At 53.8% G+C, this 68,024-nt stretch overlaps 2 protein-coding genes across 6 annotated transcripts; both read left to right on the top strand.

The window, feature by feature from the left end:
• The first annotated feature begins 14,951 nt into the window (after positions 1 to 14,951).
• ARHGAP11A (Rho GTPase activating protein 11A) lies at positions 14,952 to 33,224 on the top strand. 3 transcript variants are annotated; one of them, XM_068162908.1, is made up of 12 exons: positions 14,952 to 15,080; positions 18,447 to 18,517; positions 18,841 to 18,937; positions 20,000 to 20,250; positions 21,525 to 21,685; positions 21,800 to 21,946; positions 23,888 to 23,962; positions 24,549 to 24,716; positions 26,920 to 27,055; positions 27,854 to 27,959; positions 29,095 to 29,242; positions 30,433 to 33,224. In XM_068162908.1, exons 1-12 carry the CDS (start codon positions 14,952 to 14,954, stop codon positions 31,998 to 32,000), a joined length of 3,057 nt encoding a protein of 1,018 aa, XP_068019009.1. In that variant the 3' UTR covers positions 32,001 to 33,224. The 3 variants fall into 3 exon arrangements, with proteins under 3 accessions (XP_068019009.1, XP_068019008.1, XP_068019011.1); XM_068162907.1 differs by having other exon boundaries at positions 24,516 to 24,716; XM_068162910.1 differs by lacking the exon at positions 23,888 to 23,962.
• A 1,945-nt stretch (positions 33,225 to 35,169) lies between these two features.
• SCG5 (secretogranin V) lies at positions 35,170 to 66,480 on the top strand. Of its 3 annotated transcripts, none has more exons than XM_068162912.1 (6): positions 35,170 to 35,247; positions 37,696 to 37,928; positions 48,361 to 48,510; positions 50,763 to 50,875; positions 59,890 to 59,943; positions 65,812 to 66,480. In XM_068162912.1, exons 2-6 carry the CDS (start codon positions 37,715 to 37,717, stop codon positions 65,905 to 65,907), a joined length of 627 nt encoding a protein of 208 aa, XP_068019013.1. In that variant the 5' UTR covers positions 35,170 to 35,247; positions 37,696 to 37,714; the 3' UTR covers positions 65,908 to 66,480. The 3 variants fall into 3 exon arrangements, with proteins under 3 accessions (XP_068019013.1, XP_068019012.1, XP_068019014.1); XM_068162911.1 differs by lacking the exon at positions 35,170 to 35,247 and adding an exon at positions 35,316 to 35,367; XM_068162913.1 differs by lacking the exons at positions 35,170 to 35,247; positions 59,890 to 59,943 and adding an exon at positions 35,316 to 35,367.
• The last annotated feature ends 1,544 nt before the right edge of the window (positions 66,481 to 68,024 follow it).

Genomic DNA, 68,024 nt, shown 5'->3' with positions numbered 1-68,024 from the left:
CGACCTCAAACACAAATGAATGCTGCATTGTGGGGAGGGAATCCAAACAACCAATTTCTTCTCCTCTTGAGCACTCTTCTGCAGGGTTCTTCACTCCAGACCTCATTTCTCTGCTTGTTTAGAAGGCACAAGGATCCCAAGGGTTAAGCTTGGTCTCAGTTACTATTTCTCCTTTTTCTAAAGGGAGAATGAAAGCTGCATGGAGAAATTCTGTCAGGTTGTGGTGCTGCTCGTGGTGCAAGTGCTGAGAAGTGCAGCAGGGTTGGAGGGAGTTCCCAAGAGCCTTGGCTTACTCGGTGCCTTACTGCAAACAGACCAAAGGAAGGGCTCTATGATAAGAGAGTAAACACACCCCCCACACCCTAGACCCACTTACAGCTGAGTAAGTGCCAGCTTTTCATTCACACTGCCTCTCTGAGATGCCCTTTGCCTCTGCTTCCCTTCCAGCACAGACTGCACCAGTGGATTTCCATCCACTGAATTACAGATCTCCCTCAGGTGCTGTTGTAGACTTTATTCCAGGCTGCTTTGTGCTTAGGCTGCTGCTTAGGAGAGAGTCCCAGGCAGCTGGGGTTCAGCCTTGCAGTGCATGCAACAGGGCTGTTATGAAACAGGACCTTTTCAGATCCCCCTAGAGGGAAAGACATTTTACTCTGAGGCTTAATTCTACTTCCACTTTTTTGTTGCTGGTGGTTTTTCTCCACACACCTTGCAGTGGTCTCTGAAGCAGAGCACTGTGCAAGTTCTGGGCAGGACCTGCAGAGCACTCCTTTAAAAGCCAGAGCTGAAGCTCTGTAAATCAGAAGTCAGAGCTGAAGCTTCAGGAAGCTGGCACCAGGGAAGGCTTACAAAATGCACTGCATAGACCTGATGCAGCAGGTCCAGAGGAGGGCAACAAAGATGATCAGGAGGCTGCAACCTGATCTCAGGCACCCAGCACCAGAACAGGAGGACACAGTCTCAAGCTGCACCAGGGGAGGTTTAGGCTGCAGGTGAGGAAGAAATTATTCCTGGAGAGAGAGATTGGCCATTGGGATGTGCTGCCCAGGGGGGTGGTGGAGTCACCATCCCTGGAAATGTTTAAAAAGAGCCTGGGTGGGGCCCTTGGTGCCATGGTTTAGTTGATTAGATGGTGTTGAGTGATAGGTTTGACTGGATGATCTCTGAGGTCTTTTCCAAGCTGGTAATTGTGTATTCTGTAACACCTCTGCCACAAGGACAGGCTGAGGGAGCTGGGGGTGTTCAGCCTGGACAAGAGAAGGCTCCAGGGGCACCTAACAGCAGCCTGCCAGGGCCTGAAGGGGCTACAAGAAGGCTGCAGAGGGACTGTTCCCAAAGGCCTGCAGGGACAGGAGCAGGGACAATGGTTTGAAATGAGAGCAGAGCAGACTGAGATTGGGTGTGAGGAACAAGTTCTGCAGCAGGGGGCTGCTGGAACACTGCAAGAGGTTGCCCAGGGAGGTGGTTGAGGCTCCATCCCTGGAGCTATTCCAGGTGAGTCTGGACAAGGCTGTGAGCAACCTGATCTGCTGGAGGATGTCCCTGCTTGCTTCAGGGGGTTGGACTGGATGACTTTGGAGGTCCCTTCCATGATTGCATGTTTTCTCTAACTTAGATACCCACACAGCTTTATATAGAGAAAGCTCTTCTCCAGGATTTGGGCAGGACAGGAAAGCTCTGATTTGGAGGGCTCTGATTTATGTAGAGAAGGAACTTCTCCAGGTTTGGGGCAGGAGAGGAGAGAGAAGATTTGGACAGCTCTGACTTGTATAAGGAAAACTCTTCTCCAGGTTTGGGGCAGGAGAGGAGAGCTCTGGTTTATGTTAATAAGACAAATCCTTACAACTGAGAGAAGCTGCTGTGTGGAAAGCTGCAGATGACAAATAAGGGCAATAACTTGGTCAAACTACTTAACATTGTTTTGAGAGAAAAAAACCCAAACCACCCACAAATCACCACAGAGTTTTACCCTTTCTTCTCAGCAGGTTTATGAGCAGCAGTAGCTGACTGAGCTTTGAACAACAGCTTTGAACATAGGCTCTGGATCCTAGCTTACTGCATACAGAATCAACCAGGTTGGAAAAGACCTTTGAGATCATCCAGCCCAACCTAGGACCCAGCACCATCTGATCAACTAAACCATGGCACCAAGCACCCCATCCAGGCTCTTCTTGAACACCTCCAGGGATGGGGACTCCACCACCTCCCTGGGCAGCACATCCCAATGGCCAATCTCTCTTGCTGGGAAGAATTTCTTCCTCACCTCCAGCCCAAACCTCCCCTGGCACAGCTTGAGACTGTGTCCTCTTGTTCTGGTGCTACTTGCCTGGGAGAAGAGACCAACCCCCACCTGGTTACAACCTCCCTTCAGGGAGTTGGAGAGAGCAAGAAGGTCTCCCCTGAGCCTCCTCTTCTCCAGGCTAAGCAGCCCCAGCTCCCTCAGCCCCTCCTCACAGGGCTGTGCCCCAGACCCCTCCCCAGCTTTGCTGCCCTTCTCTCTACTGCTTTCTGCCTTTCCCTCCCCGTCCATTATTAGACCTACTACTGCTCTTCAAATGAGTCATGCCCTTGCATGTAGGCTCTCAACAACACCCTGGTTGCTAGGGTACCTGTGAGCACTCTGACATAGAAAGGATCTGTGAGCCACAGATTGTTATGTTTTTACCATCCTCTGTAATGAACAGATCTGTAGGGTTTCAGGGGGGGTTCATGCAGCAGATGCTTCTGCCAGCAGCTAATTCTGCACAGCAGTGTGACCTGCTCTCATTCTGTGACACTTTCTGCCTTCAGGTAAATATTTTCCTCTGCACAATCCCTGGCTGACACATCTGACCTTTTTTCTTTCCATTTTTTTTCTCAGTAAACCCCTTTGATTTCTGCCACAACCAGCAGTTTCCTGGGTGATTTTCCCTGACGTTTTCCCCCCTCTGGCCTCGCTCTGTCAACACTGCTGCCTGCCCACGAGCAGATTTTGGCTTCGCTTCACAGAGTCACAGAAACATTCAGGTTGGAAAAGAGCCTCAGGATCACCAGGTCCAACCCAGAGCCCTGCTCTGCAAGGCTCACCCCTAAACCACAGCCCCAAGCACCACAGCCAAACCACCCTGAAACACAGCCAGGCTTGGGGACTCCACCACCTCCCAGGGCAGCACATTCCAATCACAGAATTGTTAATGGTTGGAAGGGACCTCAAGGATCATCCAGTTCCAACCTCCTGCCATGGGCAGGGACACCTCACACTACAGCAGGCTGCTCACAGCCACATCAAACCTCCAGGGATGAGGCTTCCACCACCTCCCTGGGCAACCTGTGCCAGGCTCTCACCACCCTCATGGGCAACAACTTCTTCCTCACATCCAATCTCAGTCTCCCCATTTCTAGTTTTGCTCCATCCCTCCCAGTCCTATCCCTCCCTGACACCCTCATAAGTCCCTCCCCAGCTTTCTTGCAGCCCCCTGCAAATACTGGAAGGCCACAATTAGGTCTCCTCAGAGCCTTCTCCTCTCCAGACTGAACAGCCTGTGTGAGAGCTGCTAAAACCAGTGCTAGAGAGCTGCTTTTACAGTGTGCCTCTGGGAGAGCTTTGTGCTTGTCAGGTGAGTGAGTTTGTAAAATCTGAAAGAACAGCAAGAGAGAGCATTGACCTCAGCACCACTCCGCAGCTTTGTCTTCAGCTTTCTTTCTCAGTCACCTGCAAGTCTCTCTTTAGTCAGAACTCCTCAACACTCAGACCTGAACTCTCTTCACACTGTGAGGTGCTGCAGGTGCACTCAAGAAGGGGGATGGATCTAAGCTAGAGGGCTTGGAGCCAGCTCTGGGCTCCCCAGCTCAGGAGGGACAGGGATCTGCTGGAGAGAGTCCAAGGGAGGGCTCCAAGGATGCTAAAGGGACTGCAGCACTGCCTGGGGAGGAGAGGCTGAGAGCCCTGGGGCTGTTCAGTCTGGAGAGGAGAAGGCTGAGAGGGATCTGATCAATGTCTATCAATAGCTGAGGGCTGGGGGTCAGGAGGCAGGGGACAGGGACAGGCTCTGCTCAGTTGCACCCTGGGATAGGACAAGGAGCAATGGATGGAAACTGCAGCACAGGAGGTTCTGCCTCAACATGAGGAGGAACTTCTTTACTTCTTTACAGAGCCCTGGAGCAGGCTGCCCAGAGAGGTTGTGGAGTCTCCTTCTCTGGAGCCTTTCCAGCCCCATCTGGATGTGTTCTGTGTGACCTGTGCTGGATTCTCTGCTCCTGCTCTGGCAGGGGTTGGACTCAAAGATCTCCTGAGGTCCCTTCCAACCCCTAACATTCTCTGAGGCTGTGAAAGGAGTTGACACTAAAGGATGCAGCTGGCTTTGCACCATGCTCTCTCAGCACATCCAGCAGCGTTATCCCAGCACACATCACCAGCCAGCTGTGCCACGGAGCATGCAAAACACTTTCAGGGCTGCTCAAGGCAGCAACTGCTGAAGGCGGAGGACCTTGCAAAACGTTCCCTTTGTTCTGCAATCAGCTGCTGGTTTCTCGAGCAGGAAATCGCCTTCAGAGGTGATGGTTTTGCTGCTGCTAACAGAACCAGCGTAGGAATTGTTTGATCTTTGCAGGTTCTTAAACAGTTTTGTGCAGAGTCGACAGAGAGTGTAGCATCTCTGTAGCAGGTAACCTGAACATATCTCAGAAATAAATGGATGTAGAAGCTACTGATACAGAATTCCTTCATGTTCCAATGGCTCTTAAGGGAGGCTACAAGAAATACCTTCAGAAATATCTTAAGGGGGCCTGGGGAGGGACTTCTGAGGGTGTCAGGGAGTGATAGGACTGGGGGGGATGGAGTAAAACTAGAAGTGGGGAGATTCAGATTGGATGTGAGGAAGAAGTTGTTCCCCATGAGGGTGGTGAGAGCCTGGCACAGGCTGCCCAGGGAGGTGGTGGAAGCCTCCTGCCTGGAGGTGTTTGCAGCCAGGCTGGATGTGGCTGTGAGCAACCTGCTGTGGTGTGAGGTGTCCCTGGGCATGGCAGGGGGCTTGGGACTGGCTGAGCCTTGAGGTCCCTTCCAACCCTGACAGCTCTGTGATTCTATGTATTTTTTATATAGACTGTATTTAGCTTTCTTAAGAGTTTGTACATCCAGGAAAGACTGAAACCAAAGGCCAGAAACAATAATCCTTATACAATAATATGTCGCTAACTTTGTTTCCTCTCAAACCTTAACCAGGGAAGCTTTGCTTGTTGTAAGGATGACTTGATGTGGGTTATTTCAAGAGCTGCCTGACTAGTAAAGTGAAAACCAGCTGATCTGCAAAGGGGAAAAGCAGTCCTGTAGCTGTGATACTGGGTCAAAACTTCCCCCAAGAGCATGGGCAATCCAGAATCATAGAATGCTTTGGGTTGGAAGGGACCTCCAAAGCTCATCCAGCCCAGCCCCCTCCACACTCATCAGGGACATCCTCCACTAGATCAGGTTGCTCAGAGCCCTGTCCAGACTCACCTGGAATAATAGCTCCAGGGATGGAGCCTCTGCAGCCTTCCTATAGCCCCTTCAGACACTGGCAGGCTGCTGTTAGGTCTGCCTGAAGCCTTCTCTTCTCCAGGCTGCACACCCCCAGCTCCCTCAGCCTGGCCCCATAGCAGAGCTGCTCCAACCCCCTGAGCATTTCCATGGACCTCCTCTGGACCCTCTCCCTGACTCATTTCCACTTTTCCTTTCTGCCAACCCCAGTAAAACCCCAGCACCTGCCAAGTGCAGTATCTCCCTGTTTTGCTCTGCAGACATGGATTGCAAACATTTGCCTGGCAGCACCCAGCACTCCCAAGGAATTGTGGCAGCTTAAGAGATAAATGAAATTGGTTTGCAGCGTGGGAAGCCAGGAGGAGAAGGTAGCATCTCCACCCTGACAGCCTTTCACTGGAGGTGGCACCTTAAAAGAACCTGACACATCCTTGACACCAGTGTGAAGGCATTCAAGTGGAAGGCAGGGGTTTATTCTTTGCTTTGTCTCAGCTGCAGTAAGAATCTACACTGATCAGTAGTCATGAAACAACAGCAACAACAAAAACCCAAGCAAAGTCTCTGGATTTCCTAAATGGGTGCTGATCTTCTGTGTATTTTTAGGAGGCAAGGTAAGGAGTTGAAAATAAACTCCATTTTCAAATCAGAGATAAATAACCTATCTGTGAATAGCTCTCTGTACATAGTCAGGAATAGTCTGCCAAGTAGAATCAAGCTGGGGGGGGGTTGGGGGTGAGGGGGAAAGTCCAATATGGCAAATTCCAGGTTGGAGATATTTGGAAAGGTCAAGTTAAAAGCAGATCACAAAGAACAGAGGGAATCCAAGATCACAGCAGTAGGTTCTTACTTGCTTCTTTTATTACCTGCTCAAGAAACCTTCTTAAACACTCCCAGGGATGGGAACTCCACCACCTCCCTGGGCAGCACATCCCAAGGGCCAATCTCTCTTGCTGGGAAGAACTTTCTCCTCACCTCCAGCCTAAACCTCCTCTGGCACAGCTTGAGACTGTGTCCTCTTGTTCTGGTGCTGGTTGCCTGGGAGAAGAGACCAACCCCCACCTGGCTACAACCTCCCTTCAGGGAGTTGCAGAGAGCAAGAAGGTCTCCCCTGAGCCTCCTCTTCTGCAGGCTAAGCAACCCCAGCTCCCTCAGCCTCTCCTCCCAGGGCTGTGCTCCAGACCTCTCCCCAACTTTGTTGCCCTTCTCTGGACACCTTCCAGCAACTCAACTTCTTTCTTCGTCTTTTTTCTCCTGAGGTGCTGCCTTCTGCCTGGATGAGAAGATTGAGTGGAGATTCAGTGTGAGCTGAATTTAAGAGGAGGCTCAGGGGAGACCTTCTTGCTCTCTGTAGCTACCTGAACGGAGGTTGTAGCCAGGTGGGGGTTGGTCTCTTCTCCCAGGCAACCAGCGCCAGAACAAGAGGACACAGTCTCAAGCTGTGCCAGGGGAAGTTCAGGCTGGAGGTGAGGAAGAAATTCTTCCCAGACAGAGTGATTTGCCATTGGGATGTGCTGCCCAGGGAGGTGGTGGAGTCACCATCTCTGGAGGTGTTCAAAAAGAACCTGGACGAGGCACTCAGTGCCATGGTTTAGTTGATCATGAGGTGTTGGGTGCTAGGTTGGGCTGGATGATCTCAAAGGTCTTTTCCAAGCTGATTAATTCTGTATTGGGTAAGAGTCATTGGGAGTCTTTGTGTTTATCACAAAGGTAACAAGATCAGGCCAGAGAGGAGGGGTGTGTGCCTGTGTCACACAGCACCACTGACCCTGCCCAGGTAGAGTTACTGATGCTCTATGACACAAAGAGCTTATGTAGGTCAGTGGGGGGTTCGTGAGACTGAGTTTCAAGAGGCTTGGAGTCTATATTGAGCTTAGCCATCCACCTTCCCAGGCAAGCCACACCATCAGTTTGTGCCTCATCATCCTCCTACGACTCTGTATTTGGGTTCCAAGCTTTTGCTACCAGGTCATGTCTCTCGCTGGATCTGTGCAGCATCCACAGCAGGAAGCTGTAATGGAAGCAGGGCAGGAGGCAGCTAAGCCCAGCAGGCAGATCTGCCGTGAAAATGTGTCCAGAGAAAGGGAAGGGGGGAAAGGAAGTACCCAAAATAACAGTGGATGAGCTTGTTCACATACACGAGTCGGGCCTGCTGGGCAAGAGAATCGGTGTCGAGGGACGGGGTGAAAGCAGCCCCAAAGATGAAATGAATGGAAAAATACTGGGGGGTAATAATAATAATAATAATAATAATAATAATAATAATAATAATAATAATTATTATTATTATTATTATTATTATTATTATTTATAATTATAAGATAATAATTATATATAGCTATTATTATTATTAATTTTACTTGTTAATATTAATAATGTATTAACTATAATATTAATAATGTATTAATATTAACATTATGTATTAATGTATTAATATTAACTACTATGTATAAATATTAACTACTATTAATATTAATTAGAGTATAAAAATGTATTAATATAATTATAATAGTGATAAGGTATTAATATTAATAATATTAATAATATTAGTTTAATATTATTTATTAACTATAATATTCTTATTACTGCTTATTAATACTAATTACCTATAAAATTACTTATATTCATTAATAATATTACTTTATTAATATTTATTTATATTTATTAGTAATAAATAATGGATACATTATTAAAAGTAATTAAGAAAATATTAGTAATTATAATATTTTTATTATTTATTGTTATTTAATTATAATATAATTCTATACTATATACTTTATTATTTTTATTTTAATATTATTTAACATTCTAATTTAAATTTAAATTTTTAATCTTATATTTAACATTAATATTAGTATTAAATATTAATATTAGCATAATCATTATAGTTATCATTATTACGGATTGTTATTACTTATTATTTGTTATTATCAATTATTATGAAATCCATTATTATTAAATCGTTATACTATCAATAAATTATCTAATTATTATTTAATTGTTATTAAATAATGCAATAATCATGCTTAATGTAAAACCAATAATGTTTAGTAAAATTTAATAATAATTTTTTATTATTAAATAATTTAATACTTATGTAACAATTTGCTAGCAATGGATAATGACAAATGATACTGATTAATTAGAATGCAATAATAAAATGCAAATACAGAATTTAAAATATATAATAAAATATATAACGAAAATGAATATCTAATCTCATCTAATTATAATTATAGTTGTTTATTATACTTAATGATAATTACATACCTAATATAATGATAATTATATAATCTAATTATATAATATCGTTATAGTTATAGTTCTTTATTATACTTAATTATAATTACTAATATTTATTGCTGCTGCTGCTGCTGTTGTTGTTATTATTTAACCATCACCTCTCCTGCCAAGATCCAGCTGACAGAGAGCCTTTTACAGGCGGAGCTTTAAGAGAAGCCCAGAGTCCATCACAGGGCACTGACCTAGTTGGCTGTGTCCCTGCCCACTGCAGGCGAGTTGGACAAGAGGACCTTCGAGGGTCCCTTCCAGCCTGATGAATTCTGTGATTAGAGGGTGGAAGGGACCTCCAGAGATCATAGAGCTCAACCCCCCTGCCAAAGCAGGATCACCCAGGGTACAGAACACAAAATGAAACAGCTTGGAAAAGACCTTTGAGATCATCCAGGCCAACCTAGCACCCAGCACCATCTGATCAACTAAACCATGGCACTGAGTGCCTCATCCAGGCTCTTCACCACCTCCCTGGGCAGCACATCCCAATAGCCAATCTCTCTTGCTGGGAAGAACTATTTCCTCACCTCCAGCCTAAATCTCCCCTGGCACAGCTTGAGACTGTGTCCTCTTGTTCTGGTGCTGCTTGCCTGGGAGAAGAGACCAACCCCCACCTGGCTACAGCCTGGCTATAGGATGAGCAAAGAGAAAGCTAAGCCTGGAAAGCCTGTGTGTGAGCTTCAGAATATCTCTGCCTGAAACCACTCATCACAGGATCACAGAATGCTAGGGGCTGGATATGATCTTGAAAGCTCATCCAGTCCAAGCCACTGGTGAGGTTGCTGTTCCCAGGCCAGGGTCCTTTGCCGAGATACACCCAGCAGAGCCCTGCAGTGAGAGGTACATCACTATGCAGAACACTACAGAACCACAGAGTGGGCTGGGTTGGAAGGCACCTCCAAAGGTCATCCAGTCCCCTGCAGTCAGCAGGGACATCCTCTACTAAATCAGGTTGCTCAGAGCCCTGTCCAGCCAGCTGTGCCTCTGAGCAGTGACTAAGGAGCTTTCCCCTGTTTCCTTGTCACTCCCTAACCCCTTTCTGCAGGTACAAGTTCTTCCCCATGAGGGTGGTGAGAGCCTGGCACAGGCTGCCCAGGGAGGTGGTGGAAGCCTCCTGCCTGGAGGTGTTTGCAGCCAGGCTGGATGTGGCTGTGAGCAACCTGCTGTGGTGTGAGGTGTCCCTGCCCATGGCAGGGGGGTTGGGGCTGGCTGAGCCTTGAGGTCCCTTCCAGCCCTGACAGTTCTGTGATTCTATAAATAAATCCTCGGTTCACAAAGGGGCTTTCCAGTGGGACACCTGGGGCAGTCAGGCTCATTCTGTCATCAGTATTATCTCCAGGTTTTATTTCTCTGCACACCCTCACTGTTGGTACGTTGGAACAGCTCACCTCTGCTGCACAGCTCACAGGAAAACCCCCATTCCATCACAGGAAGGTAATGGGGCTAAGAAATGGGAGCCTGTGGCCTCTCTTCTCTGCTGTGTTCCAGGAAAGTTCTTTGAACTGGCAAATGAAGTGGAGCTGCCGCTTGGCTTTGCCCAGCCCCAGACACAGCAGCACAACCCTCAAGCCTGCACTGGGTTCCTGAAACCTCTTCCTTTGCAACATGATCTGGTGGTGATCACTGTACCCTACCAGTGCACTGCATGAGCAAATCACATACAGTCTAAGGCTGCTGTGAAAGCCCTTTGAGACTACTGAAGTGGAGTGAGGGGGAAAAAAACCCAACAAAACCCTTCTGTAACATTCAGCTCCTTCAGCACCCTTCAAACATCCCCCAACTAATTGTGCAGGCATAGTTTGAAAGCTTAAAAACCTTTTAATGCGAGAAATTAAGTCTTCATCAAGAAAATAACTGCTGAAACCTTAATATCTTTCCCTGACAGGCAGAGCTGAAGAGCAATTTTAGAGCATAATGATTCTCGTTGTGTAATTGGGACAGGCTTTTGTTCTCCTTTTAATTTCCCATATGCTGCTTGCTTTACCACCTCTCCTTCCCATACTGGCTGAGAGGGAAGGAGCAAAAGGCAGGAGAGGAAAACGCCAGGGTTTGGGTCTGGAGGGAAAAGATTTCAGGACAGCTGTGGCACATCTGATGAAAGCCTTGGGTGCCTCATAGAGCCACAGCATGGGCTGGCTTGGAGGGGACCTCCAGAGGTCATCCAGCCAGAGAATCACAGAATTGTCAGGGCTGGAAGGGACCTCAGGGATCAGCCAGTCCCAACGCCCTGCCACAGGCAGGGACACCTCACACCACAGCAGGCTGCTCACAACCACATCCAGCCTGGCTGCAAACACCTCCAGGCAGGAGGCTTCCACCACCTCCCTGGGCAACCTGTGCCAGGCTCTCACCACCCTCCTGGGGAACAACTTCTTCCTCACAGCCAATCTCAATCTCCCCATTTCTAGTTTTGCTCCATTCCCCCCAGTCCTATCACTACCTGACACCCTCAAAAGTCCCTCCCCAGCTTTCTTGCAGCCCCCTGCAAATACTGGAAGGCCACAATTAGGTCTCCTGAGAGCCTTCTCCTCTCCAGCCTGCACAACCCCAACTCCCTCAGTTTGTGCTCACAGCAGAGCAGCTCCAGCCCTCTGCTCATCCTCATAAGTGGGGGCAGCATGTTGGACTAGGAGGCACCGTTCTGAGCTCCCAGGCTCTGCCTCTGCTTTTCAGTCTGGTTTGTGAGCCCCCTTCAGATACTGGAAGGCCACAAGAAGGTCCCTTCCAACCCCTCCCATCCTCTGATCCTGTGAGACAGAGGATATTTTTTACTTCTTCTGAGTGCCATTACAGACCCTTGATTTAGACTTGATTAGGGAAACTATTATGGGTTGGGACTGGGGTTTTTGTGCCTGATCATAGCATTGAATGTATCCTACTGCATCACTCTTCCCTTTTTTCTCTCTCTTTTTGGTTTTTATTGGGGGGTTTGGTGCTCTTGGTAGACTTTTTTTTTTTGGTTGGTTGGTTGGTTTGGGGTTTTTTTGCTCTGCCCTGCAGAGCTTGCTGGAGGCTGAACGAGCTGTTGTTGCTCCTGTGTTTAGAGAACAAGCAGACATGCAATAGATGCCCTGAGAACTTGCTGGGGAAGAGCCTGCTGCAATCCTGGCTGATGCAGGAAGAGGTGCAGCAACAGCTAGGGCTCAGCTCACCAAATGAGCTTGCACCTCTGCAAGATGCAAACCATCACAGGCACTTCTGCACACTGCAGCAGCAGTGACCCTGCCTGTGTCCTCAGACCACCTTCCCAGAGAATTGCTCTTGTAGGACTCATTGGCATAGGCAGGGGGGGAAGCAGATAAGCCTTGAGGCACTCAGGCTCTCTTTCAAGGTTCAAATAGGTAGGGGGGAAGCAGATAAGCCTTGAGGCACTCAGGCTCTCTTTCAAGGTTCAAATAGGTAGGGGGGGAAGCAGATAAGCCTTGAGGCACTCAGGCTCTCTTTCAAGGTTCAAATAACAATTACAGAAGCATGGGATGGCTTAGGCTGGAAGGGACCAGAGAGATTGTCCACCTTGAATCCTGCCTCCAGTTCTGGTGTCCCCAGCAGGAGAAGGACACAGAGCTGCTGGAGAGAGTCCAGAGGAGGCCACAAAGATGTTCCAAGGGCTGGAGCAGCTCTGCTGTGAGCACAGGCTGAGGGAGCTGGGGCTGTGCAGCCTGGAGAAGACTCTGGGCGAAACCTCCGAGCTGCCTGCTAGTACTTGAAGGGATCCTGCAGGAAGGCTGCAGAGGGACTTTCCATCAGGGGGTCTAGAGACAGGCCAAGGGGGAATGGTTTGAAGCTGAGGCAGAGCAGGGTCAGACTGGAGCTGAGGAAGTTCTTTAGTAGGAGTGTGGTGAGACTGGCCCAGGCTGCCCAGGGAGGCTGTGGATGCACTGTCCCACTTCCCAAGCCTATCAAGATGCTTCTGGATGCATCCCTTTCCTCAAGTGGGTCCAGCACACCACACCACACAGCTTGGTGTCATCAGCAAACTTACCAAAGGTGCCCTGGATGCCAGGGAAAGATTTTAGACAAAATTGCTAACTAAGAAGGTGGCTTGAAAGACCTTCTGCTAAATGAAACAGAAAACCTCCCTCAGGTCTTGGGGAGATAACTCAGCACATCCACCACATCATGTGGTTTCTCTCGTGTGAATACTGACTGGAAAATGCTTGACATGAAAACTTTTCACCTGTTTCTCGGATCACAGCTCCCTCTTGTGTCACTGATCATGGCCACAGAAAATTAAGCTGGATGGAGAGTGCTTAAACCAAGGTGGATAGTGTAGTGGAGTCCACCTGGGGGAAGGGATCCATCCAGAAGGATCTTGACAGGCTTGGGAAATGGGGCAGTGCCAACTGCATGAGGCTCAGTGAGGCCAAGTGCAAGGTCCTGCAGCTGGGTCAGGCCAATCATAGGCACAAATGCAGGCTGGGTGCAGAGTGGGATGAGAGCAGCTCTGGAGGAAAAGCCTTGGGGGTGTTGGGTGCTGAGCAGCTCCCCAGGAGCCAGCAGTGCTTCCTGCAGCCCAGAGGCAGCTGTGTGCTGGGCTGCAGCCAGAGCAGTGTGGGCAGCAGGGCAGCAGAGGGGATTCTGGCCCTGGGCTCTGCTCTGCTCAGACCTCACCTCCACTCCTGCCTCCAGTTCTGGTGTCCCCAGCAGGAGAAGGACACAGAGCTGCTGGAGAGAGTCCAGAGGAGGCCACAAAGATGCTCCAAGGGCTGGAGCAGCTCTGCTGGGAGCACAGGCTGAGGGAGCTGGGGGTGTGCAGCCTGGAGAAGAGTCCAGGGGGACCTTAGATCTGCCTTTCAGTACCTGAAGGGAACCTGCAGGAAGGCTGCAGAGGGACTTTCCATCAGGGGGTCTAGAGACAGGCCAAGGGGGAATGGTTTGAAGCTGAGGCAGAGCAGGGTCAGACTGGAGCTGAGGAAGAAGTTGTTCAGCAGGAGGCTGCTGAGACTCTGGCCCAGGCTGCCCAGGGAGGCTGTGTTCAAGTCCAGGTTGGATGATGCCTTGAGCAGCTGAGTCTAGTTGAGAGGTCTCTGAGCATGCTGGGGAGGCTGGGAGTTCCTGCCTGAGCCATCCTAGGATACCTGACTCTGTACAGAGTACTTCAGAGTTACCATTGGAATAGAAACTTTTAAAGATGGAATACAAATGTTTAAAAAACCCCAAACCGGCAGTTCTTTCTGTGGCAGTGAAAAAACAAACAACCAAACAACAAACACACACACAGACAAAACACTAACACCCCCAACTGAGCCTCCTGCGAGGAGTGTATGACACAACAGCCTGGAACAGGTAAGCAACTCGTGATTTTGAAAGTACACAGCCAGCTGGGGTGAATGGTTTAACTGCTAAGGGAATTTGGAGTGAATGGAGGCTTTGTCCCCTGAGCACGATGAATCGTTTCTGCCTGGCTCTGCCCGAAGGTGATGGCAGGAGGAAGAGCAGTGACTACATTCGGCGCCCCTCTATTTCCACCGCCCCCACAAACAAGCTGGGCTGGCTCCGTCTCTTAATTGCCCCGCGAAGAATTCCGTTTATTCGGTTTTTGCTCTTAAACTGAAATTTATTTCCCAAGAAACAGTGAGTTTTAAATAAACAACCACGCGGAGCAGCCCCAGAGCCCGGGACGTGCCGGGGGCGAGGGGAAGGAAATGTGTTGGGTCCAGCGGGGGACGACCCTCCCCCCTCGCCGCTCTGTGCCGGCTGCTGGCTCGCTGGCCTCCGACTGCCCAGAGAAGGAGCAGCTCCTTAGCAACGCTCAGCAGCGCCGCGACGCCACCGAGCCGCCGGCAGCTGCCGGCAGACGCCGTCCCCGGCTCGCCGCTCCGCATCCCCCCACGGCGCCCCCACGCCGCTACCCTGGCGCGAGGGCCTCTGGGTAGCCACAGCGATCGCCGGAAGGCAGCGCGCAAGGCCTCAGGCGGCTGAGAGGCGGCACAGGAAGCAGGCGGCGTAGGGGCAGCCCCGGGCCGGCCGTTGGGCGGCGGGGGCCTGATTTCGAACGGCAAGCGGACCAATCAGAGGTGCGAGCGCTGGATTTGAGCCAGGCGGTTACCGGCGGTGCGGGAGGGGGCTGGGCTCGGCCTGGCGTTAGTGGGGGTGTCGCGATGGCACCGAGCAGGGTGTGAGGGGGCTGGGGAGAGAAGGGCGGGAGGCGTGGGGGGACGCTGGGATGGCGGAGCAGAGGGGAAAGCTGGTGCGGCTGGCGGTGCTGGAGGAGCTCCGCGCCTCCTACGGGATCAAGGTGAAGAGCGGGAGCTGCCTGGCGGGGGCCAAGCAGCCGGCGGCTGCGGCTACGGAGGTAAGTGAGGCTGTTAGCGCCGACCTCTCAGGGAGGGCACCGACTGCCTGGCGCTCTTCCGCGGCGTGGGGGCAGAGCGCGGAGGTTCGAGCTCGAGGGAGGTTCTGCTCCCCCTCTGCTCTGCCCTGCTGAGACCACAGCTGCAATCCTGTGTCCAGTGCTGGGCTCCCCAGCTCAAGAGAGACAGAGAGCTGCTGGAGAGAGTCCAAGGGAGAGCCAGGAGGATGCTTAGGGCACTTGAGCATCTCCCCTGTGAAGAGAGACTGAGAGCCCTGGGGCTGTTGAGTCTGGAGAAGAGAAGGCTGAGAGGGATCTGATCAATGCCTGACAATAGCTGGGGGCCAAGTGGAGGGGGCCAAGCTCTTTTTCTTGACAGTGAGGGTGGCAGAGCCTGGAGCAGGCTGCCCAGAGAGGCTGTGGAGTCTCCTTCTCTGGAGCCTTTCCAACCCCACCTGGATGCCTTCCTGTGCAGCCTGCCCTGGGTGATGCTGCTCTGGCAGGGGGGTTGGGCTGGATGCTCTGTGGAGGTCCCTTCCAGCCTCTAATGCTCTGTGTGCTGTGAGTTTCACCCGGGCCTGGGAGCTGCCCTTCGGCTCCGTGACGCTGCCGCAGCTCTGTTGCTGCTGCCAGCCCCTGCCAGGGCACCAGCTCCTCCCGCGGGGAAACCCTTTAATCCCCGCAAGCGGGGAGAATCGTTTTGGAGTCGTTTTTGTCCTCAGGCGAGTCCTCCAGCCTGCCGCCTGGGTAGCTAAGCCTCGCTGTGATTTGGTGCGGCAGTGGCTCGGTGCTGCTGCGCCCCCGCCGCCCCCCGCGGACCGGAGCGGTGCAAGGCAGAGCAGATGGTGGCTGCGCTCCCTTCCTCTTTGTTGGCCTGCTCGGTATCCTCTCCAACGTGCGGCGTGTCTCTGCTCTCGACAAGAGGTTGTTACTCTTCCTTGTGCCTAATGTCTCTCGCTGTGGAATTTAAATCATAGAATTGTTAGGGCTTGGAAGGGACCTCAAGGCTCAGCCAGCTCCAACCCCCTGCCATGGGCAGGGACACCTCACACCACAGCAGGTTGCCCACAGCCACATCCAGCCTGGCTGCAAACACCTCCAGGCAGGAGGCTTCCACCACCTCCCTGGGCAGCTTGTGCCAGGCTCTCACCACCCTCATGGGGAACAACTTCTTCCTAACAGCCAATCTCAATCTCCCCGTTTCTAGTTTTACTCCATTCCCCCCAGACACGCTTAAAAGTCCCTCCCCAGCTTTTCTGTAGCCCCCTTCAAATACTGGAAGGCTACAATTAGGTCTCCTCAGAGCCTTCTCCTCTCCAGCCTGCACAACCCCAACTCCCTCAGTCTGTCCTCACAGCAGAGCAGCTCCAGCCCTCTGCTCATCCTCCTGGCCCTTCTCTGGACACCTTCCAGCACCTCCAGATCCTTCCTGTCCTAGGGGCTCCGAACTGGCCCCAGAGCTCCAGCTGTGGTCTCAGCAGAGTGGAGCAGAGGGGCAGAATCCCCTCCCTGGTCCTGCTGGCCACACTTCTCTTGCTGCAGCCAGGATGTGGTTGGCTTTCTGAGATCCTAGTTGTTGTTTTCTCTCTTGGAGTGCATGGCTCTGTTGCAGCTTCTAAAAGCTTTATGCATTTGCTTTTACTTAGTTCCTTAGATTTTTGTTTGGAGGACATTATCTCCAAGTGCTAAGACATGTCTAGGGGGTGTTCTGATGCAGACAGATCTGGCTGTGACTTGCCTGTGCTCAGAGGAATGGAATCTGTCCTGTTAAAGACCTCCTTTGAACGCCTTGAGAGGAAAAAGGGACTTCTCTGTCTCAGGACTCTGGTTTAAAACTGAAGTATCATCCTGGCTGTCAGCTGCTAACAACAGTGAAGCCATTTGCAGGACACTGATGAAGTGGACTCTTAATTTCCCAAGCATGGACCACTCTCAAGTCCTGACCAAAGCCACGAGCACACTGCATCTTGGAGTTAACTGTCTTCATATGCACTCTGAGTAGCAACCTGGAATACAGTGGCAAATGAATGCTGCTTCTCTCTTTATCTTGTGCTTGCTTTCTGTGGGACAGATATGAGTGAGTTATTGTTTAACTATTTCCCCATCGTGGGCAGCACTTTGAATTTAATCTCTAAATGACTGAATGTTTGCATATGCTAATGAGCTGAGCATGGTCCCAATCCGCTTTGGGCTGGGGCAGGACCTGGCTCATGTGCTCTGTGACTAGAAAATAGATGTGAAATGAAAAGCACAAGTGGCTGTGGTGAAATGTTGGGGGGTTATAGCTGAGACAACTCTGCAGTGACCTCAGATAAGCATTTAAAAACCCCCCTGCAGGTAAGCATCAGTGGTAATGAGTGAAGGGTTGGCTTGGCTCTGTGTAACAGATACTCTGAGGCCTTGCTGTAGGGCAAGAGTTTCACACTTAGCTTTCTCATCCAAAAAGTTGTGAGTTCTGAACAGCTTTCCAGACTGTTCTGTTGAGTTTAATCCTCCTCAGGGCCTCAGATGATGGGGGGAAGAGCAGGGGGGACTTAACCACAAAGTTATTTCATCAATGTTGTGCTTTGCTTTCTAAGGAAAATAAGAGTCAGTCCATTTGAAGAGGTAAGGTTCCAAAGGTGAAACTCCAAACCAGCCTGTCTGTCTGACTTGGGGATCTCATAATGACAGTGACTCTTTATCATATAAAGAGTGAAAAGCATGGAGTGGCTTGGTAGGGCTGGAAGGGACCTCAAGGCTCAGCCAGTCCCAACCCCCCTGCCATGGGCAGGGACACCTCACACCACAGCAGGTTGCTCACAGCCACATCCAGCCTGGCTGCAAACACCTCCAGGCAGGAGGCTTCCACCACCTCCCTGGGCAACTTGTGCCAGGCTCTCACCACCCTCATGGGGAACAACTTCTTCCTCACAGCCAATCTGAATCTAGTTTTGCTCCATCCCCCCCAGTCCTATCCCTCCCTGACACCCTCAAAAGTCCCTCCCCAGCTTTCTTGTAGCCCCCTTCAGATCCTGGAAGGCCACAATTAGGTCTCCTGGGAGCCTTCTCCCCTCCAGACTGCACAACCCTAACTCTCTCTGTCTTCATGGCAGAGGTTGGAAGGGTTCTCAGAGATCATCTACTCCAACCCCCAAAGCATGCTGCAGAAACCCTTCCTGCCCTCTGGCAGTACTCCAGGGTGTTCACTCTAGCCACAATCTGCCTGGGCTCAGGTACCTAGGGATGACAATGCCTCTGATCTGCCTTATCTGAAGGCCTTTCTTTTTTGCCTTAACCACCCTTCTGTTTGCACTTTGTGGGTGCTTGACTCTGCAGCTGGTAATGCTATCAGCTTTGGAATAACACTCATTTACTTTTGCATTTTAGGGTAAGATCTTTGGAGTTTGTTTCCATGCCTTGCCACAGTCACTGGTGCCAGAGTATGGTTACGTCCCCAGGTAAATGAACACTCCCTGTTTAGATGTGTGCTCACTCTGCTCTCTCTGTAGCACTGAACTCTTGTCAGAGGAACAGGGTATTTATTCCAGGCCTGCTAAAGCTTCTGGGGCACATCAGAACAGTTTCAGTTGGGGAAGTAGGGAGGCAGAAGTTTAGGTGGGGGATTTGGAGCCACAGCTCCCATTCAGTTTTACTTCCTTACTCCTCTTGTCACTGGGGGGAACTCCTCTGAATGAAGCTCTAGCTATGAAGCAGTTTTCCTGGGCTAACCTGCCAAGGTTTATTCTGAGGGTCAGAAGTGTTACTGTTCCCTTCTCCTCAGCTTTCTTGTGGATACCTGTGAGTACTTGGAAGAACACGTTCACACCGAGGGGCTCTTCAGGAAGTCTGGGTCTCTGCTTCGTTTGAAGGCTCTAAAGGTACTCACTGAAGGCTTTGGCTTGGGTTTGAATCTGCATGGCTTAGCTTTTGGAGCCTTTTCAGTCACATTTGGGCCTTAATAGTGGAAGCAGACTGATAACAGTGCCTGCTTCAGAAACTGAAATCCTAGAATGGCTCAGGCTGGAAGGGAGCTCAGAGCTCAGCTGCCCCAACCTCCCCTCCATGCCCAGGGACACCTCTCAGCTACACTCAGCTGCTCAAGGCCTCATCCAGCCTGGCCTTCAACACCCCCAGGCAGGAGGCAGCCACAGCCTCCCTGGGCAGCCTGGGCCAGAGTCTCAGCAGCCTCCTGCTGAAGAACTTCTTCCTCAGCTCCACTCTGACCCTGCTCTGCCTCAGCTTCAAACCATTCCCCCTTGGCCTGTCTCTAGACCCCCTGATGGGAAGTCCCTCTGCAGCCTTCCTGCAGGATCCCTTCAGCTCCTGGCAGGCAGCTCTGAGCCTTCCCCAGACTGAACAATGGGACTCTGAGCAACCTGCTGTGGTGTGAGGTGTCCCTGCCCATGGCAGGGGGTTGGAGCTGGCTGATCCTTGAGATCCCTTCCAGCCCTGACAGTTCCGTGACTGCAACCCCAGCTCCCTCAGCCTGTCCTCACAGCAGAGGGGCTCTAGCCCCTGGATCACCTTTTTGGCCCTCTCCTGAACTTGCTCCTTTTGGTGATTTATGATGAATGAGAGGAGATTTAGACCAGAACCTGCTGAACTCTGCCTTTTCCTTTAGCCTTCTGGGAAGCTTTTCAGCTCCCCAGGTGTTGGGAAGGTACTTGGGGCTGAACAAACTTGTTGGCTGTTGCTCCCCCTGCCCATTGTGAGGACATTTGTTTGGCTGTGCTCTCCCAGCAGGATGCAGGCATGGGAAACCTCTACATGACTGCAGCATTGCATCTGCTGTGGGTGCCAGAGTCTGACAGGTCATGACAGAGCTGAAACTGAGAATGATGTGACTCTGCTCTGCTGTGGGCCAGAGGGATGATGCCTAACTTAGGGCTCTGATGGTATCTTAAAGCCCTTCCAATCATGTCTCTTCTGAATGATTTCAGAGTAAACTGGATCAAGGTGAAAACTGCCTGTCAGCTGCACTGCCATGTGATGTTGCAGGGCTTCTCAAGCAGTTCTTCAGGGAGCTGCCAGAGCCCATCCTTCCACCCCACCTGCAGGAAGGCCTTTTCAAAGCTCAGCAGCTGGGAGATGAGAAGAGAGCTGCCACTGTGCTGCTGTCCTGTCTGATGGCAGACAGGACCATTGATGCTTTGAGATACTTCTTCAACTTCCTGAGGACAGTGTCCCTAAGGTCAGTGTAAGGAGAGCTTGGCAACAGCTCCCCATTCCTTGAATGCCTTCACTTTTCAGGCAACTGCTGTACAATAGGATAGAATTAACCAAGTTGGAAATGACCTCAGACATCATCAAGCCCAACCTATCACCCAGCACCATCTAATCAACTAAACCATGGCACTAAGTGCCTCATCCAGGCTCTTCCTAAACACCTCCAGGGATGGGGACTCCACCACCTCCCTGGGCAGCACATTCCAATGGCCAATCTCTCTTGCTGGGAAGAACTCTTTCCTCATATCCAGCCTAAATCTCCCCTGGCACAGCTTGAGACTGTGTCCTCTTGTTCTGGTGCTGGGTGCTTGGGAGAAGACACCAACCCCCACCTGGCTACAACCTCCCTTCAGGTAGTTGCAGAGAGCAAGAAGGTCTCCCTGAGCCTCTTCTTCTCCAGGCTAAGCAACCCCAGCTCCCTCAGCCTCTCCTCACAGGGCTGTGCCCCAGACCCCTCCCCAGCTTTGTTGCCCTTCTCTGGACACCTTCCAGCAGCTCAACATCTTTCCTAACCTGAGGAGTCCAGAACTGGACACAGGGCTCAAGGTGTGGCCTAACCAGTGCTGAGCACAGGGCAGGATGAGCTCCCTGCCCCTGCTGGCCACACTGTCCCTGATGCAGGCCAGGATGCCATTGGCCTTCTTGGCCATCTGGGCACACTGCAGGCTCATGTTCAGCCTACTATCAACCAGCACCCCCAGGTCCCTCTCTGCCTCACTGCTCTCAGCCACTCTGCCCCCAGCCTGTAGCACTGCCTGGGGTTGCTGTGGGCAGTGTGCAGAACCTGGCACTTGGATGTGTTCAGTCTCCTGCCCTTGGACTCTGCCCAGCCTGCCAAGGTAACTTTGTGGCTGGTTTTTGGCTTTAAACCTCCTTAGCTGCAGCTGCTCTCTGGTGGTCTGTCCCTTCAGGAACCCAAGGTGTTTTGTGTTTTGCTGGAGGTTTGACTTTGCTCCCTTCTTTCACAGCTGTATGCTTCTAAAAAGCAAAAGGAGGGTCTGCTTATGGTGATCTAACCTGATCATTTGTATTCCTCAAAGCTGGCTGAGATCTGTATCCCCTTGCTTGCTCTAACACTCATGTGGGCACCTGATCTTGCTTTGTGAGCACCCACCTGAGTGTTTCCTTCTTTGGTTTCCCAGCTCCATTTGTTTCCTTTCTCTCTCCACTGCCTGCATCCTTATAACTTATGTATATATAGACATTAACCCCCCCACACACAACCCTTCTCTTGTTAAGATCCAAGGAAAACAGAATGGATAGCAGTAACCTGGCAGTGATTTTTGCTCCCAACCTCTTGCACTGCACTGAGAGTGAGAAGATGTCAGCGGGGACAGAACGGAAGCTTCGCCTGCAGGCTGCTGTGGTGCAGACACTCATTGAGCACGCAGCAGAAATTGGTAACGTGACCAACAGCCACAGAAACCTCTTGCTGTGCAAACCTGTGTGATGCAGCTGTTCTTTGCAACTTCTAAAATCACTTCTTTTCCCCATCCCCCCCTCAACTAATTTAGGACAAGTGCCAGACTTCATCTTGGAGAAGATCCCTGCAATGTTAGGTGTTGATGCCTCTCAATCTACTCCCTCCCTGTGGGGCCATGAAGACAGTGAGAATGAATCTCCCAGTGACTGTAAGAAGAGGAGGCACAGGAGTGTTGGAGGTAGGTCTGTGGTGTGAAAGTTGTGACAGCTAAAGGCTGTCAGGAGTGCTGATCCTGAGCACTTGCTGCTTTTACACCCAGAATGGGGAAGCTGTTGGGCTTGACTTGCATCATCTCTAAGACTGCAGTGAGCCACAGCAGTTTATCTGGTGGGAGGTGTCCCTGCCACTGGCAGGGGGGTTGGGACTAGACCCTTGAGGTCCCTTCCAACCCTAACAATTCTCTGATTCTCTTCTAGCTGCACTCTGGGTTTATTCTAGAGACTTTGTTGTCTACCAAAGAAGCTCTTCTGCTTGTCTGCAGCTTTTGGGAAGCTGGATTTTTGTTGAGCCAACCTCAGATCCTGTTGCAGAACATTGATAAAGATCTTTAACTACTTTTCTGGCTGGGTTTGAAATGATATGTGGACATTCACAGATCTTACATGAGAAGGCAGAGAGATAAACTGTGTGTGTGTTGAATTAGAGGAATTTGTGGGTTCAAGTGTATTATGCTCTGTCATAGTTTAGAATCCCAGAATGGCTCAGGCTGGAAGGGAGCTCAGAGCTCAGCTGCCCCAACCTCCCCTCCATGCCCAGGGACACCTCTCAGCTAGACTCAGCTGCTCAAGGCCTCATCCAGCCTGGCCTGCAACACCCCCAGGCAGGAGGCAGCCACAGCCTCCCTGGGCAGCCTGGGCCAGAGTCTCAGCAGCCTCCTGCTGAAGAACTTCTTCCTCAGCTCCAGTCTGACCCTGCTCTGCCTCAGCTTCAAACCACTCCCACTTGGCCTGTCTGTGGACCCCCTGATGGAAAGTCCCTCTGCAGCCTTCCTGCAGGATCTCTTGAGCTATTTATTAGAAGGCAGCTCTGAGATGCCCCTGGAGCCTTCTCTAGGCTGAACAACCCCAGGTCCCTCAGCCTGTGCTCACAGCAGAGCTGCTCCAGCCCTTGGATCATCTTTGTGGCCCTTCTCTCAATTCACTCAAGCAGCTCTGTGTGCTTCTCCTCCTGGGGACAGCAGAACTGGACATAGTATTTGTGATGGGGTCTCACAGGAGCAGAGTAAAGGGTCAGCAACAGTTGCTTGGAGCTCAGAAGGCAGCTGTGTGCTGGGCTGCACGGAAAGCAGTGACAGCAGCAGGACAGGGAGGTGATTCTGCCTCTCTGCTCTGCTGAGACCCCTCCTGAAGCACTGCATCCAGTTCTGGTGCCCCCAGCATCATGAGGTCTGTGGTGACAGGTTGGACTTGGTCTTTGAGGTCTCTTCCAACCTTGGTGATACTGTGATACTCTGAACTCCTGGAAAGGGTCCAGAGTAGGCCACAAAGGTCATCAGAGAGCTGGGGAACATCCCTTATGAGGACAGGCTGTGAGAGTTGGAGCTGTTCAGCCTAGAGGAGAGAAGGTTCTGGGGAGACCTAATAGCCTTCCCCTACCTGAAGGGGGCTCCAAGAAAGCTGGGTAGGGACTTTTTACAAGGACTTGCAGTGACAGGATGAGAAGGACTGGATTGAAGCTTGAGGAGGGCAGGTTTGGACTGGAGATGAGGAAGAAATTAACAGTGAGGTTGGTGAGACACTGGAAGAGTTTGCCCAGGGAGGTTGTGGATGTCCCCTCCCTGAAGGTGTTCAAAGCCAGGTTGGAAGAGGCCTTGAGCAGCCTGGGCTAGTGCAAGGTCTCCCTGCCTGTGATAGGGGTGTTGGAACTGGATGATCTTCAAGCTCCCTTCCAACCTAAACCATTCCACAGATCTATGAATTTTCTAAAGGAAACATAAACCCCTAATTGTTCAGGCAAAGAATTCCCCAGGTTCTGTGAAAGCCACAGAGGAAGTGGTGGTGAGGAGCACGACTCTCTGAACAGAGGTTTGGTTGGTTTCTTTAATGCAAGTTGGAGCTGCAAACAGAGCAAGACCAGCCTCATCTTGACCTTTGACTGCTTGGTGTGTCTTGCATTTCAGATTTTGTTAGTGGAGCACTGAGTAAAATTAAATCTAGCAGAACCCCCTCCACTACACCTCAGCCAGACAGAAGGGGTAGGTATTGGTCTGTTTGTACTCAGTAAAGCCCAGGCAGTATCTTCAGGATCTGCCAGCTACATTCTAAGCCCTAAAAACCTCCCAGTAGTCCAATCTGCTTGCAGCTGTGACTATAGCTACAGAGCTGTTGAGGATGCTGCAGTTCCTCTGGTGCTTGGAGCAGCCCCATGCCTGCAGCAGTGCTTCTAGGATGGCACAGCTGAACTCGGGCTTCTCACCTCATGCACACTAAGGCTTTGGTGCAGTGCTGCAGCCTTTTGTCATCTTGGGAATGAGTTTGCCAGGACTGGAATCCTTTCTCTCTGGCTGTCTCTTTAGCTTACAGAGGATGACTCCACTTCTTCCCCCCCGGTCATGGATTTGCTGTTCTGGTACTCCAGCTTGCAAAGAAATAACCAAATAACCCCCCAGGCTCTAAGCTCTCCCTGCCTGCTTAGCCTGCTCAGGCTGCATGCATTGTCTCCAAGCTTTCACAACCCTTTTTCTTTCAGAGTTTAAGAGAAAGCAAACAAAACAACTCTTTGTTTGTGTGACCTCTCCCCCTTTGAAGCTGTCACTGCAGACTCTGCTCTCTCAATTCCAGTCCTCCCCTCGGTGACTCCCGTGGTCCTTACTCCAAGCACCAAGCGTAAGCTTCCAACTGATTGCTCCCAGGCCTTGTCCAGCAAGAAGAGAAGATCTTTTAAGCACACTTTTGCTTTTGAGTTGTTGCCAAGCAGCATTTTTAACATCAGTTCAACACCAGCATCAGGTACAGTGCCTTCATTTCTTTCTTGTCCCCTTACTGCTTGAGCCAGGAGGGCCCAGCCTCTTCTCCTTGGTGATAAGAGACAGGAGCAGAGGAAAGGGTTTCAAGCTGCACCAGGGGAGGTTCAGGCTGGATATTAGGAAGTATTTCTTCACTGGAGGGGATTTCAAGCATTAGAATGGTCTGCCCAGGGCAGTGCTGGAGTCGCCATCCCTGGGGGTGTTCAAGCAGCCTCTGGTGCTTAGGGACACGGTTTGGTGTTGACCCTGCGGTGCTGGGTTGAAGCTTGGACTGGATGAGCTTGGAGGTCACTTTCAACCTGATGCTTGCTGTGAAATGCTTGTTCATGGCTTTCAGTTTAAACATACAGGCTTCTGTTCTTAGGCAGTCACTGGCAACCTTCCCTTGATGGTGTTGCTCTGACAAACTAGTCTGTCATCATCACTGAATGTCATGCTACATGCATTGGGCAGAAGGAAAGCTCTTTCTCCTCTTCTGCTCCCTTGCTCTTGCAAATCTGCAGCCCTGCTGTCCTTCCACCTTCCTTCAGTCCTTCTCTATCACCAGTGTTATAGCTCTGTTCCTGTCTCAGCACAGAAATCCATGAAGACAGCCTGTGCTTCCAACCTTGAGAGCTGTATCCTGCTGCTGTCTCCTAAATGCTTAACTAGCTGGCCTTAGAATCACAGAATGCTCTGGGTTAGAAGGCACCTCCAAAGCTCCTCCAGTCCAACCCCCCCTGCACTCAGCAGGAACATCCTCCACTGTATCAGGTTGCTCACAGCCCTGTCCAGCCTCACCTTGAATATCCCCAGGGATGGAGCCTCAAACACCTGTTGCAGTGTTCCAGCAGCCTCCTGGTGCAGAACTTGTTCCTAACACCCAATGTAAATCTGCTCTGCTCTACTCTGAAGCCATTGTCCCTTGTCCTGTCCCTGCAGGCCTGTGGAGCCCCACCAGAGCCTTAGCTCTGTGGAATGCAATTGTAGCTATTAGAAATGCTTTCTCTTTAATCTAATTGCCTCTTGGTTTATAGATGCTAAGCAATCTAAGAACTCTCTAGAACAAGTTTTTACTTCTGACAGTGCTTTAATCCCTCTGCATGCTACCAGAGTGCTCCCAACTGTCAGGCTCCTCTGCAGATCTACTGCAGTTTTGTTTGGCCAACTGAAGTTAGCCAACCTGGGAATGTCTTTGCTCTGCTTGGCCAAAAGGTTAATTCTTCCCCCCAGTTCAGTTGTATAAAATGCCTCCCTCTTGTTTGTTAAATCATTTCATACTCCCCTTAAAGTTCTGGTTTCTGGGGAGCCCCCAACTGAAGCAGGAACTCTTGGTGAAGGTAGTCATGCATCTGTTGGACAAAGTTGAGTAGACCAGCAGCTCTCTCACTGGTGCTCTAACTGCTCTGGCTATGTGCAAGACCACACAGCAAATCATTTTAAGACAGAAGCATTTTTCCTATTAAGCTCCTACACTTGAGGGACTTAGCTGAGGATAGCAGTGTGGAAAGTTCATTGAGGTAGTGAGCAGCAGCATGCAGTTAAGAGCAACCCAGCCCTGTCTCTGCACGCTACAGGCAACCACTTCACTGTAAAAGTGGAAGGCAAAGTAATGTCAGCCAGCACTCCATGAACAGAAGACTCCAGGGGGAACCTTACAGCTGCCTTCCAGTACCTGGAAGGCTGCTATGAGGACAGGCTGAGGGAGCTGGGGTTGCTCAGCCTGGAGAAGGCTCCAGGGGCACCTCAGAGCTGCCTTCCAAGAGCTGCAGGAAGGCTGCAGAGGGACTTTCCATCAGGGGGTCTAGAGACAGGCCAAGGGGGAATGGTTTGAAGCTGAGGCAGAGCAGGGTCAGACTGGAGCTGAGGAAGAAGTTGTTCAGCAGGAGGCTGCTGAGACTCTGGCCCAGGCTGCCCAGGGAGGCTGTGGCTGCCTCCTGCCTGGGGGTGCTGAAGGCCAGGCTGGATGAGGCCTTGAGCAGCTGAGTGTAGCTGAGAGGTGTCCCTGGGCATGGAGGGGAGGTTGGGGCAGCTGAGCTCCTTCTATCTTAAGCCATTCTGTGGTTCTATGAAATAAGCAAACCAGCTGTGCTGTTTAAAAACCTATTTTCTATTGTGTTAACTCCCAAGGCTTTATGTGGGGGAGATAAGTCACTATTTTGAGCTGATGTAAATGTGATTTGATTTTTGTGGTGTTGCTCCTGCAGTTCAGTTTGAAGGAAGCCCTTGTGTGTCTCTTGAGTCATCACAAACCTCACTGTCTCCTTCAACTGGTGGTGAAACCAACTTGAATGGTACAGGGAACAGGAGAAGCAAGAGGCATGCAAGCAAGAAGTTATACAGGTACCTCACAGCTCTTGCCTTACCTCCCAGAAAGCAGAGCTCAACTGGGAAGGTAGAGCTGGGCCCTTTGAGTAGAATTAACCAGCTTGAAATAGACCTTTGAGATCATTGAGTCCACCCTACAATGATCTGTAAAATCTCAATCCCTCTTTAAAAGCTTCTTATAATCATCTTTTAAGTTAACTTTTCATCTTTTTCCTTCTGATCTTCATTTTTAACCTGAAATCTTTTTCAGAGTCAACCTTGTAAGTTAATTTTAATCTTTCATGTTTAATCTTGTCACTTAAAATCTTTTGATGCTTCCAATAATCATTTCATTGGAGTCTTTCATCTTTTTCTTTTAATCTTCAGTTTTAAGTTTAAAATTATCCTTTCATAGTTAATAATAGTTGAAGCTAAGTCTTTTTTTCCCTTTTCATCTTTAATTTTAACTTGAAATTAATCCCTGGGGCCGGCTTCCCCTCTTCCCCCCCCCCAATCCCTGGGGCTGGCTTCCCCTCTTCCCCCCCCCCCAATCCCTGGGGCTGGCTTCCCCTCTTCCCCCCCCCCCAATCCCTGGGGCTGGCTTCCCCTCTTCCCCCCCATCCCTGGGCAGATAGTTGTAGCTGTTCTAACCCCCCAGCTCTTGCAGCGTGGTGAAACAGTGCTGCACACGCAGTAAGGTCTGGTGTAGCAGCTGGCAATGCTGGGCAAGGAGGGCAAAGGGGCAGCAGAAGCAGAGGAAGTGGCCCTGTGGGCAGGCTGGGCTGCCTGCCTTGCCCTGCCAGGCTGAGGAGGTGTCTGTGTCCCCTCTTGCAGGGCTGAGTCCGGCAGGACAGGCTGCTTCTCCCCCAAGGTCAGCCGCAAAGAGATGGTTCGCAGGTCGCTGCGCTTGAAGTTTGGGCTGGGTAAAAGCAGAGAGATGGTAAGGATGCTGCTGCTCCCCCTGCCTGCTCCCCCTGGAGTGCTGGGCACTGCTGCCTCTCCAGTGCAACACCCTCCAGGCTTGTGTTCAGAGCAGTAACAGAGCAGCTTCTGCTGAGCTTGACTGGGATGGGGCAAGAGGCTTGGGGAGGGCACAGCAGACAAACTGACCCAGGGAAATATTCCACATGCTAGAGAATCACAGAATGGCTCAGGCTGGAAGGGACCTCTGAACATCTCCTGCAACCTCCCCACCATGCCCAGGGACACCTCTCAGGTGCTCAAGGCCTCATCCAGCCTGGCCTTCAGCAGCCACAGCCTCCCTGGGCAGCCTGGGCCAGAGTCTCAGCAGCCTCCTGCTGAAGAACTTCTTCCTCAGCTCCAGTCTGACCCTGCTCTGCCTCAGCTTCAAACCATTGCCCCTTGGCCTGTCTCTAGACCCCCTGATGGGAAGTCCCTCTGCAGCCTTCCTGCAGGATCCCTTCAGCTCCTGGCAGCAGCTCTGAGGTCCCCCTGGAGCCTTCTCCTCTGCAGGCTGCACACCCCCAGCTCCCTCAGCCTGTCCTGCTCCAGCCCTTGGGTCTTCCTCATGGCCCTACTCTCACTCCAACTCCCCTGTATCCTCCTCCTGCTGGGGAGCCCAGAACTGGACTTGCCAATGAAACTGGGATGGGGTTAGTTTTTTCCCAGTAGCCCCCTGAGGGCTGGCTGAGCACTGCCCTGCTCATCAGTGACTGCTCCTGGCTCACTTCTGGCTGTGGAGTTTTGGTAGTATTTTTAATTCCCTTCACCACCTCCCTTTTGCCTCTCCAATCCTTAACCTTCATCCTGCTGGGAAGTGAGCAACTGGCTGGATGGGAGCTGCCAGCTGGGTTAACCCACTGCACTTGTGATCAGCAGATGTCTCAGTTCCTCAGGCTCTGCTGTTCCAGAGCCTATGCACAGGATCACTGTTCAGAGCCTACCTTACTGCAGGCAGGTTGGGTCTAGAGAGAGCCAAGGGAAGATGAAACAGAGCCAGGACAAGGCTGCTGTGTGGCTGGATTGCATAGCCTTTTGCTAGAGGTTGCTCTGTAGATGAGATTCCTCCTTAGAAGTTTCTGGGAAGGTAGTGAAGAGCTTTTGTTCCTTCCCAGAATGCTGTGCCAGGAGGTGCAGGGGGTAGCAGGTCTGAAAGTATCGGCAGGCGACTGGCAAGTCAGCAAGGCTTGGAAAGCAGGAGTGAGTGTGCCACAGCAGAGGCCTTCTTCAGCCCATGTGTCAGTGAGAAGTTCCCCAAGAAAGGTAAGCATCTGAAAAGCAAGGAGGAAAACCTTTCCTGCTGTAAAGCAAAAGAAACCCTTGATGGAAAAAGGTAGGAGAGCACAGAACCACAGCATGTTAGGGGCTGGTAGGGACCTCCAGAGACCACTGAGGTCAATCCCCTGACAAAAGCAGCATCACCCAGGGCAGGCTGCAGAGGAGCACATCCAGGTGGGGTTGGAAAGGCTCCAGAGAAGGAGACTCCACAACCTCTCTGGGCAGCCTGCTCCAGGGCTCTGCCACCCTCACCATACAGAAGTGTCTCCTCCTGTTGAGGTGGAGCCTCCTGGGTTCCAGCTTGTCCCTGGTGTTCCTTGGCCTGTCACTGGGCACCAGCAAACTGGGCCTGGCACCTTCATCCTGACCCCCAGCCCTCAGATATTGATAGACATTGATCAGATCCCTCTCAGCCTTCTCCAGCCTAAACAGCCCCAGGGCTCTCAATCTCTCCTCACAAGGCAGATGCTCAAGTCCCCTGAGCATCCTCCTGGCTCTCCCTTGGACTCTCTCCAGCAGGTCTCTGTCTCTCTTGACCTGGGGAGCCCAGCACTGGACACAGGATTGCAGCTGTGGTCTCAGCAGGGCAGAGCAGAGGGGGAGCAGAACCTCCCCAGCCCTGCTGGCCACACTTTTCTTGCTGCCCCCCAGGATGCCCTCTTGGCCCCCAGGGCACATTGCTGTCCAGCAGGGCTCCAAGGTCTTTCTCCCTGGCACTGCTTCCCAGCAGGATGAGCCCTAGTCTGTCCTGGTGCCTGCTGTGATTGCTGCCCAGATGCAGGACTCTGCATTTGTCCTTCATGAGGTTGTTGCCTGCCCAGCTCTGGCTGGATGGCAGCACAGCCTGACAGCAGTTTGATTAAAAGTGCTTCTAGCTAGTAGGGCAAAAGTGAACTTGAATGTTAGTGGCTCCTGGGGAAGGTGAATTGGTTTGAGGACAGGTTTGTGCTTTCTGCTGTATTTTGGTTGTTCTTTGTTTGAGCTAAGCAAGAGGAGTTGTGATTTCACTTCTTAATGTTAGAAGCTTTTCTTTGCATTGCTTAAGGGAGCATCTGTTAAACTCAGTGCTGCCTTGCTAATTAGGGGGTTTAAAGAGAATTGTGCCTGTCATGACCACTTAAACCCACAGGCTATGGTTGGCTGGCTTGTTTTAAACACTGCTACTTGGTTTGCAGGTTCAAAGAACGTGAGCAAGTCAGAGGAGAACTTGCTGGCCCCAAAGTGTCACAGCCAAGCTCACCGGATGTCGTGGTGCAGTCCTCCCGTGACTGCTGCTCAAGTGGTGAGCAGGAATGAGGAGGGAATTTTGCCAGGACACTCCAAACCAGGAGCTGGTTTATCAGAACCTGGCTTGGTGTTTGGAAAGCCCACAGGTGTTGCAGGTGAATTTAAAGCCAGCACTGCAAGCAGAGAAGAGAACAGCTTAGAGCTTTGGGTTCATGAAGATGAAAGTAACTCAGCTGCAGAAACGCTCCTGAAAGTGAAGGAAGCCTTCTCTGCATCTGGAGGCAGCCTTCACAACTTGACAGGGGCTGCCAAATCTTCCTTCTCAGGTGGAGCAGGTGAAACATTAAATGCAAGGCCATGCCTCAGGAAGCTCAGCTCAGAGGAGGAAGAATTATCAGCTGAAAAAGCTTCTGAATCTGCAGCAAGCACAAAACCCAGAGAGCCTTTGCTCCAAGCCAGTCAAACTTCTGCTGGTGACACACAGCAGGCAAGAAGAGATGAAGTGAAAGCTTTGGAGAAAAGAAGCTTCAAAACTTCTCTTGCAATTGAACTGCAGCTCCCAACAGCAGCTGTGAAAGGTGTAACAGACCTTGCTGGCCCTCAAGTACTGGCCAGGGAAGAGAAGCTGACTGGGGAGAAGAGATCATCAAGAGACAGCTTAAACAAACTGCATTCCTTGGGAAGGAGAGAGGGAACAGAATTAACACACTCACAAGCAGCTGAAAACTGCAGGGTAAACTGCTGTCCTCTGGAAGAGGAGGCCACCAGAGGTCCTGTGGTGGCACAGCTCCCTGCTCTGCCGGTGCCTCAGTCACAAAGCGGAGCAGGCGACCAGCACACGCAGGCTGAGAAAGCTCAGCCCGGGACGTCCGCTCTCCCTGACCACGGGAAGGTTTCTGACCACATCCAGTGGTTCAACAAGCTTTCTCTGAAGGATCCAAGCTCTGCAAGCAAAACCAAACCCCCTCTCAAGTTCCAACGAACCCCTGTGAGGCAGTCTGTGAGAAGAATCAACTCCTTGCTGGAGGCTACCAGGCCCCAGGGAAGCTCTCGGCTGCTGAAAGCCGGCGAGGTCGGTTCGCCGCTGGTGAAGTCCTTGAGCTGTGATTCTGCACTGTCCTCCTGCACAGAGAATCCCCCCAAGGATTCTCTGCCTCTGCCACTCGGTTCATCTGACCAAGTTTCTGGGTCTCAGCAGCAGCTGGATTTTCCACCCAAACTGTGGTGCAGGCCCTTAAATCCACCAGGCGGCGCTGACGCTGCTGTCAGGGCCGCGGGGCTCAGCGAGCAGAAAGTGACTCTTCCCCCCCCAAAGGCTGTCCTGGAAGACCTAACCAACCGGGACCCGGTGAAATCCACTTGCAGAGCTCAGGCAAATGGGCCAGAGGCTGCCCCAGGGAAATCCACCATCACAAGAAGTGCCTCAGGAAAAGCCAGAGGTCGTTACAGAGGCTCTCCGAAGAACCCAATAGCTCAAGTGAAACTGCTGCCAGCTGCAAAGCCAGTAGACTTGTAAGACCAAAAGGGCTGCTTGGAGCTTGGCTGGCCTCTGGGAAATCCAATTTCTTACCCATTTACGGGTTTTAATTCTCTCCAGCTCCCATTTGCTGCCCCTTCTTTAATTACTATGTTGAGTTTACAAACTTATGTTGAGCTTTGTCTTAATTTCCTGAACCTGGTGTAAATGCCAGCCAGAGCCTGGCCACCTCAACCCCAGCCTGCTCTGTTGGTGTCAGAGCTCCTGGTGGATTCCCTCAGCTTCCCCCCCCCCCAACAAGTTGCATCTCCCCCCTGATATTTTTTTGGGGGTGCAGCAGTAAGACTAAATACCAAGTCAGGAACTGTCCTAGATTGCAAAGAGGTGGAAGGAAAATCCTTCCTGATGAGTAGTGGTGGTTGAATAGATTGGCTGCTTAGCCTGAAGAGTATTGTAGCACTGCTTTCAGTTGGGCCTTGCACCAGCTCTGCTTCAGTTCAGTTTTGGTTTCTTTCTGGGGGGATAAATCTGGAGCCATCCTTGCTGGAGACTATTTTGGCTGTGGAGAATACTTAGGTTTAAAACAAAAGCAAAAAGGTTTGGGTTGATTCAGAAAGGGGGGGAAAAAAGTCTTTGAGGTTCATGGAGCAGTAGGTACCAAGGATTTTCAGTCACAAGCAGCAAACTCTTTTGTCTGACTCTGAAAGAATGGTTTTTAACTTATTTTGGGGGGAGAATGCAGCTTTCAGAGGCTGAGAAGGCTGCAAGCCTCGAATGTAAGAAGCCATAGCCTTGTCAAAAGGTGACTTGCACAAGCACATGTTTACATCTCTTGGAATGGAAACTGTTTGTCTGTCATCAGCTGTACAAATTATTTAAACCCTTGAAAACTGTTCCTTTAGCTCCCCTGTAGGTGCAGATTGCTTCTTGGCAAAAGGGAGGAGCCAAAAGCATTGGGTACTTTTGGTTTTAATAAAACCAGGGCCTTTGTCCCTTTTTCTGAGCCTCCTCTTCTCCTATGACTTCAACTTAGGTTGTGGTGTTGTGTGGCAGACTGTGGACATCAAAACTCAGGAAGCCTGAAACTGCTCCAGGCAGAAGTGGTTCTGTTCTGGCTCTTCTGCTTCATCCTGAGTAATGTTTCTTAGAATCACACAAGGGTAGAGCTCATCATTCATGATCCTCACAACTAGCAAAAGGCCAACAGCAGGTAGCAGGAAGTAAAAGGCCTCTGAGCTTCTGAAGTGATGTGTTAATGAAAGAAACAGTTCTTGCTTCCTCACTCCACGTCTCTACTAGTTCACTAGCTGAATTGCCCCAGCTCAGGCAGCTGCTGGCAACCTCCAGCTCACCTGAGCTACCTCACTCAGAATCAGCATTGTCAGGGCTGGAAGGGACCTCAAGGCTCAGCCAGCTCCAACCCCCTGCCATGGGCAGGGACACCTCACACCACAGCAGGTTGCTCACAGCCACATCCAGCCTGGCTGCAAACACCTCCAGGCAGGAGGCTTCTACCACCTCCATGGGCAACCTGTGCCAGGCTCTCACCACCCTCCTGGGGAACAACTTCTTCCTAACATCCAATCTGAATCTACCTACTTCTAGTTTTGCTCCATCCCCCCAGTCCTATCACTGCAGCCTTCCTGCAGGATCCCTTCAGCTCCTGGCAGCAGCTCTGAGGTCCCCCTGGAGCCTTCTCCTCTGCAGGCTGCACAGCCCCAGCTCCCTCAGCCTGTGCTCACAGCAGAGCTGCTCCAGCCCTTGGAGCATCTTTGTGGCCTCCTCTGGACTCTCTCCAGCAGCTCTGTGTCCTTATGATGTTTTTATAATGCTTTTTGTGGTGGATTAGAAGAGATCTAGTCCTGAACCTCCTCAACTTTGCATTTCCATGTATTTATTTTGTGGGAAGCTTTTCAGCTTTCCTCTTCTGGTTCCTGGGGTAGAAGCTCAGAGCTGTTCTGTAGTTACTCTCATGTGGGCCATGTCCTGTTCAGTTCAGCAGCAGGTGGGTATAAAACAGCCTTTAGAAAGGACTCTGTGGCCACTTCATTCAGCAAGGTCCCTTTCTAGTTGGCTTTTTGCTAACCTCTCATGTGGCTGCTATGGAGCTGCTGAGCCTGGAGACCTGCCACCTGCTTAGGGAGTGATGGTTGCCAGGTTATCTCCTGAACCTGCAGTTAGGCAATTCCCTGAGTAAACTTTTAGCTGTGTTGTGTGGTACTGTATTCCCAAGCACCAACAGGGACTGGCTTGAGAGCAGCTCTGAGAAAAGAACCTGGGGGTGCTGGTGGAGGAGAAAGCTCAACAGGAGCCAGCAGTGAGCACTTGCAGCCCAGGCTCTCCTTGGCTCTCGGGGCTGCAGCAAGAGAAGTGTGGCCAGCAGGGCCAGGGAGGGGATTCTGCCCCTCTGCTCCACTCTGCTGAGACCACAGCTGGAGCTCTGGGGCCAGTGCTGGAGCCCTAGGACAGGAAGGATCTGGAGGTGCTGGAAGGTGTCCAGAGAAGGGCCATGAGGATGAGCAGAGGGCTGGAGCTGCTCTGCTGTGAGCACAGACTGAGGGAGTTGGGGTTGTTCAGGCTGGAGAGGAGAAGGCTCCCAGGAGACTTAATTGTGGCCTTCCAGTATCTGAAGGGGGCTGCAAGACAGCTGGGGAGGGACATTTGAGGGTGTCAGGGAGTGATAGGACTGGGGGGGATGAAGTAAAACTAGAAATGGGTGGATCCAGACTGGATGTGCGGAAGTAGTTGTTGCCCATCAGGGTGGTGAGAGCCTGGCACAGGCTACCCAGGGAGGTGGTGGAAGCCTCCTGCCTGGAGGTGTTTGCAGCCAGGCTGGATGTGGCTGTGAGCAACCTGCTGTAGTGTGAGGTGTCCCTGGCCGTGGCAGGGGGTTGGAGCTGGCTGATCCTTGAGGTCCCTTCCAACCCTAACATTCTATGCTTCCCTCTCCTAAACCTGCAGCTAGGCAATTCCCTAAGTGAACTGTTGTTTGTGTCATTCTCGGGAGGCAGCCGCAGCCCCGGGCAGGCACAACTGCGTTTCTGTTGCTGTTCATCCATCAATCAGCCATTTTCAGTTCATTCCTCAGAGGGCTGTGTTTAGCTGAACAGGGAGGTAAACAGGCAGGGGGTCGCTGCTGTCGTGGTGTTAGCTCAGAGGTTGGACTCGACGATCTCGGAGGTCTTTTCCAGCCTCGATCATTTTGTGATCTTGGACACCTCCACCGAGCCTGGCGTCAGCTTCTTACCCTGGCCAACCCTTGCAGCAAGAGAGGGACGACCAGCAGGTACCTGCGGGCAGCCGGCAGGGCGCGGGCGGGGGGAGGCTGGGGAGGGGCCGCGGCTGCGCAGGGAGGATGCGCGGCCGAGGAGCCGCGGGCCCCGCAGAGCAGCGCCGGCAGCGGGAGGTGAGTGCGGGGCTGCCGGGGGCCCGGCGGGGTCGGAGCGGGGCCTGGGCGGCTCCGGCGGCGCGGTGCGAGCGGGCACGGGGGGAGGGAGCGGGGTTAAGGCTCCTGCTGCGGGCGGGCTCTGCAGGGAGCTGCGGGGCGGTGCGGCAGCGCCGTTGTGCGCGGCCGGGGCAGGGGGGAGCCGGGGTGGGCGCTGGGGGGAGGCTGAGCAGAGCCGAGCCGTGCCGAGCCGAGCCGGGCGTGCGGGGAGGGATTGCGGCTCTGCGGCTTGCAGCCGTTTGTGCTGCCCAGCCGCTGTCAGGTGCTGTGCGTGGGGCGCCTGGAGCGGCGGAAGGTGGAAGCACCAAACCAGATCCATCTCCTAGACCCGCAGAACCGTCAGGGCTGGAAGGGGTTGGGTTCTTTGGGGGTGTGTTTTGGTTTTGATCATCAAACGCCACTGTGCAGCGGTTCAGCATCTGGCGCAGGCTGCGCAGGGAGGTGGTGGAAGCCTCCTGCCTGGAGGTGTTTGCAGCCAGGCTGGATGTGGCTGTGAGCAACCTGCTGTGGTGTGAGGTGTCCCTGCCCATGGCAGGGGGTTGGAACTGGCTGAGCCTTGAGGTCCCTTCCAGCCCTGACAGCTCTGTGATTCCATGAAGCAGGAGTCAAGAGAACGAAGCCTCTGCGTGGGGTGGTGATGCCATATGGAGCAGGGAGGTCCTAAGGTACAAATTAAACACAGGCTGGGTTGCTCAGCAGTTCCTAGCCCCTTGGTTTCCAGGCAGTGCAGGAATAGAGCTTGGAAAACACAGCTCCTGCCTGAGGAGTCCCCTGCTGTTAGCCCAGGGCTTCAGGAAACAGCTCCCACACATAGGGTGGGGAAATGTCTTCAATTTAAAGGAAGCAGCACAGCCATGTTGGGTGCAGGGGTAGTTGGTGAAGATTAGGGGCAAATGCAACCCAGAAAATGGGTTTCTGCAGTTTGCTGCTTAATGGATTTGGTTTAGAAGGCAAAAACCTACCCACACTGTTTTCTCCCTTCCCTGTTGCAGCTGCCTTAGGTTGCCAGCTGCCCCTAGCATCACAGCATCAGGATGGTCTGGGTTGGAAGGGACCCCCAAAGCTCATCCAGTCCAATCTCCTCTGCAGTCAGCAGCTGCTGACTGGATCCTCCACTGGATCAGGTTGCCCAGAGCCCTGTGGAGCTGTGGTAGCAAACTGTGATGTGAAGCAGTAAGATCAGAACTTATTCCTCACGTGCATGCAGGATGTTTCTTAGAACCATAGACTTGTCAGACTTGGAAGGGACCTTAAAGATCAGCTAGTTCCAACCCCCCTGCCATGGGCAGGGTCATCTCCCACTAGACCAGACTGCTCAGAGCCTCATCCAGCCTGGCCTTGAACACTGCCAGGGATGAGGTGTCCACAGCTTCTCTGGGAGACCTGTTCCAGGGCTTCACCACACTCACAGTAAAGAGCTTCTTCCTAAGGTCTAATACAAATCTACCCTGCTCCAGTTTGAAACCATTGCCCCTTGTCCTGTCACCACAGCCCCTGGTAAATAGTCCCTGCCCTGATTTCCTGTAGGCTCCCTTCAGGTACTGGAAGGCTGCTATGGATCTCTGCAGAGCTTTCTCTGTGTGGCCAGCAGAGCTAGGGAGGTTCTCCTCCCCTCTACTCTGCCCTGCTGAGACCTCACCTGCAATATTGCATCCAGCTCTGGGCTGCCCAGCTCAGGAGGGACAGGGATCTGCTGGAGAGAGGCCAAGGGAGGGCTCCAAGGCTGCTGAAGGGACTGCAGCACTGCCTGGGGAGGAGAGGCTGAGAGCCCTGGGGCTGTTCAGTCTGGAGAGGAGAAGGCTGAGAGGGATCTGATCAATGGCTATCAATAGCTGAGGGCTGAGGGTCAGGAGGCAGGGGACAGGGACAGGCTCTGCTCAGCTGCACCCTGGGATAGGACAAGGGGCAGTGGATGGAAACTGCAGCACAGGAGGTTCCAGCTCAGCATGAGGAGAAACTTCTTTACAGTGAGTGTCCCAGAGCCCTGGAGCAGGCTGCCCAGAGAGGTTGTGGAGTCTCCTTCTCTGGAGCCTTTCCAGCCCCATCTGGATGTGTTCTGTGTGCCCTGTGCTGGGTTCTCTGCTCCTGCTCTGGCAGGGGCTTGGACTCAATGTTCTCCAGAGGTCCCTTCCAACCCCTAACCTCCTCTGCTCCTGTGATTCTCTTCTCCAGGCTGAACATCCCCAAGGGACCCAGTTGTTCCCACTGGCCTGTGACTTTCAGTGCTCTGCAGCTGGGCAGCAGTGTTTCTCCTCTCCCTGCTGATCAAACCATCTTCTTTCTCCACAGGCTACAAGCAGCTGCCAGGATGCCAGCTCCTTGGCTTTGCAACGTGGTGTTTCTACTGGCCTGTGGACTGGCCTCAGCCTTTAGCCACAGCCCCAGGACCCCGGACAGGGTTTCTGAAGCAGACATTCAGAGGCTGCTCCATGGGGTTATGGAGCAGCTGGGCATCGCCAGGCCCCGGGTGGAATACCCAGCGCACCAGGCTACGAACGTGGTCGGGCCTCAGAGCATTGAAGGTAGCTCCCTCCTGCTGCATGGAGAATTGGCTGGCATCCTTTGGTGGCAATCACTGCTTTGCATGTAGCTGGAGGGTAGCCTGAGCTGGGGCTCTTCTCTGTGTTGCTGGCTGAGGAGCTGGGCTTTATAAACCCATCATCCATCTTTTCTCTTCCTCCAGGTATTGATTTTGGCAGCAGCAGAGGGTTTTAATGTACAGGCTTGGCAGGAAGAAAGGTTGTGTTGCCTTAGGAGTGTCTGCTCCCCACTTCCTCAGAACAGCAGGCTTGCTAACCCCCACCACCACCAAGAGCTGCATAGATGTGTCACACATCTCACATGGAGGGAGCTGAAGTGCCCACAGCTCAGGGGGATGTTCAGGAACCTTTGCAGAGCAGGAGGGAACAAACGTTTGCAGCATTGTCTGAGGTGCAGGGAGAAACCTGACACATGGAGCTCTCCAGGGCTGGAGCAGGCAGGGCTCCCTCAGCAGGGGGTGGAAAGGGCCCAAGGGCTGCTCTCTGCCCACAAGCAGCCCCCCCAGCTCTGTATTGCTGTGATGAATGCTCAGAGCTCAGGTTTGGGCTCCATCAGCTCCATGTCTCTCTTGTGCTGAGGGCTCCAGAGCTGGATGCAGTGCTCCAGGTGAGGTCTCCCCAGAGCAGAGCAGAGGGGCAGGATCCTCTCTCTCCATCTCTGGCTGCACTGCTTTGGATGCAGCCCAGGCTGCCCTTGGCCTCCTGTGCTGCAGTCTCACCCTGCCTGCTCCTGTCCAGCTTCTCCCCCCCAGCACCCCCAAGCCCTTTTCTCACTCTCATCGTGCCCCAGCCTGGACTGGTGTCTGCAATGCCCTGAGTGAGGTGCAGGACCTCCCACTTTGCCTTACTGAACCTGCTGAGGTTCTCCTCAGCCCAGCTCTGCAGCCTGTCCAGGTCTGGCAAGGGTTTGAGGATGCATCTGAAACAGGGACTCCAAGGAGTCACTGATGTGATACTGAAGTGTACTGCTCAGTGTGGTACCCACACTGCCACCTCTGCACTGCTGTTTGTTTGTTTGCTTGCTTGAGAGGAGCTTGGAGCTTCCATGCTGTGTGGGATTCGATCCCGTGCTGTAGAAGCAGAACTTCCTCAGGGGAGGAGGGAGCTCCAACCTCTGCTCTGCTAACCAGCCCTTCAGGATGTTGTGGGAGAATGCTTCTGCTGCTGCTGAGATCCTAACAGCTTGCTTGCACCCCAGAGGTTTCTTGGCCAGTGTGCAAGGAGGTGAGCAGAGCTGGGCAGGGAACAGGGCCCTGCTTGTAATGTTTCAGCAAGACCCCTGTGCCTGTAGCACAGATGTTGCCTGGCAGAAGCAGTGAGGAGGACTGGGAGAGGCCTTGCCAGTGGTGTTCCCAGGGCTGTCCATCTGAGCAGCAGGCAATTTATGGCTGAGCTGTAGGTAGAGCAGCTGCAGGGCTTTGGAGAGTGCCTCAGGGCAAGGGTTCAGCTTCTGGAGGATTCATTCACCTGTGGGCTTTCCACAGCACAGTTGCACTGGGGAGTAGCTCTGGTGCAAGTGCTTAGAAACACAACTACAGGGTGTCAGGAGGGGAAGCTAAGGGGAAAGGGAAGAAAGAAGTTCAGCAGTGATGGGAATGTGCCACAGCAAAATAGGACTTTGATGCTAAAGACCATGCTGGGAGGGAGGTTCACTCCTGAGCTACCCTCCTGAGGCACCACTGCCAAGGGCAAGTTTTGCCTGTGTGGCAAAGCAGTGGAGAGGAGAGCAGGATGTGGAGCTCTTTGTTACTGAGAACTGCTGAGCTGCCAGTGGTGTGGACTTCCACCCATGGCTCAGGTTGTAGCTTGCAGTGACCAATGTCAAACCAGTCACAGCCTGGTTCCACCTGTGCTGCCAGACAGCCAGAGACTGCCTCAGGCTGGAAGGGAGCTCAGAGCTCAGCTGCCCCAACCTCCCCTCCATGCCCAGGGACACCTCTCAGCTACACTCAGCTGCTCAAGGCCTCATCCAGCCTGGCCTTCAGCACCCCCAGGCAGGAGGCAGCCACAGCCTCCCTGGGCAGCCTGGGCCAGAGTCTCAGCAGCCTCCTGCTGAACAACTTCTTCCTCAGCTCCAGTCTGACCCTGCTCTGCCTCAGCTTCAAACCATTCCCCCTTGGCCTGTCTCTAGACCCCCTGATGGGAAGTCCCTCTGCAGCCTTCCTGCAGGATCCCTTCAGCTCCTGGCAGCAGCTCTGAGGTGCCCCTGGAGCCTTCTCCTCTGCAGGCTGCACAGCCCCAGCTCCCTCAGCCTGTGCTCCCAGCAGAGCTGCTCCAGCCCTTGGAGCATCTTTGTGGCCTCCTCTGGACTCTCTCCAGCAGCTCTGTGTCCTTCTCCTGCTGGGGACACCAGCACTGGAGGCAGGATTGGAGGTGAGGTCTGAGCAGAGCAGAGCCCATGGGCAGAATCCCCTCTGCTGCCCTGCTGCCCACACTGCTCTGGCTGCAGCCCAGCACACAGCTGCCTCTGGGCTGCAGGAGGCACTGCTGGCTCCTGGGGAGCTGCTCAGCACCCAGCACCCCCAAGGCTCTTCCTGCAGAGCTGCTCTCAACCCAATCACCAATGCCCTGACTGCTTTGCAGTGCATCTATTTCTCATCTTGTCCTGATACTGCACCTCACCATAAAGAGAAGAAACCAGACCCACCCCAAAGCTTTATCAATGAGAGCTTAGTGACTTTATTGTGTTCCTACAGCAGATGGCTTTGCTTCCTCAGCTGCTTCTGTCAGAACTTCTCCCTCAGTGCAGGCCTGCAGGGAGTGTGGCTGGCTTCAGATGGCATCCCCCTCAGCTGCCCAGCAGTGCTGCTGGGCTCAGGCTGAGGCAGGGCTCCAGAAGCTACCACTGGTGTGCAGCAGGGCAGCATCTCACCCTCCTGTGTATACACTTGCAGATGAGGTGCTGGCAGGGACAATGCATTTTTCTGGGGCTTAGGAGTCTGGAACCAAACTTGAGGCTGCCACAGTTTACATGAGCAGCCTGATTGCACTGAAATGTTTGCAGAGCTGAGTGATTACCAGCAGGACCTCTTCCAGCTGAATAAGATCTTAATAATTATCTCTTTTTGTTTCCTTTATATGTAACAGCAATGCTGTTGCTGTGAGCTCCTAGGCAGATGGCCTAATTATGCCCATTTTCCATCTCAGCTATCTACATTTTTTCCAGTGTTAATCATCATATTTTTGGCTTTAAAGTGCTGAAAAGGAGAGGGTGGATGTGTTGCAAGGAGCTAGATGTGGTCTTCCCTTCCTCCTGAAAAACAAAACCCAAAGCTTAGGGCAGCCCTGACTGGAAGTGGAGCAGAATCCTGCTGTGTAACACAGACAGCTGAGTCCCAGCATGGCTCAGGCTGGCAGGGAGCTCAGAGCTCAGCTGCCCCAACCTCCCCTCCATGCCCAGGGACACCTCTCAGCTACACTCAGCTGCTCAAGGCCTCATCCAGCCTGGCCTGAAACACCCCCAGGCAGGAGGCAGCCACAGCCTCCCTGGGCAGCCTGGGCCAGAGTCTCAGCAGCCTCCTGCTGAAGAACTTCCTCAGCTCCACTCTGACCCTGCTCTGCCTCAGCTTCAAACCATTCCCCCTTGGCCTGTCTCTAGCCCCCCTGATGGAAAGTCCCTCTGCAGCCTTCCTGCAGGATCCCTTCAGCTCCTGGCAGCAGCTCTGAGGTCCCCTGGAGCCTTCTCCTCTGCAGGCTGCACAGCCCCAGCTCCCTCAGCCTGGAGTGTTTCAGCAGTGCCTCTGGCAGGAGGGAATCTGCCATGGGGAGCTGTGTTTCTGCAGTCTCTGGCTAGCCTGTTCTCACTAAAGCCCTGCAGAAGGCTTTCCCCCTGGGCTGTACTCCAGTTGTCTGCAGACAGGGCCAGGCCTGCATCTGTGCTGATAGAGGGCAAAAGAGTAGAAGAAAGGAATGGGGTCAGAGGTGCCAGGAGGTGCCAGGTATTAGGGATCCTCCAGTCCAACCTATTCCCTGAGGTCTTTTCCAACCTGGCTGAGTCTCTGATGTGCTTTCAGCATTTCCAGAGCACTGAAGCTGGGTTTTGTGCCTGAATTTCTGAGGTAAGAGACCACCTCTTGGGTTTTGCCTTGGTTCTTTCTTTCTTTCTTCCTTTGCATGCTTCTGTGCTTTTGCCAGGGTTTAAGGGGGGTGGGGGTGAGGAGGGAGAATGAATCTGTGTGTAGTGTCAGTTGGAGGACTGGCAGCAGTGGTGGGAGAGCAGTAACCTCCCAGTTAAACACAGGAGGGCACCAGCAGCTCAGCTCGGGCAGTTCACAGCCCCCTGGAGTTCATCCTGGGGAATCTGGAGTCCTGATTCCCTTCTGCAGATCTCCCTCGGAGTTTTCCTTGCCTCCCATACAGCTCAGGAGAAGGGAAAGCCTCTGGTGTGCTGTTGGTTTGTTTGAGCTGGTGGTTGTGGTTTTGTGTTCCTGAAAAGCCCTTTCTAGACTCCTTGCAGTCCAGCCAGGGAAGGGATTCCTCCCTCCCTTGGTTGTGGTGTCATGGGCAGGAGATAGGATCTCTGGCAGGCTCCAGAGCCCTTCTCTGTGCTTCCCATCCTGCATGCTTACAGCAGTGCCTCACAGCTGCTTGCAGGGCTGAGTGACAAGAGGAATGTGCTCAGCTGCTGAACAGGAGGGAGGAAGGAGCTGGGTTAGAACCACAGAATGCTCCAGGCCAGGAGGCACCTCCAAAGCTCATCCAGTCCAACCTCCCTTCTGCACTCAGCAGGGACACCCCCAGCTAGATCAGCTTGCCCAGAGCCCTGCCCAGCCTCACCTTGAATAGCTCCAGGTAAGGAGCCTCAAGCACCTCCCTGGGCAGCCTCTGCCAGTCTCTCACCACCCTCATGCTGAAGAACTTCTTCCTCAAGTCTAATCTGAATCTCCCCTCCTCTAGCTTGGATCCATTGCCCCCAGTCCCATCACTCCCTGACACCCTCAAAAGTCCCTCCCCAGCTTTCCTGTAGTCCCTTTCAGATACTGGAAGGCCACAATTAGGTCTCCTTGGAGCCTTCTGCTCTCTGGACTGAGCAGCCCCAACTCTCTCAGCCTGTCCTCATAGGAGAGCAGCTCCAGCCCAGTACTGGAACAGTGTCCATCCCTCGTGGGCTGAAGCAGGTTCCTGACTTCCCTCTGTGGTGATCCATGGAGCTGTGTGCTGCACACATGGTCACAGAAGTGGGCAGATTCAGACTGGATGTGAGGAAGAAGTTGTTGCCCATGAGGGTGGTGAGAGCCTGGCACAGGCTGCCCAGGGAGGTGGTGGAAGCCTCCTGCCTGGAGGTGTTTGCAGCCAGGCTGGATGTGGCTGTGAGCAACCTGCTGTGGTGTGAGGTGTCCCTGCCCATGGCAGGGGGTTGGGACTGGCTGAGCCTTGAGGTCCCTTCCAGCCCTGACAATGCTGTGACTCTATGAACAGAGTCCCTCAGAGGGCTGCTAAGCAGGGAGGCACCAGGCTTGTGTTGGTGCTCTGTCAGCCAGGGAGCTGTTGGCTGTGTCTCCCTGGGTGTGCAGCTGGAATGGTGAATGATACCCATGGCACAAAAGCTGCTGTTAAGGACAAAGAAATGCTCTGTGGTGGGGAGGCCTGGGTGTTGCTCTGGCCCCAGCAGAAGCTGAACTCTTTGTGCTGGGTGTAGTTAAAAGCTGGGGTGAAAACCTGGGGGGAGCTCAGTTGAAAGCAAGGCTCAGGAGTTGTGATGTGTGTGCTTAAGGCTTCAGGAGACACAGCTGGCAGGAGTCTGTCCCTCTGCAGAGGGAGAAGTAGAAAGGAAGAAGTGGCTCTGGCTTGAAGGAGCTGTGTCACTGAGCAGAAGGCAAGCTGGCTCTGGAATCTGGGCTGCTCCAGGATCTATAGCTGCAGCCCCCTTGGGTTTCCAGAGGCAGGCTCTGGAGTGGTTAAGGAAGTTGGCTGGCTTTGCATTTTTCCATTCCTGCTTCCCCTGTGCCCTTTCTCCTTCCCCAGCCTCCTGCTCAGCAGCTTCTGTGCAATAGAGAGGATGTGATGATTCAGGCAGTCTCAGCAGCCAGGACAGGGCTCTCAGGATGAAGGTAGCAGAAGATGCTTGGGGGGGCAGGGGGGGAATGTCATTGGGTGTTCTGCATCCAGGATTTGGCAGTTTGAACTCCTCAGGAGAGGCTTGCAGATAATAAAGGAAGGAATGTAAGATCTTAGAGGGTGGTGAAACGCTGGAGCAGCCCAGAGAGGAGCCCTGACTATCCCTGTGAGCATCCAAGATCCAGTGGGATGGGGCTGTGAGCAACCTGATCCTGTGGAGGATGTCCCTGCTGACTGCAGGGGGGTTGGACTGGATGAGCTTCAGAGATTCCTTCCAGCCCAAACCATGCTGTGAGAGGAAGAAGGAAGTCTTTGGAGGGTGTCCCATCTAAAGATGCCACAGCTCCAGAAAGCATTGTGCCAAACTTGCCTTTGGTTAGGGGTGAGGCATCTCCTGAGTGTGGCAACACAGCAAAGGTAGAGCTGGCAAGGTGCAGGCCAGGATGGAGAGCTGTCACACTGGAAGGACAAAGAGTTCCAGCAGCCTCCTGCTGCAGAACTTGTTCCTCACATCCAATCTCAATCTGCTCTGCTCTCATTTCAAACCATTGTCCCTGCTCCTGTCCCTGCAGGCCTCTGGGAACAGTCCCTCTGCAGCCTTCCTGTAGCCCCTTCAGGCACTGGCAGGCTGCTGTTAGGTCTGCCTGGAGCCTTCTCTGCTCCAGGCTGCACACCCCCAGCTCCCTCAGCCTGTCCTTGTAGCAGAGCTGCTCCAACCCCCTGAGCATTTTCATGGCCTCCTCTGGAGCTGCTCCATCAGGTCCAGCTCCTTCCTGTGCTGAGTGCTCCAGAGCTGGGTGCAGCACTCCAGGTGGATGTCCCCAGCCCATCTGTCCTCACTCCAAGGCTGTTCTTTGTACAAGCTTTTCTGTATTTGTTTGCCAGCCCTGTTTCAGCCAACCGCACAATGCTTTGCCTCCTGCTTCCCCTGGGAAGGGGATGCTATTGTTACTCAATAATTAGTACTCATGTCTTTGTCAGTCTCTACTTCAGGCTGCAAGAGAGCCCTCCTGGGCTATTTTTGCATGTCTGTGTCACAGTTGCTGTGACCTGGTAGCTGTTGTGTATTTAATCCTAGTATGTGTGTCCACCCCAGGCAGTGCTCCAGGCTGGGGGCAGGGTGGCTGAGAGCAGCCAGGCAGAGAGGGACCTGGGGGTGCTGGTTGATAGTAGGCTGAACATGAGCCTGCACTGTGCCCAGGTGGCCAAGAAGGCCAATGGCATCCTGGCCTGCATCAGGAACAGTGTGGCCAGCAGGAGCAGGGAGCTCATCCTGCCCTGTGCTCAGCACTGCTTAGGCCACACCTTGAGTCCTGTGTCCAGTTCTGGGCTCCTCAGGTTAGGAAAGAGGTTGAGAGGCTGGAAGGTGTCCAGAGAAGGGCAACAAAGCTGGGGAGGGGTCTGGAGCACAGCCCTGGGAGGAGAGGCTGAGGGAGCTGGGGTTGCTTAGCCTGGAGAAGAGGAGGCTCAGGGGAGACCTTCTTGCTCTCTGCAACTACCTGAAGGGAGGTTGTAGCCAGGTGGGGGTTGGTCTCTTCTCCCAGGCAAGCAGCACCAGAACAAGAGGACACAGTCTCAAGCTGTGCCAGGGGAGATTTAGGCTGGAGGTGAGGAGAAAGTTCTTCCCAGCAAGAGTTATTGGCCACTGGGATGTGCTGCCCAGGGGGGTGGTGGAGTCCCCATCCCTGGAGGTGTTCAGAAAGGCTTGGATGTGGCACTTGGAGCCATGGTTGAGTTGTCAGGAGGTGTTAGGTACTAGGTTGGACTTGATGCTCTCTGAGGTCTTTTCCAACCTGTGAGATTCACAGGATCAGAGCAGGTTAGGGGTTGAAAGGGATCTCCAAAAATCATCTGTCCAAGCCCCCTGCCAGGGCAGGAGCATAGAATCCAGCACAGGTCACACAGAACACATCCAGATGGGGCTGGAAAGGCTCCAGAGAAGGAGACTCCACAGCCTCTCTGGGCAGCCTGCTCCAGGGCTCTGGGACCCTCCCAGGGCAGAAGTTCCTCCTCATGTTGAGCTGGAACCTCCTGTGCTGCAGTTTCCATCCATTGCTCCTTGTCCTATCCCAGGGAGCAGCTGAGCAGAGCCTGTCCTCTCCCTCCTGACCCCCAGCCCTCAAATCAGTGACTTCACAGCCCCCAGAGCAATGCAGCTTGTGAATGGCTGTGCACAGCCCCCTGCCCCTCTGCTGCATCCATGGCATCTCCTGGTTAGTGCTGCAGTCTCTCCTGCGAGCACTGCTCAGCACAGTTGGTAAGGAGGGAGCTTTGCTCACACTGTTCAATCACTCCAGGGTGCTCAGTGATGGCACCAGGGCAGGTGCCCTTGTCCCTAGGAAAGGAAAACCCCTGACAGCATCTTGGGCAGGAAACAATCCTTTCTGTCCCTGCAGACAGGTTGGGTTGTGCTCAGGCAGGGGAGCTCTTGGCAGGCAGCTGGAGGTTCCATGTGTCTGCAGCACACTGGAGCCTGCTGAGTCCCTCTGTTTGCTCCATGGATGGAGCTTTGGTGCCAAGAGGTCTGCACCACATGCAAGGGCAGATCTGCTCCTATCTGATGGGTGGTGCCATGGGGATCAGGATGGTCAAACACCTATTGATTAGGTGGGGCTGGAGCTCACAGCAACAATCAGAACCTGATGCTTTTAAGTACATAAATGCAATCAGTCTGGGAAGGAGCTCAGCACAGCAGAAGGATTTCATGCTCTGTGTTAGATGTTGGTTTCAGTGGCACTGGGACAGGTGTGGTAGAGTTGGGCTTTTGTGTTTAGCCTCATCACCACAGAACTACTGTGGATCTGTGTATGAGTCCAGAGGAGGGCCAGGAAGATGATCCCAGGGCTGGAGCAGCTCTGCTGTGAGCACAGGCTGAGGGAGCTGGGGCTGTGCAGCCTGCAGAGGAGAAGGCTCCAGGGGGACCTCAGAGCTGCTGCCAGGAGCTGAAGGGATCCTGCAGGGAGGCTGCAGAGGGACTTTACATCAGGGGGTCCAGAGACAGGCCAAGGGGGAATGGTTGGAAGCTGAGGCAGAGCAGGGTCAGAGTGGATGAAATGCACTCCTGGGGATGCTTTGTGCCATAGGCTGCTGTGTACCTGTGCAGGCACAAGGAGTCCCATCAGCAATAGCAGCTCTGAACCACATCACAGAGTGTTAGGGGTTGGAAGGGATCTCCAGAGATCATCCAGTCCAAACCCACTGCCAAAAGCAGCATCACCCAGGGCAGGCTGCACAGGAAGGCATCCAGGTGGGGCTGGAAAGGCTCCAGAGAAGGAGACTCCACAACCTTTCTGGGCAGCCTGCTCCAGGGCTCTGCCACCCTCACCACACAGAAGTGTCTCCTCTTGTTGAGGTGGAGCCTCCTGGGTTCCAGCTTGTCCCTGGTGTTCCTTGGCCTGTCACTGGGCACCAGCAAACAGAGCCTGGCACCTTCATCCTGACCCCCAGCCCTCAGCTGAGGGGTGATAGACATTGATCAGATGATCAGATCCCTCTCAGCCTTCTCCAGCCTCAACAGCCCCAGGGCTCTCAGTCTCTCTTCACAGGGGAGATGCTCAAGCCCCCTAAGCATCCTCCTGGCTCTCCCTTGGGCTCTCTCCAGCAGGTCTCTGTCTCTCTTGAGCTGGGGAGCCCAGCACTGGACACAGGATTGCAGCTGTGGTCTCAGCAGGGCAGAGCAGAGGGGGAGCAGAACCTCCCTAGCCCTGCTGGCCACACTTTTCTTGCTGCCCCCCAGGATGCCCTCTTGGCCACCAGGGCACATTGCTGTCCCATGCAGAGCTTGCTGTCCAGCAGGGCTCCAAGTTCTTTCTCCCTGGAGCTGCTTCCCAGCAGGATGAGCCCTAGTCTGTCCTGGTGCCTGCTGTGATTGCTGCCCAGATGCAGGACTCTCTCTTGTCCTTATTGACCTTCCTGAGGTTGTGCTCTGCCCAGCTCTCAGCCAGCTCTGGCTGGGTGGCAGCACAGCACTACCTTTGTCTGGCCTAGATGCTGTCTCCCCAGCTCTTCTGGCTGCTGCAGTGAGCAGTGCCTGAAGGTGATTGTGCAGCAGATGGATGAAGCTCCATTGCCATCTCCTGGTCCTTTCTCTTTGCCTTTTCTTACCTCAAGAGCATTACTGTTTGTTTTAACTCAGGTGAGTGGCAAGTGGCTGATTGTGTTTCCTGCTGTCATTTGCCATCCTCTGACTTATCTGCTGTAGGTCTCAGGGCTCTGTTTCTGAATGAGACACTTGACATCTGAGCCTGGATCTGTCTCTATCACAATTGCACAGATAGATGTATGTATTTCAGTCTGAGTCTGGGTTACTTGGAGCAACTAAGCCTCTGACACTTGTGTTTGAACTCCCCTTTGCTAGGTGGTGCCCACGAGGGGCTCCAGCACTTGGGTCCTTACGGCAACATCCCCAACATCGTGGCTGAGCTGACAGGAGACAATGTGCCAAAGGACTTCAGTGAAGACCAAGGGTATCCTGACCCTCCAAATCCCTGCCCTATTGGGAAAACAGGTAACTGCTGCAGCCTTGCCAGGCCTCTGCCAGTGCCCAGTGCTGTTGTGTCTTCTCCAGGCTGCACAGCCCCAGCTCCCTCAGCCTGTGCTCACAGCAGAGCTGCTCCAGCCCTTGGAGCATCTTTGTGGCCTCCTCTGGACTCTCTCCAGCAGCTCTGTGTCCTCCTCCTGCTGGGGACACCAGAACTGGAGGCAGGATTGGAGGTGAGGTCTGAGCAGAGCCCAGGGGCAGAATCCCCTCTGCTGCCCTGCTGCCCACACTGCTCTGGCTGCAGCCCAGCACACAGCTGCCTGAGGGCTGCAGGAGGCACTGCTGGCTCCTGGGGAGCTGCTCAGCACCCCCAAGGCTCTTTCTGCAGAGCTGCTCCAAAGACACTCTGCAGCCAGCCTGGCTGTGTGCCTGGGGCTGGCCTGACCCAGCTGCAGGACCTTGCACTTGGCCTCGTTGTGCCTCCTGCAGCTGGCAGTGCCTCCCTTCCCAAGCCTGTTCTGTGCCCTGGGGGCTGACAGGCTGCAGGTGATGGGCTTTGGTGTTCTCACACTCAGACTTTCTCTCTTCTTGCCTCCTGGACTTCTGGTAGCAATTAGATCAATAAATTACAAAGCTGGGGTGCAGGGAGATGCCTCTGGCAATCCCTTCCATTTTTCTTCCTTGGGTGAAAGAACAGTTGTTAGCTAAGCCCAGCAGAGCCAGGTCTGAAGGCAGGGGAGTGCAGGCTGCCCAGACAAATGGCTCTGTCCTTGGTAGGGGTGAGGGGAGATGCTGTCAGGATTAGAGGGCAGTGTTCCTCAGAGCCTTAAATGGAGGTTGAAGTGGGGCCTGCCTTGTGCACAGCAATTACTGCAGGCCTTCCTCACTCAGGTCTGTGGATTTGCTTAATGGAAAACAATTTTTCCAGTCCCTGTCTGCAGTGTCTCCCACACACTCCACAGCAGGAAGGGCAGAGCCTGGGGCACTTGGGCTGGAAGACTTCTGGCTCAGCACTCACAGAGGGCACACATGTGTCTAGCTGATACTATTGTTTCCCACCCAAAGGCAGAGAGGCCTTGGGAAGATGAGCCACAGTGCTGGTGTCAGAGGATCATAGAATTGGACTGAATGACCTTTGGAATCCCCCTCCAACCCCAACCATGCTCTGATTCTATGTTTAAGAGGATTGTCAGGGCTGGAAGGGGCCTCCAGGCTCAGCCAGCTCCAACCCCCTGCCATGGCCAGGGACACCTCACACCACAGCAGGTTGCTCACAGCCACATCCAGCCTGGCTGCAAACACCTCCAGGGGTGAGGCTTCCACCACCTCCCTGGGCAGCACATTCCAGTCCCTGACCACTCTTGATGGGGAAAAAAATGTTTCCTACTGTCCAGTCTAACCCTGCTGCAGCTTGAGGCCATTCCCTCTTGTTCCATCACTAATTCCCTGGGAGAAGAGACCAGCAGCAGCCTCTCCACAGCCTCCTTTCAGGTAGTTGTAGACAGCAGTGAGGTCTCCCTCAGCCTCCTCTTCTCCACACTAACCATCCCCAGCTCCTTCAGTTGCTCTCCAGCAGATTTCTTCCCCAGGCCCTTCCCAGCTTCCTTGCCCTGCTCTGCCCTGGCTCCAGCACCTCCACATCTCTCTTGCACTGAGCTGCCCCAAACTGGACACAATGCTCCAGGTGTGGCCTCCCCAGAGCTGAGTCCCAGGGGACAATCCCCTCCCTGCTCCTCTGGACACAGCATTGCTGATCCCAGCCAGGAGGCCTTTGGCTCCCTTGGCCCCCTGGGCACACTGCTGGCTCCTGTTCAGCTGCTTGTCCCTCAGCACCCCCAGGTCCCTTTCTGCCAGCAGCTTTCCAGCCACACTGCCCCAAGGCTGGAGCCTTGCTTGGGGTTGTTGTGCCCCAAGTGCAGGAGCTGGCACTTGGCCTGCTTGCAGCTCCTGCTGTTGACCTTGGCCATGGATCCAACCTCTCCAGGTCCCTCTGCAGAGCCTCCCTGCCCTGGTGCAGGTCAACACTCCCAATACATTACCCAAAGAGCTACTCCAGCCTCAAGCTGCTGAGTCTTTAAGTTACTGATGAGTGCTTGTGCTAAAGAAGCCAGTTTCTGAGAGGTTGTTATCCTTGCTGTGACACTGTCTGCAGTTTCATGTGTGGGGGGGAGGTTGGAGTCGGTGATCTGTGAGGTCCCTTCCAAGCTAAGCCATCCCCTGATGATGCTGTGCATTTCCAGTCTGATCAGCACTCAGTGCTTTCTAACCTGCTTCTGCAGCTGATGATGGCTGTCTGGAGAACACCCCAGACACAGCAGAGTTCAGCAGGGAGTACCAGCTGCACCAGCACCTCTTTGATCCAGAGCATGACTACCCCAGCATGGGCAAGTGGGTGAGTACACACTTGGGGCTTGTTTCTCTTGCATGTCAGGCTGGGGGGGTCGATTGCCTGCTGCCTGGGATGATGGGGACCCAGTAAGGGAGACTCCTCAGAAAGGTGGGCTGGCTTTTGGAAAGGTAGGAGCCATGGTGAGAAATCCCTGCAGACTAGACAGGAGAAGCCCTTGGCTTGTGACCTGTCTCAAAGCATAACAGCTGTGGAGGTACTTGGTAAGTGCAGCAGAGCTGAGCCTGCAGTGGGCATGGAACCAAAACTGAGCTTTCAGAACATGCCAAGGCCCTAACTGGAAAGGTTCTCCAGGCTCATTCAGCTGCTTAGGTACTAACAACCAGGAACTGAGGGAGTCTGCAGGTCCAGTTCATCTGTTTAGCTACTTAAAACCCCTAAGTGAAAGGTTCTCCAGGATCAGCTCAGCTGCTCAGACACCCAGCAGAATACCTGGATGCTTCTGCAGGGTCAGTGGCTAGTCCCTGTTCAGCCCTTACATGCTCAGCAGGGAAATAACAACTGGAGTGCAGCACAGCCTGAAGCTGGGTCCAGACAACTTGCTCTGGGGAATCCTCTCTGGCTGAAGGCGTTTGGAAGACTTGCTGCTCCTTTTTCCTTTATTATTTATCATTACTACTTTTATTATTGTTATTATTTCCATTATTATTTCATTTATTCCTCCTATTTCCTTTATTAGCTTCATTATTTTGCCTCGCCCCCTGCCTCCTCTCCCCCTGCCTCGCCCCCTGCCTCCTCTCTCCCTGCCTTGCCCCCTGCCTCCTCTCTCCCTGCCTTGCCCCCTGCCTCCTCTCCCCCTGCCTCGCCCCCTGCCTCGCCCCCTGCCTCCTCTCCCCCTGCCTTGCCCCCTGCCTCGCCCCCTGCCTCCTCTCCCCCTGCCTTGCCCCCTGCCTCCTCTCTCCCTGCCTTGCCCCCTGCCTCCTCTCCCCCTGCCTCGCCCCCTGCCTCGCCCCCTGCCTCCTCTCCCCCTGCCTTGCCCCCTGCCTCCTCTCTCCCTGCCTTGCCCCCTGCCTCCTCTCTCCCTGCCTTGCCCCCTGCCTCCTCTCCCCCTGCCTTGCCCCCTGCCTCCTCTCCCCCTGCCTTGCCCCCTGCCTCCTCTCCCCCTGCCTTGCCCCCTGCCTCCTCTCCCCCTGCCTTGCCCCCTGCCTCCTCTCCCCCTGCCTTGCCCCCTCCCTCGCCCCCTGCCTCCTCTCTCCCTGCCTCGCCCCCTGCCTCCTCTCCCCCTGCCTCGCCCCCTGCCTCCTCTCTCCCTGCCTCGCCCCCTGCCTCCTCTCTCCCTGCCTCGCCCCCTGCCTCCTCTCCCCCTGCCTCGCCCCCTGCCTCCTCTCCCCCTGCCTTGCCCCCTGCCTCCTCTCTCCCTCCCTTGCCCCCTGCCTCCTCTCCCCCTCCCTTGCCCCCTGCCTCCTCTCCCCCTGCCTCGCCCCCTGCCTCCTCTCTCCCTCCCTTGCCCCCTGCCTCCTCTCTCCCTCCCTTGCCCCCTGCCTCCTCTCCCCCTGCCTCGCCCCCTGCCTCCTCTCCCCCTGCCTCGCCCCCTGCCTCCTCTCTCCCTGCCTCGCCCCCTGCCTCCTCTCCCCCTGCCTCGCCCCCTGCCTCCTCTCCCCCTGCCTCGCCCCCTGCCTCCTCTCCCCCTGCCTTGCCCCCTGCCTTGCCCCCTGCCTCCTCTCCCCCTGCCTTGCCCCCTGCCTCCTCTCCCCCTGCCTTGCCCCCTGCCTTGCCCCCTGCCTCCTCTCTCCCTGCCTTGCCCCCTGCCTCCTCTCTCCCTCCCTTGCCCCCTGCCTCCTCTCTCCCTGCCTTGCCCCCTGCCTTGCCCCCTGCCTCGCCCCCTGCCTCCTCTCCCCCTGCCTCGCCCCCTGCCTCCTCTCCCCCTGCCTTGCCCCCTGCCTCCTCTCCCCCTGCCTTGCCCCCTGCCTTGCCCCCTGCCTCCTCTCTCCCTGCCTTGCCCCCTGCCTCCTCTCTCCCTGCCTTGCCCCCTGCCTCCTCTCCCCCTGCCTCGCCCCCTGCCTCCTCTCTCCCTCCCTTGCCCCCTGCCTCCTCTCTCCCTGCCTCGCCCCCTGCCTCCTCTCTCCCTGCCTCGCCCCCTGCCTCCTCTCTCCCTGCCTCGCCCCCTGCCTCCTCTCCCCCTGCCTTGCCCCCTGCCTCGCCCCCTGCCTCCTCTCCCCCTGCCTTGCCCCCTGCCTCGCCCCCTGCCTCCTCTCCCCCTGCCTTGCCCCCTGCCTCCTCTCCCCCTGCCTTGCCCCCTGCCTCCTCTCCCCCTGCCTTGCCCCCTGCCTCCTCTCTCCCTGCCTTGCCCCCTGCCTCCTCTCCCCCTGCCTTGCCCCCTGCCTCCTCTCCCCCTGCCTTGCCCCCTGCCTCCTCTCCCCCTGCCTTGCCCCCTGCCTTGCCCCCTGCCTCCTCTCCCCCTGCCTTGCCCCCTGCCTCCTCTCCCCCTGCCTTGCCCCCTGCCTTGCCCCCTGCCTCCTCTCTCCCTGCCTTGCCCCCTGCCTCCTCTCTCCCTCCCTTGCCCCCTGCCTCCTCTCCCCCTGCCTTGCCCCCTGCCTCCTCTCCCCCTGCCTTGCCCCCTGCCTTGCCCCCTGCCTCCTCTCTCCCTCCCTTGCCCCCTGCCTCCTCTCTCCCTCCCTTGCCCCCTGCCTCCTCTCTCCCTCCCTTGCCCCCTGCCTCCTCTCCCCCTGCCTCGCCCCCTGCCTCCTCGCCCCCTGCCTTGCCCCCTGCCTCGCCCCCTGCCTCCTCTCCCCCTGCCTCGCCCCCTGCCTCCTCTCCCCCTGCCTTGCCCCCTGCCTCCTCTCCCCCTGCCTTGCCCCCTGCCTTGCCCCCTGCCTCCTCTCTCCCTGCCTTGCCCCCTGCCTCCTCTCTCCCTGCCTTGCCCCCTGCCTCCTCTCTCCCTGCCTCGCCCCCTGCCTCCTCTCTCCCTGCCTTGCCCCCTGCCTCCTCTCTCCCTGCCTTGCCCCCTGCCTCCTCTCTCCCTGCCTTGCCCCCTGCCTCCTCTCTCCCTGCCTTGCCCCCTGCCTCCTCTCCCCCTGCCTCGCCCCCTGCCTCCTCTCTCCCTCCCTTGCCCCCTGCCTCCTCTCTCCCTGCCTTGCCCCCTGCCTCCTCTCTCCCTGCCTTGCCCCCTGCCTCCTCTCTCCCTGCCTTGCCCCCTGCCTCCTCTCCCCCTGCCTCGCCCCCTGCCTCCTCTCCCCCTGCCTCGCCCCCTGCCTCCTCTCTCCCTGCCTTGCCCCCTGCCTCCTCTCTCCCTGCCTTGCCCCCTGCCTCCTCTCCCCTCTGCCTCGCCCCCTGCCTCCTCTCTCCCTCCCTTGCCCCCTGCCTCCTCTCTCCCTGCCTTGCCCCCTGCCTCCTCTCTCCCTGCCTCGCCCCCTGCCTCCTCTCTCCCTGCCTCGCCCCCTGCCTCCTCTCTCCCTGCCTCGCCCCCTGCCTCGCCCCCTGCCTCCTCTCTCCCTTTCTCACCTTGAGAACCTCTTTTCCACCCTGCATCTAAGGCATGCAGGAGGCTGGAGGCAGGGGACACCAGGCCTGCCCTGAGCACAGAGGGCTGTGAGTAGCTCCAGCTAGGCTCTTTCTGCAGGGCAGAGGCTCCAAAGAGAGCTCTGCTGCTTAATCTTAGATTACATCAGTGAGATGTCCAATCCCAAATCCCTCTCCAGGCACCAGGGAAACAATAACAGTGACCATAATTGATGCTCCCAGAGCAAATGCTGCAGTCTGCATGTGACACTGCTGTAACACTTCCCTGCAGGACTGCCCTAACCCAGCGCTCTGCGAGCAGCCATCGATAGCTGGGGACACGTTTGGCAGCCTCCCCTCCTGCCCTGATTGGGAGACAATGATTCATCAGTCCTAATCAAGCCAGGGGAAGATTTATGGCCTTTAATTACTGAACTAAATGGCTAGGGAGAAGCATGCCAGAGCTCCACATTGTGGAGGCTGTTGTTGCACTCTGAGTAACTGCCATCCAGAAGGGGGTTGGGTTTTTTTCTGTTTCATTTTGGGCAACAGCAGATGGAGAGCTTGCTGATTCCTGCCAGATCATGCAGGATGCTTCATCAGTGATTTGCTTTCATGAGACCACTTTGAAGACCAGCAAAAAGCACTTCTGCTAATCTTTGGCCCCCAGCAATAGCTCAGAACTGAGCATCAAGAGGGTTGGGCTTGGTGATCTTTGGAGGTCCCTTCCAACCCCTAGCATCCTGTGACCACCTGGCTGCACCCAAAGGGTGGCTGTCAATGGGTCCATGTCCCATGACAAGTGGAGTCCCTCAAGGATCACTCCTGGGGCCAGGCTTGTTTAGCATCTTTGTTGGTGCCATGGACAGTGGCACTGAGTGCACCCTCAGCAGGTTTGCTGCTGACACCAAGCTGTGTGGTGCAGCAGACAGCTGGAGGGAAGGGTGCAGCAGTGGTCCCCATGAGGGTGGTGAGAGCCTGGCACAGGTTGCCCAGGGAGGTGGTGGAAGCCTCCTGTCTGGTGGTGTTTGCAGCCAGGCTGGATGTGGCTGTGAGCAACCTGCTGTGGTGTGAGGTGTCCCTGCCCATGGCAGGGGGTTGGGACTGGCTGAGCCTTGAGGTCCCTTCCAACCATAACAATTCTGTGATTCTATGATCTCTGGCTCCAATATTTCAGCAAGATTTCAGCCTCCAGCATGCACACTGCACTGCCATCAGCACCACATCCATGCTTGACAAGTGCTGAGTGATCAATGGTGAATCCTGGCCTCTCTTTTTTTTGGTGTCAGTTCTCTGTCCATCTGGGGGGTGGAGGGGGGAGAAAGCTGCTCACACATGGATTAAACCAGGCTGTTAGGTACTGAAGAGGAGTGGATTAAACCAGGCTGTTAGGTACTGAAGAGGAGTGGATTAAACCAGGCTGTTAGGTACTAAAGAGGAGTGGATTAAACCAGGCTGTTAGGTACTGAAGAGGGAGTGGATTAAACCAGACTGTTAGGTACTGAAGGGGGAGTGGATTAAACCAGGCTGTTAGGTACTGAAGGGGGAGTGGATTAAACCAGGCTGTTAGGTACTGAAGAGGAGTGGATTAAACCAGGCTGTTAGGTACTGAAGAGGGGATCCTATCTAGCTGCAGTGCAGCCAGCTCCAGCTCTTTCCCATTGAAGAGATGAAGCAGCTGGTAGATGTGCATCAGCAGCTGCTGAGCTGAGCTCCGGCGCTGCCCCAGTCGCCGCCTCCTCGTGTGTAAGCACGCATTGGGATGATAAATGCAGCAGCATCTGCCTTGCTGGCTGCTTTGGTTATTTTTATCTTACTGGGGAACAAAAAAAAAGGGAAAAGAGAGGAGAGAAGCACTCTCACAATTGGCTGCTTGAGGCTCTCTGGAGGGAGGGGGAGGAAGCTGCTCAGCTCTTGTAGGTCACTCGCTCTCATCTCCATCAGATCCCAAGCGAGCCACGCAGCTGCCTGTGGCCAAGTGCATGCATCCTCATCCTCCCCCTGCCCCCACCCCAGCCTCCAGAAGGCCCTCTGCCCACCAGCAGCCTGCTGCTGCCTCTCCCCTGGCAGAGCCTGGGCCCAGCTGCCCCGTGGGCTGTGTGTTTGCAGGCTGCATGTGCAGGCAGCCCTGCGTGCTGGGAAGGCTCTGGGCTGTCAGCACCCTCTGAAGCCCTCGGAGCCGCTGTGTCTCCTGGAGCCCTGCGAGCTGCCCTGTGTGCTCCCAGCTCTCAGGGGAGCTTCTCCCCTGCCTTTTCCTGCCACACAGCAGCTGGGGCAGTGCCACAGTTCCCCCTGACTTGTCCCTCGAAGGAGCCAGCGTGCATTCCTTAGTGCAACCACAGTAAAACCCAAATTGCATTAGCAGGTCAGGGGGCGAAAAAACAAACCAAACCCCAAACCCCATCCTGCTCAGCATCTTCATTGATGATCTGGATGAGGGCATTGAGTCCATCAGCAGTGAGTTTGCAGATAACACCAAGCTGGGGGCAGGAGTTGATCTGCTAGAGGGTTGGAGAGCTCTGCAGAGGCACCTTGCCAGGCTGGGCAGATGGGCAGAGGCCAACAGGATGGCATTCAACAAGTCCAAGTGCCAGGGGCTGCACTGTGGCCACAACAACCCCAGGCAGTGCTGCAGGCTGGGGGCAGAGTGGCTGAGAGCAGCCAGGCAGAGAGGGACGTGGGGGTGCTGGGTGACAGCAGCTGAACATGAGCCACCAGTGTGCCCAGGTGTCCCAGAAGGCCAAGGGCATCCTGGCCTGCATCAGGAAGAGTGTGGCCAGCAGGAGCAGGGAAGTCATTCTGCCCTGTGCTCAGCACTGGTTAGGCCACACCTTGAGTCCTGTGTCCAGCTCTGGGCTCCTCAGTTTAGGAAAGAGGTTGAGATGCTGAAATGTGTCCAGAGGAGGGCAACAAGGCTGGGGAGGGGTCTGGAGCACAGCCCTGTGAGGAGAGGCTGAGGGAACTGGGGTTGCTTAGCCTGGAGAAGAGGAGGCTCAGGGGAGACCTTCTTGCTCTCTCCAACTCCCTGAGGGGAGGTTGTAGCCAGGTTGGACTTGATGATCTCTGAGGTCTTTTCCAACCTTGTTGATTCTATGAAAAGAAAGACCTGGTTATTGCTGGCTTCAAGAAGTTCCAGTGAAGGCTGAAAGATCTGGGGGCAAAGGTCCAAGGGGAAGATCTAAGGTCTCTCTGGCGCCAGTTAGTTGGTTGCAAGCATGTCAACTTCTGAGTCTTTCCCATCCAAATCCCAGCCTGTGGTGCCCTCATTCAAGTATGGAATCAACCAGATTGGAAAAGACCTCACAGATCACCAAGTCCAACCTAGTACCTAACACCTCCTGACAACTAAACCATGGCTCAGGTGCCACATCCAAGCCTTTCTGAACACCTCCAGGGATGGTGACTCCACCACCTCCCTGGGCAGCACATCCCAATGGCCAATAACTCTTTCTGGGAAGAACTTTCTCCTCACCTCCAGCCTAAACTTCCCCTGGCACAGCTTGAGACTGTGTCCTCTTGTTCTGGTGCTGGGTGCCTGGGAGAAGAGACCAACCCCCACCTGGCTACAACCTCCCTGCAGGTAGCTGTAGAGAGCAAGAAGGTCTCCCCTGAGCCTCCTCTTCTCCAGGCTAAGCAACCCCAGCTCCCTCAGCCTCTCCTCCCAGGGCTGTGCTCCAGACCCCTCCCCAGCCCTGTTGCCCTTCTCTGGACACCTTCCAGCCTCTCAATGTCCTTCTTAAACTGAGGAGCCCAGGACTGGACACAGGACTGAAGGTGTGGCCTGAGCAGTGCTGTGTACAGGGGCAGGATGAGTTCCCTGCTGCAGCAGCAGCAATTTTTGCTCTGGTGAAAAGCATAAGATGAAAGGAGAGAGGCTTTGGTGGTGCTCTGTTTCCTCAAGAGAGGCACTTGCATGACCCTGGGTTTCTTTCAGATGGGAAATGTGAAGTGAGCCTGCACAAGGGCCCAGCCAAGACGGCCTCCCTGGCCAGCTTCATCCTCTGCTCCTTTTTGGCACCGCTCAGACGAGGAGAGAGGAGGGGAAAAAAGCCCCAACAACTCGAGGGCTGGGCAAGAGATTAGGGCCTTGTGAATCTGGGGTTTAATGAGCTTGAGGAGAGCAGGGCAGACAACTTTGGCAGGCTTCAGCATGACACTTGGAGGTGTTTGTTTTTTCTCCCATCAAGGCTTGCAGAGAGGGTCGAAGTGTTTGGTGAATTTGTCTGAGGCTTAGGATTCCACTTCTCTATTTATACAACCAAACCTCAGCTCAGTTGTTTAGAGGGGCAGAATTAATGGCCTTGTTTATACAGTGTCCTGCTTTTGTACAGCTTCATTCTTCTCCTCTCCTTCCTTTTTCAGGTTAGGGCTTTGGGGGTTTGGGTTGGGGTGTTGTTTTTTTTCCCCCCCCCCTTCCTAATCCACAGTGGAAACAAAGACAAAAAAAGTGTGTTGAGCATGTGTCATAGTATCACAGGATCAGCCAGGGTTGGAAGGGACCACAAGGATCAGCTAGTTCCAACCCCCCTGCCATGGGCAGGGACACCCCACACTAGATCAGCCTGGCCAGAGCCTCATCCAGCCTGGGCTTAAACACCTCCAGGGACGGGGCCTCAACCACCTCCCTGGACAACCCATTCCAGGGCTTCACCACTCTCACAGTGAAGAACTTCCTGCTCACCTCCAGCCTGAATCTCCCCACCCCCAGCTTCATTCCATGTGTGTGTCCTTCCAGGCTGGAGCAGAACCCACTGCTTGTAGGAAACCATGGCTGCAGGTCCAGATGGAGAGCAGTGACAAGTGGTGTCCCTCAGGGGGCTGGAACACTTCATTAGGAGGAAGCTCTGTACTAGGAGGCTGCTGGAACACTGCAGCAGGCTGCCCAGGGAGGTGGTTGAGGCTCCATCCCTGGAGCTACTCAAGGTCAGGCAGGACAGGGCTGTGAACACCCTGACCCAGTGGGGGATGTCCCTGCTGAGTGCAGGGGGGTTGGACTGGGTGAGCTTTGGAGGTGCCTTCCAACCCAGCCCCTTTGATAATAATTCAGTCTATATCACTACAGCAGTAGGTACCTGGAGCACAAGTTCAGGCAACAAGCCCTAACACAGATGATGATACAGTGGACAATGAGTGGGGTTTAAATTCACAGAATCATAGAATCATTGATCATGCAGAACTTTCTCCATACATCCCATCTAAATCTCCTCATTTCAAGCCATTGCCTCTCATCCTGTCACTGCAAACAGTCCCTCTGCAGCCTTCTTGCAGCCCCTTCAGGCCCTGGCAGGCTGCTGTTAGGTGTCCCCGGAGCCCTCTCCTCTGCAGGCTGAGCACCCCCAGCTCCCTCAGCCTGTGCTCACAGCAGAGCTGCTCCAGCCCCCTGTGACTGCTTCAGAAGGGCTGTTGGCAGGCAGATCCAAACGTTTGTTTGTGGTTTCTCTCCCCTGTGAAACCACACACCCCTCTAAGCCTCCTAATATTTAACAGCAGGAGAAGCAGCTTAAAGGAAGCCCTACTGAACTTGATGGCTCAGGGTTTGTTTTCTTTTTTAACCTTTCCAGAGCAAGAACTTACTCTTTGAGAAGATGAGTGGTGCTCCAAAAAGAAGAAAGAGGGTGAGTGTCAGAATGCTTTCTAGCCCTTGTGTCATCTTGAGTGTCTATAGGCACTCAGCTGATGGTGTTGAGAGGAAGGGGTTAGTGTGAAGCAGCTCTGTGCTGAGCTGCTCCAGCAGGCACCAAGCCTGCCCCCTGCTTACAGGATGTACTTCTTGAAACAGCTTCTTGCTTGCTTTCCCAAGCTGCCCTGCAGTGCACAACATGGACTGGAAGAAAGACTCCAGCTTCTCTGTGTTTTGCAAAGGCTGCTGCTTGCACAAACCCATTTCACTTCAGTTCAATGTCTCTGAAGCAGGGCTGCAGAGGTTCCTACTGAAAACAACAGAACAGAGTGTTGGTAGAATTAATGACTGCTCTGCAGGACAATGGCTTTTGGTTTTACAGGGGAAATGGAAGGGGAATTGGTTCTTGAGCTGATGTGATTTGATTTGGGGCAAAGAGACCTGGGGCTGTTTAGTCTGGAGAGGAGAAGACTGAGAGGGGATTTAATAAATGCTTATAAATATCCAGCTCTGGGCTGCCCAGCTCAGGAGGGACAGGGATCTGCTGGAGAGAGGCCAAGGGAGGGCTCCAAGGCTGCTGAAGGGACTGCAGCACTGCCTGGGGAGGAGAGGCTGAGAGCCCTGGGGCTGTTCAGTCTGGAGAGGAGAAGGCTGAGAGGGATCTGATCAATGGCTATCAATAGCTGAGGGCTGGGGGTCAGGAGGGAGGGGACAGGGACAGGCTCTGCTCAGCTGCACCCTGGGATAGGACAAGGGTCAATGGATGGAAACTGCATCACAGGAGGTTCCAGCTCAGCATGAGGAGGAACTTCTGCCCTGGGAGGGTCCCAGAGCCCTGGAGCAGGCTGCCCAGAGAGGTTGTGGAGTCTCCTTCTCTGGAGCCTTTCCAGCCCCATCTGGATGTGTTCTGTGTGCCCTGTGCTGGATTCTCTGCTCCTGCCCTGGCAGGGGCTTGGACTCAGTGATTTCAGAGGTCCCTTCCAACCCCTCACCCTGTGATCCTGTGATTCACATGCTTAGGTTTTACCTCAGATTAAACTCTTGCTTGAAAATCTCAGGAGGATGGGTTCTCATCCCTGAAACAAATCCACATCTCACTCTGAACTTCTGGACATCCACCCTCAGCTCTCTCTTTCTGGCACTGGCAATCTGGCTTTTATCAAAGCATCATTTTCAGGCAGGGTTAAAGGCTTCACTTTGGAGAGGAGAAGGCTCTGAGGAGACCTACTTGTGGCCTTCCAGTATCTGAAGAAAGCTGGGGAGGGACTCTTGAGGGTGTCAGGGAGTGATAGGACTTGGGGGGGTGGAGCAAAAGTAGAAGTGGGGAGATTAAGATTGGGTGTGAGGAAGAAGTTGTTGCCCATGAGGGTGGTGAGAGCCTGGCACAGGTTGCCCAGGGAGGTGGTGGAAGCCTCCTGCCTGGAGGTGTTTGCAGCCAGGCTGGATGTGGCTGTGAGCAACCTGCTGTAGTGTGAGGTGTCCCTGCCCATGGCAGGGGGTTGGAGCTGGCTGAGCCTTGAGGTCCCTTCCAGCCCTGCCAGCTCTGTGGTTCTATTTAGCTGCTGCTCTATAGACAGATACATATATTTCATATTTGTTTTACCAGAAGAACAAAGTTCAGCCCTCTGCCAGAAAGTAGCCTCTCCCAGTCTGCCAGTGCAGTTTATGCTGTAAATGAAGGCAATTTGGTTTGAAATAACTGAAGCATTAAGTGCAGATGATTTACTAGCACATGTATTTATTTAACTCTCAGTCCTGAAGCCCCTGCTGGAAAGAGAAGAGGATCAGTTGATTTCTTCCCAATTCACACATCACTGCTCATAAACACAGCTCAGCCACAAGCTAATGACCTGTCCTGAGCTTCATATCTGCCTCCTGCTTACATTTGATTATCAGCTTTGTTAGTGGGAAGGGAAAAAAGGCTGGGCACCTGGTTTTAGCTCTGAGGTAGAATTCACTCTGGCAATACTCCTGTGGAATATTTATTAATAGCTAGAACAGCATGTTCCAGCAGGATTCATGCAATGCATACATCAGACAAACAAAGCAGCCACCACAACAGACCAGAGCAGCACAGCTGCTGGCTCCCTGCTGCCTGAGGTGATCAAACACAACAGGAATAATGACTGGAGAGAGGTGGCAGCCACAGGGCCAGGGCTAGGCCAGACTTCTGGGGCTGAAACTTCCAGTTTCTTCCATTGCAGCTGATGAATTTTCTTAGCACAGGTCTGGCAGTCCACAGAAGCACAGAGCATGAGAGGCTGGAAGGGACCTCCAGAGGTCACCCACTCCAACCCCCCTGCCAGAGCAGCATCACCCAGGGCAGGCTGCACAGGAAGGCATCCAGGTGGGGCTGGAAAGGCTCCAGAGAAGGAGACTCCACAACCTCTCTGGGCAGCCTGCTCCAGGGCTCTGGCACCCTCACTGGCAAGAATTTTCTCCTCATGTTGAGCTGAAACCTTCTGTGTTCCAGTTTGTATCCATTGCTCCTTGGCTTATTGGTGTGCACCACTGAGAAGAGCTTGGCCCCCTCTACTTGACCCCCACCCCTCAGCTATTGATAGGCATTGATCAGATCCCTCTCAGCCTTCTCCAGACTCAACAGCCCCAGGGCTCTCAGTCTCTCTTCCCAGGGGAGATGCTCAAGTCCCCTGAGCATCCTCCTGGCTCTCCCTTGGACTCTCTCCAGCAGGTCTCTGTCTCTCTTGACCTGGGGAGCCCAGAACTGGACACAGGATTGCAGCTGTGGTCTCAGCAGGGCAGGGCAGAGTGGGAGCAGAACCTCCCCAGCCCTGCTGGCCACACTTTTCTTGCTGCCCCCCAGGATCCCATTGGCTCTCTTGGCCCCCAGGGCACATTGCTGTCCCATGCAGAGCTTGCTGTCCAGCAGGGCTCCAAGTTCTTTCTCCCTGGAGCTGCTTCCCAGCAGGATGAGCCCTAGTCTGTCCTGGTGCCTGCTACCACTCAATAAACCAAACCAAGACCAAGTCATCTTCCTAAGAATCTTCAAGCAATTCCTAGAAGTTTCTGGAGCAGCCCAGTTTTCACTGAATTGCCATTAAACAGAACTCCTTTAGACAAACACAAATCACTTACATCTGTCTCATTGTTAACAACTTAAAGCTTTAGTGTTAGTTTTCTTTTCCAAGGAACCTCCTGAGGTTCACCAAGGCTGAGAGCAGAGTCCTGCCCCTGGAAGCAATAATAACCTGCAGCAGGACAGGCTGGGAGGGGAGCTGCTGGAGAGCAGCCCTGGGGAGAAGCACCTGGGAGTGCTGGTGGAGAACAAGTTCTGCATGGGACAGCAATGTGCCCTGGGGGCCAAGAAGGCCAAGGGGGTCCTGGGGGGCATCCAGAGGAGTGTGGCCAGCAGAGCCAGGGAGGTTCTCCTCCCCCTCTGCTCTGCCCTGCTGAGTCCTCAGCTGGAATATTGCATCCAGCTCTGGGCTCCCCAGCTCAGGAGGGACAGGGATCTGCTGGAGAGAGGCCAAGGGAGGGCTCTAAGGCTGCTGAAGGGACTGCAGCACTGCCTGGGGAGGAGAGGCTGAGAGCCCTGGGGCTGTTCAGTCTGGAGAGGAGAGGACTGAGAGAGATCTGATCAATGGCTATCAATAGCTGAGGGCTGGGGGTCAGGAGGCAGGGGACAGGGACAGGCTCTGCTCAGCTGCACCCTGGGATAGGACAAGGAGCAATGGATGGAAACTGCAGCACAGGAGGTTCCATCTCAGCAGGAGGAGGAACTTCTTCCCTGGGAGGGTGCCAGAGCCCTGGAGCAGGCTGCCCAGAGAGGTTGTGCAGTCTCCTTCTCTGGAGCCTTTCAAGCTCCATCTGGATATGTTCTGTGTGCCCTGTGCTGGGTTCTCTGCTCCTGCTCTGGCAGGGGGTTGGACTCCATGATCTCCAGAGGTCCCTTCCTGCCCCTAACATCCTGTGGTCCTCTGTTCCAGACTCATTTCTTGCTCCTTAATTTGTGGACGTTTTTCACTTGCAGCATGCAAAAAACACTCAAAAGCCAACAACAAAACCCAACCAATGATAACAAAAGGAGAGGCAAAAAGTCCTCTCTGTGCTCTGACTCAGCTTCACAGACAGCAGCTGACAAACCTGTAGGAACCCAGGGGCCTTAACCTTTGAAGCCAGGCACCCCCTAAGTGTTTTCCAGAGATTGGATAAACACTTGAGATGTTTGAAAAGAAACATTTTGTGCCTTTTATCCCAAGCAGCTTAATTTTTGTTGCCTTTGTTGTTGTTGTTGTGGTTGGGTTGGGTTTTTTTTCAGTGTATTTCTGAGGAGCTACACTTTGGTGAGGGAAGCACAGCAGTACCTCAAGAAAAGTAATGTCTGAGTGGCACAGCCTGACAGGAATCAGGAGGTGCTGGAAAAAATTGCATTCCTCCCAAGTTTGTCCTTCAGGCAAAGAGTTTTTCTTGGCCTCAAAAAAGAAAGGAGAAAAAGCAGGCTAGAATTTCTGTCTCTATCTGTGAAGGAGAAAGGAGATGTTTGAGCTGGGTTTGCACTGGCAGCCTGGAAAGGCCAGAGAGTGGCTGTAAATAACACTTCATTCTGGAAGCTCCACTCAGCTGCTTGGTAGCTGCAAGCCCCAGTGAAGACAGGGAACACTCAAGCATAGGCTTTCTCCAGCACTGTAATCTGCAAACAGTTCTGAGACAGGATCTGTTCATCCTCAGGCTGATGTTGTGCTGCTTCCATGGCACAGAGTGAAGTTAAGCTCTCTCTGGGGATCTTCTTTCCAGCATTCCCTCGTCCTGGCAGTGGTGGGAGAGCCATTTCCTAGGCCAAAGCCTTGCTTGGCTCCAGCTCTGTGCCAGCAGCTCTTTGTTTTGCCATCAAAGAGGGGAAGCAAGGAGGGGTTTCCTGGAGAGGAGATAGGCTGAAGAAGAGATGTTGGTCCAGAGTGGTGTCCTGGTACCTCACTTAGCCCTCAGCACAGGTCAGTGATTAAGCTAAAGCTCACCTCGAGCAAGTCCTGTCCTGCCTGCAGAATAAGGGAGTTAGATCTGCTGCTGCTGCCTCTGCTGAGCCAAGGAAAGGAGGAGTGGAGCAAAAAGTGTTTAGTTCAGGCTGGGTGATGGAGCCCTGGAGCAGGCTGCCCAGGGAGGTTGTGGAGTCTCCTTTGCTGCAGACCTTCAAAACCCACCTGGATGTGTTCTGTGTGCCCTGCCCTGCTCTGGCAGGGGGCTTGGACTGGATGATCCCTGGAGGTCCCTTCCAACCCTTAACACTCTGTGACTCTGCCCTGCATTCTAATAGCCCTCCTCTGCTTGCATTCTTCTGAGTGGAGTGGATTAGATTCTTGCACACACAAAAACCCCAAAAACAAAACACTGACTGACTCCTAGAGACACTGCCTGGGAGCAGTTGGTTGGGGTTTTGTTTTGCCAATATTTGACAGATAAGAAATAGAAAAACACAGCCAGGGGCACCTCAGAGCTGCCTGCCAGGAGCTGAAGGGATGCTGCAGGAAGGCTGCAGAGGGACTTCCCATCAGGGGGTCTAGAGACAGGCCAAGGGGGAATGGTTTGAAGCTGAGGCAGAGCAGGGTCAGACTGGAGCTGAGGAAGAAGTCCTTCAGCAGGAGGCTGCTGAGACTCTGGCCCAGGCTGCCCAGGGAGGCTGTGGCTGCCTCCTGCCTGGGGCTGCTGAAGGCCAGGCTGGATGAGGCCTTGAGCAGCTGAGTGTAGCTGAGAGGTGTCCCTGGGCATGGAGGGGAGGTTGGGGCAGCTGAGCTCTGAGCTCCCTTCCAGCCTGAGCCACTCCATGATTGTATGATCCACTAACCCCAGTCCCCTCTGCTGTGTTTCCTGGCTTCTAACAAGTACCCATGGTGTCAAACTGTTGCAGAGTGTGAACCCCTACCTGCAAGGGCAGCGCCTGGACAACGTCGTGGCCAAGAAGTCCGTTCCGCATTTCTCAGACGAAGACCAAGGCCCTGAATAAGTCCAACTGGAAAAGAAACCAAACCAAGACAGCAACACAAAAAAACCCCAACAAAGGAATGATGAACACTCCTCTGCCATCCTCTGCTAGATCCTTGCTATTAAAACCCCCCTCCTGACTGGGGCAGCATGTTTGTTATGTCTCTGGTTGGTAGATGAAACCCAGCTGTATTTATAAGAGGACGTTCTCCCAGATAACAAAAGGAGATGGTTCTGCTTTCTGTTAAGTTATGGTAAGGAACAAAAAAGGCAAAGAAAAGGGAAAAAAAAAAGACCAAGAGAGGCTTTCTGTTGTTTTTCTTTCAGGCATGGAGCAACCTTTCAACCTGTGTAGTTGTTTTTGAGTGGCTCACGTGAGGCAGAAAGGGTCTTGAGGAAGCAGCTCGTGGAGAGGAGGATGCCTGACTCCAGGGCTTGAGTCTGAAATGTTAACTGTGTTTGACACATGGAAATTACAGCTTCGTGGTTTGGGCCCAAACACTGTTACTTAGCAAAGGCAAAGCATTTGTTTTAACCCAGAGAGGTTGTGTTGGCTTTTGGTCCCTTTTAATAAACATTTTCAAGCAATCTACAAGGTTTGCAATGTGACTTTGGGGGTTTGGTTTTTCCCTCCTCCCCCTCCCCCAAACTCTTTCAGGGGCTCCTTTGTCTCAGGGATTGGTGCTTTGGGTTTGTGGACTTCTCTCCACTGCAATCTTTTCCCCCTGGTAAGTTTGAACCCTTCTGTGTCCACAGCTCTCCTGAAGGCTTCCACTTCTTTCACACAGTCACAGTCAACCAGCTTGGAAGAGGCCTCCAAGTCCAACCCATCACCCAGTCCTTACCAGTGGTGCTGCTGGGTGGAAATTCCATCTGCCCCACTGTTCTCTGCAATACTGCCTCCAGTTCTGGGCCCCTCAGTTCAGGAAGGACTTCAGGGAACTGCTTGAGAGAGTCCAGCACAGAGCCACAAAGATGCAGAAGGCACAACCCCAACTCCCTCAGTCTGTCCTCACAGCAGAGCAGCTCCAGCCCTCTGCTCATCCTCCTGGCCCTTCTCTGGACACCTTCCAGTACTTCCAGACCCTTCCTGTCCTAGGGGCTCCAGAACTGGCCCCAGAGCTCCAGCTGTGGTCTCAGCAGAGTGGAGCAGAGGGGCAGAATCCCCTCCCTGGCCCTGCTGGCTCTGCTTCTCTTGCTGCAGCCCAGGCTCTGCTTGGCTCTCTGGGCTGCAAGTGCTCACTGCTGGCTCCTGTTGAGCTTCTCCTCCCCCAGCACCCCCAGGTCCTTTTCTTCAGGGCTGCTCTCCAGCCAGTCCCTGCCCAGGCTGTATCAGTGCCTGGGGTTGCCCTGACCCAGCTGCAGGACCTTGCCCTTGGTCTTGTTGAAGCTCCTGAGGTTGGCATCACCTTGTTAGTCTTCCCTTGTTAATTAGCAAGGTAGTCCCTTGTTCATTTAAAAAAAACCCAAACCAAACCAGCTGTGCCTCCTCCTGCTCCCAAACCAGCCCAAGCTGATGGATGTAGTTTGTTTTGGTAGAGAACCATCACAGTGCTGGGCTCCTGGAGTGGATGGGCAGTGGCAGCAGCTATCTCCACTCCTCCAAACCAATCCTTCCAGGCATGCTCTCCCAGGTGCCCTCAGCCTTGTACAGTTACCATGGATTGGGGATCAGGAGCATGCCTATTTTCCTCCCATGAAAGCCTTTTAAGAGCATTTTTACCCCTGTCAGCCTGTCAGTTAACCCAGCTGAGACACAGCCTGCTGGCAAGGGAAGGCTACTGCCATGCACCATTGGTTCTGCCTGGTGAAGAGAGAGCTGTGAGCCTAGCTTAAGAAAAGCAGTGTGGAGCTGAGCAGGGTGTTTCATGTGGGACATTAAACTTGCTCGAGGCTGCATGTGGAAGAAGGAACCTGGGGGGGGGGGGGGGGGGGGGGGTCTGATGGACAAGCAGCTGAACAGGAGCCAGCAGTGTGCCAAGGGGGCCAAGAAAGCCAAAGGCCTCCTGGCTGGGATCAGCCATGCTGTGTTCAGAGGAGCAGGGAGGGGATTGTCCCCTGGGACTCAGCCCCCTGGGGAGGCCACACCTTGGATGAGAAGAGACCAGGACAAACCTCTCTCTGTTGTCCTTTCAGGTA

Source organism: Melanerpes formicivorus, unplaced genomic scaffold (assembly GCF_026170545.1).
Source record: "Melanerpes formicivorus ecotype bairdi unplaced genomic scaffold, bMelFor1.0.p_v2 SCAF_68, whole genome shotgun sequence".
Taxonomy (NCBI): domain Eukaryota; kingdom Metazoa; phylum Chordata; class Aves; order Piciformes; family Picidae; genus Melanerpes; species Melanerpes formicivorus.
This window is presented reverse-complemented; position numbering and strand designations above follow the sequence as displayed.

Coding starts and splice junctions, on each gene's coding strand:
- ARHGAP11A (XM_068162907.1), top strand. CDS start 14,952: ATGGCGGAGCAGAGGGGAAAGCTGGTGCGGCTGGCGGTGCTGGAGGAG. Junction 20,251..21,524: donor CTGAGGACAGTGTCCCTAAG/GTCAGTGTAAGG, acceptor TCTCTTGTTAAG/ATCCAAGGAAAACAGAATGG. Junction 23,963..24,515: donor ACCTCAGCCAGACAGAAGGG/GTAGGTATTGGT, acceptor CCCCCTTTGAAG/CTGTCACTGCAGACTCTGCT.
- SCG5 (XM_068162912.1), top strand. CDS start 37,715: ATGCCAGCTCCTTGGCTTTGCAACGTGGTGTTTCTACTGGCCTGTGGA. Junction 48,511..50,762: donor CTGCCCTATTGGGAAAACAG/GTAACTGCTGCA, acceptor CTGCTTCTGCAG/CTGATGATGGCTGTCTGGAG. Junction 50,876..59,889: donor ACCCCAGCATGGGCAAGTGG/GTGAGTACACAC, acceptor TAACCTTTCCAG/AGCAAGAACTTACTCTTTGA.